This window comes from Triticum urartu, chromosome 7 (genome assembly GCF_003073215.2).
Source record: "Triticum urartu cultivar G1812 chromosome 7, Tu2.1, whole genome shotgun sequence".
NCBI classification, from domain to species: domain Eukaryota; kingdom Viridiplantae; phylum Streptophyta; class Magnoliopsida; order Poales; family Poaceae; genus Triticum; species Triticum urartu.
Window position 1 is genome coordinate 374,290,313 of NC_053028.1, and position 72,089 is coordinate 374,362,401.

Consider the following 72,089-nt stretch of genomic DNA (forward strand, 5'->3'; position numbering starts at 1 on the left):
GTGGACATGCATCAGTCCATTCGGTGTCAGATTATCAGAGGCATACACTGTAGTACCCAACATGCGGAGTACCATCATTGTTCGACTTCATGAAGAGGCGAAGAGCCAAGAGAAGTAGTACGAGTAGTACTACTACTAGAACCGCATGGTGGAGCGTCTATACTCTTATTTTTTATCTCTGATAAAGTACAGGTTTATTCCGGAGAAGGGCGGAAAATGGCAGCCCAACATGTAATGAATGATATCGACCAACCAACCATGCTTGAATATATCTTGGCCTCCGTGCGAGCCCGTCTGTGTGTTCTCGCTCCTTGTCTCTCTCAAGGAATGGCGGGTTGGCTCTTTGCCGTCAATTGAGATCGGTTTGCTCACACTCCTGTCCCACATGCCAGTGATATGACAAGAGGAGGTGCGTTGACCAACTGGCCATACACGTACTTGGTTTTGAACCTTCATACTACTCCTCCCTCCGTCACAGTTTACATGGCGCACTTCATTATGATGCATTTCTGTCAATGCATTTCCACCACCAGAGAGACTTTAGACGCGTTTGGTTTAATGCTCAATTAATTAGGGCATGGTATCCACAATCAAGTCCACAATTTTCTCTCCATGCATTGTACTACTACGGAGTGGAGTAAGTGCATGCATGTGTGTACCCGGGGTGGAAGCACTGCATGCATGTGTGTACACATTATTCCCTCTAGTAATAGACGCCGTGCTATAACTACCAATGCTATCTTTTAGGCCGATCGCTAGTCGCCTTGGTCCCACAGATTTTTTTCTTTTTTCTAAAGAGCGCTATATAAACAGTGACAGATGGAGTAGTATTGATGGTTGCTTCTTCAGAGCAACTTACAGTGGGAAAGGTGGGGCTTATGATTTGACTGCTCATTACTCACTATTAATGCGGCGCAACAATCGGGCCGAGTCTCCCATGCGGTTGTGCACTACCCCCTCGGTTCTTAAATATACTCCGGAGTATTTGTCTTTCTAGAGATTTCAAGGAGTGACTACTCAAATTGTCTTTTTAGAGATTTCAAATGGACTGGCACATACAGATGTATATAGACATATTTTAGAGTGTAGATTCACTCATTTTGCTCTGTATGTAGTCACTTGTTGAAATCTCTAGAAAGACGAATAGAATATTTAGGAACGGAGGGAGTACACATACAAAGAAAAATGAGTGAATCTACACTCTAAAATATGCCAGTTTGAAATTTGTAAAAAGACAAATATTTGGGAACGAAGGAGTATAATTTTGTGCATGACACATGGACCCGGATGATGAAGAGGCTTCTGGCAATGCTATCAAGCTTCCATCTTTTGTTTACATAATTGACGTACTATACAAATAATTTTCCAGCGACATGAAATTGTACAATGGTGTGAGCTTTCAGCTTTTGTTTCGCATGTCTTTCCATCGATGCTCTTTCGGAAACAATAAAAAACTAACTTCCTTGCTAATGCATGTCAATTATTAGCATATCAGAGCTAATAATTACATCCCAACTGAAGACAGAGTTATGAGAAGGTGTTAAATTAAAATTGATCCATGCTTTCATTGGCAGCAACGTCCCCCCAGCTCTGTCTAAATCAACAATGCATGTTGGGAAAAAAAGTAGCTGTCTGGAGCATGCAACATTCCGATCATTTTGTCCAGTTCCACTAAAATAGAGCTGAGCGTCCCTGTTCCAAAGATATTAAGTGTGATTACGATAATAGAGGAATGCTGATGAAGCAATAAACACATAAATAGAAGCCGGTCACCTTTGCAGTCTCTCTTAAGACTAACTAGTTGGAGAAGATCAGGCTCGGAGTTGGATGAGGAGGATAGAGCAAAACCAATCTCCCTTTGTGCAGTCGCACTGAAATGTAGAGACGTTGCCCGTGTGACATTTTAGTACAACTGCACAAAACACTCTTAAGAAAAAACTGATTTGTGCAGTTCATCAAAAGGTCGCAATAGCAACAAGGTGAAATGGATAGCCCTGTTTGCAAAAAAGAGGTAGAAATGAAACAATTACTGGCCAATAACAGTTGATGACACATGCGACGACAAAAAAGAAGCATATTCCTTGTCCTAATGGAAGATAACAACACGGTTGTGTTTGTCTAAAACGGTGTGAGGACGAGAATGCAATATGGAAAGTACGCCGGACGAGCTACATTTTGGGCAAAGAACTATGGAAGATCCACATGCAGCGACGTGGGAAGACGGGCAGTGGAGCTAGGCCGGAGGGGATACCTGGAGGTCGTCAGGATGTAACTAGGTGAGCGGCGGCGGGCGGAATCTGCGAGCAGGTGGCGTAGGCCCTGCCACACCGGAGCTTGGTCAGAGAGAACGGCATGTACCGCAGATCGGGACATGCTGCCTCGGCGTCGTCGAACGGAGAAACGATGCACTTCCTCCCTTTCCCGCGGTGGACGGGATGCGGCCGGATTAGTGACCAACGGTGAGAGAGAGAGAGGCCACCGCAACCTTGTGTGAGACACTCTGAAGAGCGACAAACCAGGCAGGCAGGCTCCAATGTATATAGTGAGCGGACTACCTTTTTCTCCATAAAAATCGTTTTATATTCTGTGTACATGCCATTGAGCGCTATAACTTTATTTAAAAATAACGCGGCAACGCGTCAAGTCGAACTTTGTTTCGTGCATGCGTGGTACACGACCTCCCTAGGTAAACAACCGTGACATGTGTTCAAATTAGCACGTGGGATGCCATTTCGTAAAGAAATGAGCTCCGCCGTGTACCTGCGCGTGTGTGGCTGGGCACGAAGCGTGAGTACGTGCACGGTGCACCTATTCTCTTCTTGTATACATACACCACCTACGTGGGGTTGTGTGAGAGAGATACAAACCTAGAGAGATATAGTGTGTGGGTTCTTGAGAGTTTTTTTGCGGGGGGGGGGGTCAATCAAAAAATGTAACATATGCAATGTGTGTGAAATAGAGTCCTGGATATAACATATATAGAGGGGGCGATCCACGAGAAGAGAGTGGAGGAATCATCGGCTTGAGGTGTCCATAGAATCAAAGAGAGGGATGATGTGTGTGTGTGCGCGCGCGATCGATAAAGAGTGCCATCAAATTTGTGTGTGCCCGCGTCAAACATATAGAGTGGCTGGCCTACTGGAACGTGAGATGGGACATGTGCAGTTTGTCTCTGTGGCATGGATACCTACATGCAGCGCTCGACTATCGGTGTGTGGTGGGGGAAGAGGGAGTCCCAATTAACTATAGAGGTACAATGGCTGGTATATGTGTGGAGGAGGAGAGAGGCCTACCTCATGTATTAAGGAGATCGATCAGCCTCATGTATTAAGGGAGATCGATCGGCATCCATGCATATGTGCAGGAGAGGAATAAGGTTGGGAGAGAGACAGAGCTAGAGTGTTGGAGGGGGTGGTAGTGGAGTTGCTTCTAGCAAATGGTGGGATATGCTTGCTAGACAAACGGAGGGCACGCCCGCAATATCAATAAGAGAGGAGATGGCTGCTTGTTGTCTGTGCACGTGCGTGTGAGAGACGGGTTAGGAGGCATGCACGAATGATGAGGGGGGACGATGTGGCTGTGGTAAGCAGACGTAACTACATAGGAAGATCAATCTCCCTTTGTTAGAGAAAGGAGAGACATAACTTGTGAGGTACGTCGATCGATGGGGGGGGTAGTTAAAGGCGATCTAGGTATATGTTGGGAGATCGATCGGTATACATGCATGTGTGTGTTAGAAGCAAATGAGGCACGAGGAGAAGGATAGAGAGAGAGGGATGCATGTAGGAGGTGGTACGAGAGGCATACTATATCGAGGGGGGAGGAGTGTGCGAGTACGAGAACGATGAAAAGAGTGGTGGGAGTGAGGCATGGACGGTGACAAGAGAAGAGGGGAAGCTTGTGTTTGTGCTAGGCACACCTGGCTAGAGAGGCATATCGATCGATGTGTGCCGTAAAGAAGGAGCTGGGGGGCCTACACACACCGTGGGTGAACGACCTAAAGTGAAAAGACGAATTTGCGCGATGGAGCTAGAGAATGCTGAGGGAGGGTGAGAGGGATGCGGGCGTGTGCATGCACAAGAGAAAGTTAGCGCTAGCTACAAAGATAAGAGGGTTGTGTGGGTGTAAAAGACAAATAGAGATCATATATACTTCCTTATAAAAAGAGAATTCAGATATTTGAAGAATTTATCATAGTGTTTCAAACCGACGCATGTGTGAATATATATAATGGTGATACACATGGTGTGGTTATGAACATGTTATACTACATTTAATATATTTGATCTCTACTCTTATAAAAAACGGAGTTGTTGATGATGGTGTGCCTGCCATCCTGCATTATAGGCCGTCCGATTTATATCTGGCGGATAGCAAGGAAACTATGATGGTTGAAGTTGGCAACAATCATGATTATAGATTCTTATTGAAATAGAGAAACAAATTCAAATTTAGTTCGAATTGCAATGGTAGTATAGACATTTGGAATGCACTAAAATGTTGGCATGAGTAGGTTACATGCATTATACAGCAAGCAAAAAAATTTAATCGGACATAACATGGATTCATACTCCCTCCTTCCATCTATATAGGGCGTAATGAGATTTTTAAGACCGCCTTTGACTATTGACAAGATTAATAGTACATGACATGCACAATGTGAAAATTATATCATTGAAAAAACCTTTCACAAACGAATTTAACGGTGTGCTTTGTGTAAGTTGCATGTCATATATCATTGCTCTAATATTTGGTCAAAGTTAGCGTCGAAAAACGCATTAGGCCCTATATAGATGGAAGGAGGGAGTAGCTTTGAATAGCATTTGTATAGTAAAACGGGGCAAGACTCTCTCTTTGTGTGGTGTGAATAGTTTTATTTTTTTGTTTTCTTTTTGGTTGAGGGAAGTGCGAATTGATTTGGTACGTACAAGTACAATATTACTACATGTTAGGCTTGTCCCTAAAATTCAACTCGTGTCTTGTTATATCCCGAAAATTCAGATATCGTGCTCCCAAAACTGGCGCCTTCACAACCCACGCCTTGCTATCCTGAAATTACAACGCGCGCGAAAACTCCCTCCAGCCGCCAAACCCCGACATGCGAAATCCCCCTTCTAACCCTGAGCCGAAATTGCCGCTAGTTCAAATCGGTGGGGGGGGTACTTTTGTAACACACCCTACATTTTGGACAAGCGCGTCCCTAAGTCATGCTTCACCCCCTCCCATCGCCCCCTCCTCCATCCGCCACGTCACCGCTGCCTAGCCGGAGCCTCTTCCCCGACGACATCGTCCACCGCAACAGCTCGACGTCCCTCGTCCACCTCCCTGGATGAGGATCCGTCATCCATCTCGCCGTCCCACCGGTTCAGCCGCCCCGTCCTCCACCTCCAAGGAGCTGCTCCGACGATCGCCTCGTCTATCGCGGCTGCTCCATCCCCACAGCGCCGCCTTAACCTGCTTCACCGGAACCGCAACATCCTCACCGACTCCTCGGACGAAGCCGAGGCCTACTCGGCGCCACCAAAGAGGTTGTACACTCATCGCATCGCACCTTCTCCTTAACTCGACCTCCCGGCGCCGACGGTGCTCCATCCTGCACCCCATGGAGCGGCTACCTTGAAGCCGGCACCACGGGCGACATCTCCACAGTGGCTCTCCCCTAGTGCGAGGCCCCTTCGGTGGCGGCGTCCATACCAGCCGGATCTGCTGCTGCTGCTCTGGCTCTCGCTCGATCGCTTGCTCGCCCAGCTGCTGCTGCTGCTCTCCCCCTCGCTCGTGCTGCTGCTCTGCTCCAATTAGGCCACACTTCAGTCAACTAAATCGACTTTTGGGTTAGTCAATTTTCAGGGGTTGGGGGGGGGGCTCGCCGGAGTTAAGGAAGAACCACCCGCAGCAGGGATGGGGGCTCGCCGAAGAGGTACCCCACTATCTATCTTACGGTTTAGGGTGGGGGCGGGGGCCTAGAGGGCTGGCCGGGGCGCGATGGCGAGTTGTTTCGGGGCGGCGAGGCGAAGATGGGGCCGGCGGTTCGGCCGGTGGTGGCTGGCGGCTCAGGGGGGTGCAGGTTGAAGATGAACTGCAGGCCCTCCCTAAACTACATGTCAAGTGCCTCTCTGCTACCATTGCGTTCAGTTTCGACAGTAGCATTCAGATTCCACAGTAAATTTCAGTTTCGATAGTTAAGTTCAGAGTCAACAGTTTTTACCTCATCTGTTGTAGTCAGGTGGTTTTTGGTGATGTTAATTTTACATCCATTTCACATCATCTATTGGATATGCTATTAGAATCCCACTTGAGATTGACGATGTCTGTCTTGTGCTGCTTCAGCCTTGACGTCTTACAGCTCACCGGAGCTGCTCCAACGACAGAACGATCCATCACAACAGAGCAGTGCCTTGGACGCCATCTACAAATTCCTCAGATCTTCCTCCACACCTCCGACAACCACCTCTGCCTCAACTGCTTCAACGACCAACCCAATGATGCTGAGGTCGACACGGCTACAGCAAAGAGGTTGTACACTTGTTGCATCACTTATTACTATACATTCACGTCGATCCATTAGGGCTATTTTGGTTCAACGGAAAAACGTCGATCCACTGGTTGTTACCATCACTCTAAATTTTTGCATGCTCTCCTTACATAATCTCACCATATTTTTTCGTATGCATGTCAGATATTGTACACAGTCATGCTGAACATGTAGAGAAAAAGAGAAGAGCTTTGCGCAACAATACAATGTCATGCAGACATCGCTCCATGGTGGGTTCAATGGAAAAACCTCCCCACCCCTCTCCAGATTCTAATCCAGAGGAAGATATCTGTTCTGAGGTGGATTCAGACGCCGCTGACCACTCCTATTTACCCCCCAAGGTGTTTGCTCTACCTTGGCATGATGATGTTCGTCATATCATGCATATGTTGCCTTGCAGTGCCTACTTTTGACATCATATATGTCATCTGCTTAGTTTAGAAATGTTCTGTAATGCCACCTGTTTAGTTTCTATATCATATATGGGAATTATGCAGTCTCATGTCTTTTAGCCAGCCATAATATATGTGAAATGTGCAATGCCATCCTGTTTAACCAGACATCATATATTTGAATGATATCTTGCCCATCCTTTTCTTCATTACATTTCCATTTGTCGACAATGTTTGTACATTAAACTACTCTTCCTGTGAATCAGCCATTTGGGTGGGAGATGGAAAAATATGGAGTGAAAACAAGGCCTTCAAAGCAGACAGTGCTACCTGTCGGAGCAGATCTCTTGTTGGGTCCCGATAGCTCCTCAGAGATGGATTCAGAGACAGATGACCAGTCCTATCCCTCCACTGAGGTGTATGCTCTAACTTGGCACGGTTATACTGCTCATATCATGCATACGGTGTCTTGCATTGCATAGTTTAGACATCATATACACAATATTCAACACCATGTTCTTAGTTTAGACATCATATGGAATGCCCTCTATTTAGAATATAAATCGCATATGTGAATTAAATGATGCGATCCTGATTACTTAGATAACACGTAGGTGAATTATGTCATGCGATCCTGTTTAGTTATTCATCATATCTTTGAATTATGCTATGCTATGCTATCCATTTTAGATAGACATCATATATGTGAAATTATGTCATGCTATCCGTTTTAGTTAAACAATATACATGTCAACTATTTCATGCCCTCTTTTTTCCACACTATCTATTGCATCTGTCTCTCATACAATGTCTGTAGATTCAACTATGTTTCCTGTTTATTAGCCATTTGAATTGGAGCGGGTGATGCCAGTATCTAGCGGACTAAAAACACGGTCTTCAAATAAAACAGTGCTACCTCTTGGTGGAGATAGCACCCCGGTTGTACATGCACAAGAACCAGCCCTACCACACATAACCCAAACTCTCGCAGATTGTACCCCTACTACGATGGACATAGAACCAACTTCACCCAATCTAACCCCATCCCCAGCCGATAGTAACCCAGTTCCTATTGACACAGCACCATCTCCACCACAAAGCTCCCAAACAAGAGCAGTTAGTAAGGCAGCTCCAGTGCCCAAAGGGCTAGTACTATCACGGTGAACCCCAACTCCACCAGTTAGTACGCCTATTCCCGTGGAGGAAGCACAACCAGCTAGTCGTAGTTTAACATCTATCGCATTTGATGTTGTTAAATCATATGTGCGTATCTTCCCATCTTGGAAATATTATACTGAAGATGAAGGAAAATGCCAGTTGCAGGTGTTTGTTCAGGAGTTATGTGTAAGTAATGTTATTCATGGCAATTAGTTTGCTTCATCCCATACATCCTACCTCCATGATGGTTATAATACAACAAATTTTCCCATTTTCTCTATAGAGAAGGACCGATTTGGAAACTCAAGATGAGGTAACCTGTGCTAATACCTCTGCTATCTTCAAGAATGCTTGGTGGCAGTATCAGAATTACCTGAAGAAAACGTACTTCACCGGCAAACAAACTCATCAAATTCCCTTACGTTCTCCTGAGACACATTTACTGGACGATGACTGGGAACGCCTTGTTCTGTACTGGTCCCGAACCAAGAATGTGGTAAGGTCTATGAGCTCATTTTCTATTTTTAAGTATTATATTCTTGTGTCTTACTATACTCTATTCATGTAGAACAAGTGCCTAAACCTGAAGAACAACTGTTCTAATTTAAGATTCCATTGCTATCACAGTTCAAAAAAGCGCTAGGTGTTAATTGGCGTTTTGCCACCGCCTTGCGCTTTACTGACCAAAGCGCATGCTTATGCGTAGTTATGCATAGATTATGCGTAGTTATGTGCAATGCATTTTGCCAACGCCTAGAGCCTAGGCGCGCTTAAGCGCTCGCTTAGGCGCGCCTTTTTTTAACTATGATTGCTTTGCTCTTGTATCACTATATTTACACATACAAACTTATTTTTAAATTGAGGGATCCAATCGAAACTCCAATGGCACAGCGGGTATGTTCACACATGTTTCTTTAACAGGTTTGCTCTTATCAATAGCTCTGTTGATATCAATTTCAATTGTGTATATAGTTGACTTTCATATCATGCACATTACTAGCATCACAACAGAGCCAATAGTGTTGTTGTACATGTAGACCCGTGGTACCCATCTGAAATCTTGTTGTGCCGTGTAGTTTCCCACGCTTTGTATTCTTTCACTGCTGCTTTGTCTTGAACTGATATGATTTGAACCGTGTCTCTATTTTGATTTGGCAAGACAATGCAGTGACCATAGGACATAGATATATGTTTATTTGATGCTTTTATTATGTACTAGTACTTGGTAATAAAAGACTTGGTAGTTTAATCCTGTCCACCTTACTAATGAACTGGTTCACCGAAATGAGTTTCATATACTAGTACATGCTAAACTTGTTATATGTCTGCTTGTTTCTTCTTTTAGAATGCTGACAGAATATTGGGGAAGAGTGCCTTATTAAGCAATGGTAAAGGAAGTAATGCAAATAAGGTTCAGGATAGTGACACATCCTTGTTGGTCTCCAACAAAGCTGATAAAATAGCTAAGGAAGACTATCTTGAAGACAGCGAGACAACCCCAAAGTCCTGTCTTGGTTTAGTGTTCGAGTTACTGGCCACTACCTCTTGCACAAGCTATTCAAACTAACTGTCTGAATCAGTTCGGTTTCTTGAGTCCCAACTACAAGCTGAAAGACATCGATCAGCTGTGCTGCGACAAGAAGCGGAAGGACTGCGGAAGTCCCTGGAGGATTTTAGCGCCAAACATGACAAAGCTAATCAGCTTGCTAAGCTTATTGCCGGCATGGTGGATACCCAGGATAACATTTCTTGAGCTCTTTTGAGGTTGTTTCAGTTATGCTCTTGTTTTGCTACCGCGTTTATTTGCACTGGTGGCCAATTTTGACAGCCAGTGTATGTAATGTGCTTTTGTTCCCTATATTTGCACTGGTGGCGAACTTTGATGCCCAGTGGATGTAATATGTGTAATAGCGGTAATTGATTGCTTATTTATTTCCTTATTGTCTTGTTTAGTTGTTTGCTTGTAGTCACTGCAGTTCTTTTTCTGTTTTTTTCTAGTGGCCACAATAGCCTATTTTTGGTAACTAGGACAAAATAATCATGGCAACACATGGACTGTTGTAACCATGGGCCTCATGCAGGTCGTATGATCCATGGGCCTTCGTCTGGTCGTAGGATCCATCGGCCCTCTATACGGGCCTTAGGGTCCATGGGCCTTCTACGGGTCGTAGGGTCCATGGGCCTTCTACGGCCGTATGATCCATGGGCCTTCTAATGGCCGTACTATCCATGGGCATCATATGGGCCGTAGGATCCATGGGCCTTCTACGGGGCGTATCATCATTTCGTCAATCATGGGTCGTACTATTCGTGGACCATAACGGGACGTTAATAGGCCGTATTTGATAACTCTATGAAAACAGCCCAACTGGTTTTTTTACATGAAAACGGCCCAACATATTAACGGTCCGCAAATGGGCCGACTGTAACGACGGGCTGAATTTGGCCCACAAGCAGAAAATGACAGTAACAGGCCATATGTAACCGAATGCTGCAAATGAGCCCAAGAATCAATGGGCCCTGAGAAGGCCGAAAGATAACTTGGGCTGGAAATGGCCCAATGGAATAACGGGCCGTTAATGGGTATAAAGTGATACATTGTTCATTACGGGCCAGTTTCACCACGGGCCGTTAATGGGCCAAGAGTTACAAAGGTCCTCATATGGGCCGAAAGAAGTCATGGGCCACACATGGGCCAGAAGTTAAAACGGGCTGAATCATATTGGATGGCCCAGATGACCCTACTGGGCCTAATTCGGATAGGGCGTAACGGGCCCTGGGTTAGCAGGCTGTAAATGGGCTATATGCGAACATGTCGTTAACAGGCTTTCCGTGGGCCGGCCCGCCACCTTTTGACTAAGTCAAATGGGCCGGCCTTTTCACAGGAATGGGCCTCTGTTGGGCCGTTCCACATGTCATCGTATCATAGGCACCTTCGGTCTAATGAGCGGATGACATCTGTCCCAACGGTGAGCCGACACGTGTTTCCTCCAGCCAATGATGATTTTACACGTGGAAAATCCCCATTGGTCGGGGCTGTTAACGGGTTATCGGATCCAAAACCCTACCTGATAGCTTAACGGCGTTCCGTTATGGTGGATGCCACATGTCGGTCACCCTTGACGAAAGCACTTCTGTGACGCGCGATTTATCGTCATGGAAGTGGACACTTCCGTGATGATAATTTTGGTAATGTCATGGAACACTTCTACGACAACACATGTATGACTATCTTGATTCTGTCATAAAATCGTCATGGCTGTACATGCACGACAAAAAAACACGACCTACTGTGACAAACACGTATCATCACGGAAGTGTATTTTTTTGTAGTGGGTGCTTCCAATAAGTACGAGCGCTCTCAATGTGAAGGTCCATAGAGCCAATCTTCAATGTCACTCCTCCGTTCACGAGATGTACCATGTAGACAATAAGAAGGAAACAACAATGAAAGAGTGGCCCATCTAATATGCATATTTGAGGATGGCTCAAAGGGAAGGATTTCACCTTTAGGAGATTCTCGAAAATGTTGGTGTTACACATCATGTATTCCTTCACATGACCAAATTATGTCATGACGGTATCGCCTTGTGAATCCTTCAACATGAAAGAACATGACAAATACTCGGAAAAACAAATGAGGTTAGCGGAGATGCAAAACCTATCATTCGTGTGGTAAAATACCCAACAAGTGGATGCATCATACTCATCATAAGAAAGTACAAGGGAGCATTTCATAGTATGGAGGCATATGATGATGCGAGAAGAACCAAATACAATAGGCTCAATCAAGCAAGCATGCATCACAAGTAAAGTGTCCAAGTCTCCATGATCAATAAGCATAGATGCAACAATTGGAGGCAAGCGACAATGAACAAAATATGTCATGTGAGAGGCATGAACATATACGTCATTAACCCAAGAAAGCAAGTAAGAAACGAACATGGGTGATGCGACAAAGCAAGCATTCTTAGTGATCAAGTCAAGCAAGCTAGTCTTGCAAAGATGCAACATACTAGAAGGAATCATGGCAAGTATGTCATGTGTGCAAATGGTAGTCATGAATAATTCACATGACATAGCACAAGCATGAAAGAATGATATGAGAAAAATAGTATCAACAGCATGAGGCACATGATAAACATGGCAATAGCAACAAGGATCTCCACCAAGCATGCAAATACACATAGGAGTAGCATAATGGTGAATCATGGGTAGATCCACGGAAGGGTCACAATTGCATGGTAAAGGCATAGAAGTAAGCATAGCATGCAAAGTGAACACGGTAAAATGAGCATGAAGCGACAAGCGGTATATAGCCCATAGCCGTGTGAGAGCAAAGTAGAAGAGATGCGCGTAGAACTTGTGCAAAAGGTGATGAGGACATCAATACCATTGTTACACCCACAGCCCCTGCTGCTATACATACTGGACCAATTACTAGAGCTCGCCCATGCTAATTGAATTATCAGGTACTTTCGTTTCTTGGTAACGATTCTAATGTTCATGAGAATATGATGCTGCCTAAATTGGATACATTTGTTTTGCTTACAAATGAAGGGCCTAGCTTGGACAAGAAAGATGAACCTGGAACAAGTTGAAGCATGGAGATGATGGCATGGGCAAGGGGATCCAGAAAAGAGTTACAAGTGATGATTTCAGGACTTTGAAGCCACCATAAGGAGTGCATGAAGCCTTGGATGAAATACACAAGATGCCACTTCATAAATTTCGTCCATACTCTATTTTAGGTGTTGCGTCACCTTATTATTGGGCCAGGCCCACGTATTTTCGAAATAATTAAGTATAGGCTGTTTTTAGAGTCCGTATGTGTGGGGAAACAAGAGTTAGGGTTGGTTTTGGACCCCTCCTCCAAGGGCCACGAAATACCCCCTCTTCCTCCATATATACAGCCCTTAGGGCGTCGTTTAGACTTTGGGTTTTGTTTAGATTGAAAGTTCGCCATAGTTGCAACTTCGCGTACTTCGTTTGTGTCCAACGACCAGACAAAGACGTCACAGAACCCCACCTTGATCAATAAAGCTTTCATCTTATATTCACAAGATCCAGATTGCAATCTCAGTTTCTTGCTTGTTCTTCGTTTTCTCGCAGGAAACATACCCTCATGGTCAGGTTGATCGTGCTTCGGCGTGGTCAATAACCCCTCGGAAGTTGGTTTAGCGATTGTTAAGGCGTGACGTCTCGCACGTTCGTAGTCGGATCGTCAATGTCGACTCCCACAGAAACGATAGCCACCATCTCATCAAAACATTGGGACACCTTCGCCTATATCAAGTGGTATCAGATTTCCACGTTGCTCGGTGAGATTTTACAGTTTTTCGTAGTTTAGATCGAGTCTGTTCTTCATACCTACAGTCCACGAAAAAAAGCCAAAAAAATTAGGGTTAGTTCATCATATCCGAACCAATCTGAGCCTTTGCATAGTCTTTTCAGTATTTTGCTTTGTTGAATTTGCGGTTGCATCGTCGTGTCTAGTTGCTGGTCTTAGAGTCTAGTCTTTTGGAGTTTTGAGACACTTGCCATTATAGTGATTTTTCACAAAAAAAGAGGAGCGCAAAAAAAGAGTGAAAAAAAGTTCCAGAGTGTGCTTTTCCCTTGTTTACGTGCAGCGCCGTGATTTCGTTAGTGTTCTAGGCTCGCGTCTCTAGCACGGTCTAGCCTAGGACCAGCATAGTACCGTCGTTGAGTGTTTATTCAACTTTGCATCTCTGAATTGATTATTGCTGACCCTTTTTGCTACCATATTAAAATCCTTCCCGGCTCCACATACATATATGTCGTGCGTTTGACTCTTCCTGGTAATCTCTCTATCCAAGCTTTGAGAGTTTTGACTACGACGGTTGCCGATCACCGCCTGCTGCTGGGTAAGAACTGGTAAGAATTTGAGATTTGCTTGACGAATTTGTGACATCCACCACCATCTCTTGTTAGTAGTATGTATGATCATATTCTTGTTTGTTTCTATTGCTGCTAACCATGGCAGGATCACAAGCCGACGAGACTGACTGGGAGAACATGACAAATAAGGAGTTGCATGATAAATTTCAGCAAATGATGAGTGGACAGGTGCAAGATGTGCTAAACAGATTTGAGGAGGCCATGGAGAAGACGTTCGAAACAAAGCTCCATAACAAGTTTAATGAATTGCTCGTCCGTCTTCCACCACCACCACCGGCTTCCCCTAACGCACCTCTACCACAACAACAACAACGTCGCTTTCCAAATCAAGTGGGACAAGCACAGCACGTTCCCATTGACCCTGGGCAAAATTCTGGTGCCGCTATTGATGCTTCTGCCGCTCTTGCTGCTACTGCAGAGGTGGAGGACCATTACGAGGATGAGGTTGACCAAAATCAGAACTACGTGCAACCACCAGCACCACCACCACCAGGTCGTCCTCATGCATATCATCGCAACGGTAGGGCTGCACCACCACCTGAGGTACATGACCATCTTCCTAAACTAAAATTGAATATTTCACCATTTGAGGGTAGATATGTTCCTGATATATATCTTACTTGGGAGTTAGAAACTGAACAACGACTTACATGTTTACATTATCTTGAGGAGAGGCGTGTTCCTGCTGCTGTTTGTGCTTTCACTAGCTTTGCATGTGTTTGGTGGTCTGAACATTGTAGATTATATCCTATTTCAACTACTTGGGCTGCTTTGAAAACTGCTATGCGTGCTCGTTGGGTTCCACCATATTATCAACGTGAATTACTTCAAAAATTGCAGCGTTTAAGACAAGGAAAAAATTCTGTAGAAGAATATTATCAGGAATTACAAACTGGCATGATTAGATGTGGTATTGTTGACGAGAATGAAGCTATGCTTGCATGTTTTATGGGTGGATTGAATATAGAGATTCAGACATTCTAGAGTATAAGGAGTATACTAATATCACTCGTTTATTCCATCTTGCTTGTAAAGCTAAACGTGAAGTGCAGGATCGACATGCATTGGCGTGAACTAACTTTTCTACAGGTCGATCTTCATCATGTATACCACGTGCATCCTCTACTTCCACTCCACCAGAACCTCCATTAGGTGCCACCTCCAGTCGTGATACAAGAAAGCAGGCACAACCACCACTATCTGCCAAGCACACACCTGTCGGACCTGCGCAAAGTTCTTCTTCTTCCATGGCATCAACAAGGCACACAAGTGATATTATTTGTCGTCGTTGTAAGGGAAGAGGACATTTTGTGAGAGAATGCCAATCTCAGCGTGTGATGATTGCTACCGAGGATGGTTGGTATGAGTTCACTAGTGACTATGATGAGGAGACTTTGGCTCTTATTACACATGAAGAACACGGTGGAGAGGATTCTGATCATGAGACGCAATACATGGCTGCTAAAGATGCTGACATGTATGAATGTTTAGTTGCTCAACGTGTTCTGAGTGTGCAGGTTACACAAGCTGAGCAAAATCAGAGGCATAATTTGTTCCATACAAAGGGAGTTGTGAAGGAACGTTCTGTTCGCGTCATCATAGATGGAGGGAGCTGCAATAACTTGGCTAGCATGGAGATGGTGGATAAGCTATCTCTCACCACAAGACCACATCCACATCCTTACTACATCCAATGGTTCAACAACAACAGCAAGGTTAAGGTAACACATACTGTTCGTGTGCATTTTAGTATCTCTACATATGCTGATTATGTTGTGGTACCTATGCAAGCATGTTCCTTATTACTTGGTAGACCATGGCAATTTGATAAAAATTCTATACACCATGGTAGAAACAATCAGTATACTCTTGTTCATAAGGATAAAAATATTACTTTCCTTCCTATGACTCCTGATTCCATTTTGAAAGATGATATTAATAGAGCTAATAAAGAAAATCAGGAGAAAAATAAAAGTGAAAATCAGATTGTGGCAAAAGAATTTGAGCAACAAATGCAGCCTAATAATAAACCATCTAGTGTTGCTTCTGAAATTAAATTGAAAAGTGCATGTTTACTTGCCACCAAATCTGATATTGATGATTTATATTTTAGCAAATCTGTTTGCCATGCTTTTGTGTGCAAAGAGGCATTATTTTCATTCAAGGGCATGCCTTCCTCTTTGCCTCCTGCTGTCACTAACATTTTGCAGGAGTTCGCTGACGTCTTTCCACAAGACATGCCACTGGGATTACCACCTCTTCGGGGGATTGAGCATCAAATTGACTTACTTCCCGGTGCATCATTACCCAACCGTGCATCATACCGTACCAATCCAGAGGAGACGAAGGAGATTATGCGTCAAGTACAAGAACTGCTCGACAAAGGTTATATACGCGAATCCCTTATTCCTTGTGCTGTTCCTATGATTTTAGTGCCGAAAAAGGATGGTACGTCGTGTATGTGCGTTGATTGTAGAGGCATTAATAATATTACTATTCGTTATCGTCATCCTATTCCTAGGCTAGATGATATGTTTGATGAATTGAGTGGCTCTACAATATTCTCCAAAGTTGATTTGCATAGTGGATACCATCAAATTTGAATGAAATTGGGAGATGAATGGAAAAAAGCATTTAAAAACTAAGTTTGGATTATATGAGTGGTTAGTCATGCCTTTTGGGTTAACTAATGCACCTAGTACTTTCATGCGGTTAATGAACGAAGTTTTACGTGCTTTCATTGGACGATTTGTGGTAGTTTACTTTGATGACATATTGATTTATAGCAAATCTTTGGAGGAACATTTGGAACATTTATGTGCTGTTTTTATTGCTCTACGTGAAGCGCGTTTGTTTGGTAACCTTGGAAAGTGCACATTTTTGCACCGACCAAGTATCTTTTCTTGGCTATGTTGTTACTCCACAGGGAATTGAAGTTGATAAAGCCAAGATTGAAGCTATTGAGAGTTGGCCGCAGCCCAAAACGGTCACACAAGTGAGGAGTTTCCTTGGCCTCGCTGGTTTCCATAGGCGTTTTGTGAGAGATTTCAGCACTATTGCTGCACCTCTCAACGAGCTTACAAAGAAGGATGTGCCTTTTGTTTGGGGTACCGCACAGGAAGAAGCCTTCATGGTGTTGAAGGATAAGTTGACACATGCTCCTTTACTCCAACTTCCTGATTTTAATAAGACTTTTGAGCTTGAATGTGATGCTAGTGGAATTGGATTAGTAGGTGTGTTATTACAAGATGGCAAACCTATTGCATACTTTTCTAAAAAATTGAGTGGGCCTAGTCTGAACTATTCTACTTATGATAAAGAATTATATGCTCTTGTTCGGACCTTAGAAACATGGCAACATTATTTATGGCCAAAGGAATTTGTTATACATTCTGATCATGAATCTTTGAAACACATTAAAAGTCAAGCAAAACTTAACCATAGACATGCTAAATGGGTTGAATTCATTGAGACTTTCCCTTATGTCATTAAACACAAGAAGGGTAAAGAAAATGTTATTGCTGATGCATTGTCTCGTCGTTATACTATGCTTTCACAACTTGACTTTAAAATATTTGGTTTGGAGACCATCAAAGATCAATATGTGCATGATGTTGAATTTAAAGATGTATTTCAGAATTGTAAGGAAGGAAGAACTTGGAACAAGTTCATTTTTAACGATGGATTTGTGTTTCGTGCTAACAAGCTATGCATTCCAGCTAGCTCCGTTCGTCTTTTGTTGTTGCAGGAGGCGCATGGAGGAGGATTAATGGGACACTTTGGCATCAAGAAGACGGAGGATATACTTGCTACACATTTCTTTTGGCGAAAGATGATACGGGATGTTGAGCGTTTGTTGCTCACTGCACTACATGTCAAAAAGCTAAGTCACGACTCAATCCTCATGGTTTATATATGCCTTTGCCTGTACCTACTGTTCCTTGGGAGGATATATCTATGGACTTTGTTTTAGGTTTACCTTGAACAAAGAAGGGGAGGGATAGCATATTTGTTGTCGTGGATAGGTTCTCGAAAATGCTACACTTTATACCATGTCATAAAAGCGATGATGTTGTTAATGTTGCTGATTTGTTGTTTCGTGAAATTATTCGCTTGCATGGTGTGCCAAAATACTATTGTTTCAGATCATGATACTAAATTTCTTAGCCACTTCTGGAGATGTTTATGGGCTAAGTTGGGGACTAAACTGCTTTTCAGTACTACTTGTCACCCCCAAACTGATGGACAAACTGAAGTAGTCAATAGAACATTGTCTACTATGCTTAGGGCTGTTTTGAAGAATAACAAGAAAATGTGGGAAGAATGCTTGCCTCATATTGAAATTGCTTATAATCGTTCATTGCATTCTACTACTAAGATGTGTCCTTTTGAAATTGTGTATGGTTTCCTACCTCGTGCACCTATTGATTTGTTGCCTATTCCATTTTCGGTGAAGGTTAATTTTGATGCTAAAGAATGTGCTGAATTGATTTTAAAAATGCATGAGTTAACTAAGGAAAACATTGAGCGTATGAATGCTAAATATAAACTTGCTGGAGATAAGGGTAGAAAACATGATGTGTTTGCACATGGAGATCTTGTTTGGTTACATTTGCGTTAGGATAGATTTCCTAATTTGCACAAATCAAACCTAATGCCACATGCTGATGGTCCTTTTAAGGTGTTAGAGAAAATAAATGATAATGCATATAAACCTGAGCTGCCTGCAGATTTTGGGGTTAGTCCCACTTTTAACATTGCAGATTTGAAGCCTTATTTGGGTGAGGACGATGAACTTTCTTCAAGGACGACTTCATTTCAAGAAGGGGAGGATGATGAGGACATCAATACCATTGTTACACTCACAACCCCTGCTGCTATACATACTGGACCAATTACTAGAGCTCGCGCACACCAATTGAATTATCAGGTACTTTCGTTTCTTGGTAACGATTCTAATGTTCATGAGAATATGATGCTTCCTAAATTGGATATATTTGTTTTGCTTACAAATGAAGGGCCTAGCTTGGACAAGAAAGATGAACCTTGGAACAAGTTGAAGCATGGAGATGATGGCATGCGCAAGGGGATCCAGAACAGAGTTACAAGTGATGATTTCAGGACTTTGAAGCCACCATAAGGAGTGCATGAAGCCTTGGACGAAATACACAAGATGCCACTTCATAAATTTCACCCAGAGGCTATTTTAGGTGTTGTGTCACCTTATTATTGGGCCAGGCCCATGTATTTTCGAAATACTTAAGTATATGCTGTTTTTAGAGTCCGTATGTGTGGGGAAACAAGAGTTAGGGTTGGTTTCGGACCCCTCCTCCAAGGGCCACAAAATCCCACCTCTTCCTCCATATATACAGCCCTAAGGGCGTCGTTTAAACTTTGGGTTTTGTTTAGATTAAAAGTTCGCCATAGTTGCAACTTCGCGTACTTCGTTTGTGTCCAACGACCAAACCAAGACATCACAGAACCCCACCTTGATCAATAAAGCTTTCATCTTATATTCGCAATATCTAGATTGCAATCTCAGTTTCTTGCTTGTTCTTCGTTTGCTCGCAGGAAACAGACCCTCATGGTCAGGTTGATCGTGCTCCGGCGTGGTCAATAACCCCTCGGAAGTTGGTTTAGCGATTGCTAAGGCGTGACGTCTCGCACGTTCGTAGTCGGATCGTCAAGGTTGACTCCCACAGAAATGATAGCCACCATCTCATCGAAATATCGGGACACCTTCGCCTATATCAAAAGGAACGGTGGTAAGGATTGTCCACGGGATCCCAAGTCATCTTTGCTCTCAAGAGCTCGTTTCGTCAACTCTTGGGATTGAGAGGTTGACGAGTATACGTGAGTACCTAACAAAACAAAGACAAAGGGAAAATTGTGTGTGCGTGGTATATGTACACATCATCCATCATGATGCGCACGTGCAAGTGTTGGTTAGCACAAAATAGCCAATGCTCAAATAAATGACATGCGTGATATAGAAACATGTCATCCATCATGATAGGTTTGTTGTTATGTATAGCATAATGGAGACTCAAATTGTGTGACACATCACAAGAAATATGTAGATCATTGTTATTCATCGAATGCATATGGTGAAAACAACAATGATAATCATGCAACATATGGAATGCATCAAAATCTCCTAATATGTATGAGGAAACTATGGGGGTCTCCTCATGAGCATTAATGGAAACATCACACGAAGAATATTGACAATATCCAAAACAATGCATATTTGGAACATTGTGATCATGGCATGGCATAGTAGATTAATTGCACAAATCATGTAAAGGAAGCATGGCAATATCATCACATGGAAAACAAAAGTGAATGACCATTATCTTGTTATCTATGCCATAAGTGCAAATGGGATTGATTTTAATGGGACATGCATAGTTACTATGTTGAGATTGAAATGATGCAATATAGGAGATCTCACTCATAGCATATGAGAAGTTCAAAGGATTGTCAAACATGATGTGACCAAAAGAATTTTCACATGATATCATATGGAGCATAGCATCACAACTAGGCAAATCAACATGCTCGTCATCATATTCATCATAAATAGGTAAGTCATGACATGAAGAAGTCGCACTAGCATGAAGTATGTGAATAGGTGGATCAACATCATGCAAGCAATCATTGGTGAGATATTCCACTACTGGGACAAGAGAAGCACCATCACTTATATTACCTTTAGAGCATCGCTCATGTGTTGTAGGTGAGGTGTCGAAGACGAAGACGTGGTCATCTTCATCTTGATGGCACCATGTGGGGGGTGCATCTTCTTCCACCATGGCCATTTTCGTCTCCATTGGAGGTCTGGACTCATCATGGATATGCATGTCATCATTTAGGAGACCTAGCACCAAAGAAGAAAACACACTAGGAGTAGAGGTTAAGTCATTAGAAATCAAAGTGGCCTCACATGTCGTCTCAACTACCTCACTCACTAAGTGTTGTGGCTCACTCACTCCCTCTTGGATGCTCTCACTCAAATGGTTGGTGGAGTCACTCAAATGGCTCTCAACCTCACATAGGATGTGTGGCATGCTCTCATGTATGGGGGTAGTGGTGGTCACTCTCATCCTCTCATAGGAAATGCAATCAATGTCATGTATGGTGGAGTCACTCATCTCACTCATGAGGTGGTGTCTCTCCTCACATGGCAATTGGGGGATCTCGTCACATGTCGGTGCCGGAGAGATGTTGGTGCAAATGTGTCCATGCTCAATCATGTCGTAGTCGTAGCCGTGGATGAAGGCCGAAGATGGCACATCATCACTCTCCTCTAAGACCAAAGATAAGGTCTCATGTGCGGTCTCGTTGCTTGACTCGGAGCATGAGTCCTGTCGTGGTTTTGTCACGGCAGATGTCCTCGTGAAATGACTTAGTCGTGGAGCCATCGCGAAGGGTTAGCTCAAAGGGGTTAAAGCGGACAAGGGACACGAGGGTTTTAATACTAGTTCGGCCCCTTCGATGAAGGTAAAAGCCTACGTCTAGTTGTGTTGATATTGCTAGGGTTTCGATGACCAGGGAGTAAATCCGCTTTGCCTGGCTCTCTAGTTGTTGTGTGTTGTCCCTAAACCATTGCCAGGTCGTCCCATTATATACACAGGTTGACACCCATCGGTTTACAGAGTCCCGAGGCCCGATCATAAACGTGTCCAGCTCGGTCTCTATCCTTCCTATCTTACAATACAAGTTACATGAGAAAGTCGGTTTACATCTACAGGCCTTAACCCGCCTTTGGGCCTAGGGCCTTTGTCAAGCACCACTATCCTTACGTCTTCATGGGATTCTAATCTTCATAGAGTTAACCTGGCTACTCCTGGCCGGTTTGCGTCCAATAATAATATCCCCAACATTATGCCCCAGATTGGTTTGAACTTGTTCATGTCAATCTTCCATACTTGGATAAATTCCTCCTTTGCATTTTCACCTTGATCTTGTAAACTGCCGTGACGTCATACTCTAGGATCATGATAAATCGCCATGACGTCACTTTGTTATTAAAAAGGATACATCTCACCTTCAGTTAATGAACTTCCGACAATCGAGGCGACCGCTCTGTTAAGTATTCAATATTCAGGCTCCTCGATTCTCGCACTTGTCACCTCTCCACTTACCTTATAAATAGGACCAAGGGTCATCCCCTTTCCCCCTTCATCTCTTTGCTTCTTCTTCCTCCTCGCAACGCCCCTGCACCCGAGCGCCGCCGCCGTCGTCAAACTCCGCCTCTGCATCTCTGTTGGCTGCTACATCAACCTGGTTGCATCAGAAAGACGCGGCGCATCTCCGGTACCGCAACTGTTGCTGTAAGCCTCTCCTCTTTCGTCTGTAGATCCGTTAGGGTTCATGTTGCTCTCCTCGTGTTCTTCGTCAACCCATAGATAGTAGAACTTGATCTTGATGTGTTTCGCATAGTAGCTATGAAACTTCTTACCTCAGCCATTAGATCCAAACCTTAAATACATCGTAACTTGATCTGAACCTTTTGTGAACTGCTCCGGGACTAAACTTTTAAGTCTCAATATTTTCCCTTTTCCTGACTTACGGTAGATCCAAAATTTCAATACTATCTTGTGAAACCTATTTTATCTTGCTTAGTCGTTCTTGCCTTAGATCTGTACCTTCTTTATCATATAGGCGGTTTACCCTTGTAGAGAGTAATCTATTATATACCATTAGTCCCCTTGTAAACCAGCAATCCTTTTATCTCCGTTGTCATACTCCGGTTTAATAATATGTATATATCCCTGTTTCCGCTTACTGCTTTGGCATTCATAATTGTATCAGCCTCTAGTTTACCAATTTCACATACTTGGATTCCTTTGTCCTATTGTACCTTATGCATCACCATGAATGAATTGTAAACCGGCATTTCTTTCCAGATTTTCATTTGCAATGGCCAAGTAGTTTTATTCCTGCAACTGGGCTCCCTCCCGGGTTACAGAGGAGCAACTGAATGGAATGGTCAAGATCGGTACCTTACCAAAGAAGAATGAGATCCGGTGGCGAGTTCCTGGGCCGGAAAATCCTCCTAACCCTAAGCAAGGTGAGGTAGTGGTGCTTGTTGATCACATAGGTTGTGGTTTTAAACCGCCCGGATCAAAGTTTTTCCGAGATGTGCTTGCCAGCTTTCAACTCCACCCTTAAGATATTGGACCCAACTCGGTATCCAATGTATGCAACTTTCAAGTATTCTGTGAAGTGTATCTACAAGAAGAACCAACTATCGAGCTGTTCCGGGATTTCTTCCATCTGTACCGGCGCACTGAATTTGTAGACGGACCCAACACTGAACTTGGGTGCGTATCCATTCAGAAAAGAAAAGAGGTTGAATTTCCTCATGCCAAGCTGCACAGTCACCCCAAAGAGTGGAATCAAACTTCGTTCTACTGTAGAGATACCTCCCCTGATGCCCACCGGCTTTCCAATACTCATCCACTTCCACAACGACTAAGTGCCCAGGAACGGGCCCCGTACGCACCTCAACTCGCCAAAATGAGAGCCTTCTTGGCCAACGGTTTAACAGGTGTAGACTTCGTCCATTGCTGGATATCCTGGAGTATCATGCCATTAAGTCGCCGCTCCGGTTTAATGTGCGAGTATACTGGTGAAGTAGAAGACTCCCAACATCATATCAATATTCAACTAACAGATGAAGAAGTCACTGAGTCTGTCAAGAAAATATTGAACGAATCGGAAGCTGTCTGTCGCCAAACCAGATTAAACCCCTTTTACATGCAAAACAAACCGCCTATTGTAAGTATTGTTCTTCTGCTTTACAGTTGATATGTTTAGCCTGTACAATCCTTGAATACCCTTTGCTTATTTTTAAATAGGGTGATGATCCGTTATGGAAGAAGAAACCTCAAGAAAAAGCGGCAAAGCCTTCCCGTCCTAAAACAAAAGCCATCAAGAAAACCACAAAGAGGAAGGCATCTGAACGCATCAGTTCAGAGTTGGATGACGACCCGGACGAACCGGAAGTTGAGGTAGAACTTGATTCACTTGGTTCACTTTTCAAGCATCTCATTGACAATGGTACTTATCAGGAGGACGTTGAGGGAAGCCAAGCTGACGATGTAGAGGTAATTATCCTTTCCTCTAGTTCAGACTCTCTGCCAACACAAAAAATCCGTTAAGCGGTCCGGAAAGTAAGCTTTTCTCACCCTCTTGCTCACTTGGATCCAACATTTATTTTGAAGAAACAGCAGCACGTTGCTCACCGCACAACCCGGCACGGCGGTCAAAAGGTCACTTCGACCGATTTACCAGACACCCTGGTTCGAAAACGCTGATCTGAGGTCTCACCCACTTCTGACACTTCTTATCCCAAGGCAGGCTATTTCTGACAACCTCTTAATCCGTTCGATTCGAATTATCAGGTGACACCTCCTTCATCCTCTGGCGAGTCAACAGCGACCCAACTCCCTCCTCTCAAAACCGTAGCTGGGTAAGTACTTCACCCCCTTCTTTTGATGTTTCATACTTTATATGCTATGCTAACCTTTGCATCTTGTTCTGTTTAGAGCCAAAGCCAGACTCAGTAAAAAGGCTCGGGCAAATAATCCATCTGAAGACTAGGTGGTTATCGAACCGGAGCAAACTGCTGAACCGGAGGGTCCGAACACTATGGCCACATTTGATGAACCACCCCCTCAAGATCATAATACTGATGAACAAGCAGAAGTTGATACTGTTGTGCCAGATGATGAACCGGCAAATCCAATTCAGACTGATGACAGACCTTCTAGTCCAGTGAAAATTACTGACACTCCATCAACTCTAGAAAAGGCTGCCAGAGACAAAGAAGGCGAGGTTATCATTACTAGTATTGGTCACACCTCTCCTGGCCATCCTGTTATTTTTCCAAAACATAGTGCCAAGGAACAGCGTGCTGCTATGGAGAAAGGCAAATGGAGCACCGATTTATCTAGCTATGCCCATCTTAGTGCTCAAGAGCTCCACTCTGGTTTCCTAAACCGTCTGCACTCAAACCGTGATTATGAAGCCGGTTTGGTAAATCTAATGAAGGAGCGCTATGAGGTATTTTCATCACTTTTCCTTTCGTAAATCCAATTTGTAAATACCAACTCAAGTAGCCCCCAAGGGCTGGTTTATCTTTCCAAGGTAAACCGGGTCTTGAATCAATGTTTCAACTTTGAACAGATGTACATTAGCCCCCAAGTATCAAAGATAATGCTTGCATTGTACTTGAGACTTGCAAAAAATACTTTGATGATAGAACAAATAGGCATTAGCCCCCAAGTACAAAGTGCATAACTTGTTATACGCTTGGTACTTCATAGCCCATTGGTGATATATCTTGCCTTTGTAGGCCAAGCTGAGTAAGAAGGATGCTCAAACCGCTGACCTTCAGGAGAATGTTAAATCTCAGCAAGCAGAGGCTTCCAAGGCCAAGGAAGAGCTGACAAATGCCTTAGCAGCCATGGAGAAGCTGAAAGAAACATTTAATAAAGAGCGTGCAGACCGGGAGACAGAGAAGGCCGGTTTAACAAAGAAGGCCGAAGACGTAGAAGCAGCCCTGAAGCCGGTGGTTGAAGGACTGACTGGCTTAAAGCGGCAGATTAATGCTATGATTTCTGCTGTGTTTGGTTAGTACCCTCTCATGAAGTTTTTCTAATTCATAATATCTTATGAATGACCGGTTTACTGATGTTTTACCATGACAGGGACCCGCATTACTCATCTGGGCTTCGACATGCGGATGAAGCTTAAAGCAGCCTATACTTTGATAGAACAGCTGTATTCTGGATCCCAGCGAGTGATTTGCATGGCAGCTTATAACAAGCCTCCTCCAACGCTGATAAAAGAAACCATCGAAAAACTGGCCATGCTGCCTGCCCGGTTGGATGAACTGAAGAGATCAGCCGCAAGGTCCGATGCACTGACCGCACTAATCCGGGCTAAGGCGTGGATTCCAGATCTTGAATCGGCAGATATCGTCAAAGGCTACCCTGGTGTGAAGGAAGATGGTACATATTTCAATAATGACGATCTCTGATGGCTGACAAAGGAGATGCGGCCTATAGCAAGCAAATTGGCGGATGACACAGATCTATCTCATTTCCAACCGGTTTACGATTTTGAGGGGAAAAGACAGCCCGGGCTGATTCATAATGTAGAAGATCTTGTGCCGCCAATCCGTAAGCATACTTACGCTCTTGACATTGACCCTTCCAATCTTATTCATGAAGAAGACATTTTTCAAGCCTTAACTGGAATCGATTGGTCAACGATTGATTTGCAGTGACTGGGTAGGGATGAGGAGAATGCGACCGCTCAAGATGACCCTCAATCTTCAAGCCGTCCAGAGGAGGAATCATAAACCGGAGGCTGGTTTATCAGTTGCAATCTGCCACTCTTATTAAAACAATTGTTCAATTTGGGCTGTTTAAAGCGCCTTGTAATACGATAGCATGAACACTTTATCTATCATGCCATCGAGCATGTTTCCCTCGCTTGATACTAAGAACTTCCCATGCCTTTGGGATTTATATGCATAGTCCATTATGGCTTTTATTTAACTTGATCCTGCAGATAAGAACTTAAAAGTGTCCTAGTGGTTTACCACTAGACGGGTCATGATGCCCAAAATATATACATAACTTGGATGGATAACCAAGATTGTAATAATCAGATATAAAATAGATGATACCTGTGATATATCTTGTTGGCTATCAAACCGTTGGTATAGTAGGGGTGAAAACACCAATCTGGATTATTGATGACTTCTTTCCTTCTTGCCGGTTATGATAACCACCGGTTTGTTCATATAATGCTGGTGACATCTAGTCAAAACCAGACCGGAGCAACTTACCACCAGTTTAGAACTGATCATGTACTGACAACTGAGCGTTGAAAGCCACGCCGGGTTGTAATAAACACCGGTTTATCAGAAAATATTCATAAATCCCTTATCAAAAGATGTTTTAAAACAGAAAATCAAAAAGAAATATGAAAGGCTTTTCATGGGCTGCCAGGCCCTAAATCGAGGCTTTTCATGGGATGCCAGGCCACTGAGCTAAACCATTTTGCAAAGCCGTTTAAGATGGACCTCAATCTTTAACCAATCACCGTTTTAACTTTGACAAGTTCAGGGTCTATGAGATTGACTTGTCAAATGTTCGATGTGTCATACTAGGTTTACCTGGACGGAGTGGCTTACTTAAAAAGGCAGGATAACCCGGGGTTTTAGGTGAATACACCTGGCTTCCAAGCCTAGCTTGATAGCCTATTACAAGGGTGCAAGCTCGTTGTTCTTTGAGAAGCAAGGAGCCCCCAGGTAATATTTGAGCTATGCTCAGTGGTTACCTATGTTTGAGTTGTGCTTTATGCAACAGATTGTCTTTGGTTCCACATAATTTCCTTTTTGCTTTAAGCCTATGAAAAGGTGTAGCTATGGTGTAAATACAACCAAGCCCCCTAGTGATTTCCCTTTTTGGTTTTAAACCAATCAAGAGGTGTAGCTATGGTTCGGATACGACCAAGCCCCCTAGTGATTTCCTTCATATCTGTGTGGCTTTATAGGCCGGGTTAATAGAACTCCACTTTGTAAGTAGAAGCCCCCATGGAACCACACATGATGTAAAAAGAACAGAGACCCCGCTTTAGCTGAGGCTCCGGTTTATTATATAATATATACATTGTCATAAGTATGTACATAAGAAGAGCCTATGGCTCAAGTATAGTAAGGTCGAGGAAGAGCTATGTTCCATGGCCGCTGGGTCTGCTCCTCCGATTTGCGTGAGTCTTTGTGCTCTCGAACGTCGATAAGGTAGTATGACCCATTGTGCAAGTTTTTGCTGACCACAAAAGGTCCTTCCCAAGGTGGGGATAACTTGTGCATATCAGTCTGAACCTAGATGAGCTGGAGCACCAGATCGCCTTCTTGAAAAGTTCTGGTCTTAACCCGGCGGCTATGATAACGTCGGAGATCTTGCTGATAAATCGCCGAACGTGCTGCTGCTAAATCACGCTCCTCATCTAACAGGTCCAGTGAGTCCTGACGTGCTTTCTCATTCTCAGCTTCAATGTAAGCCGCCACCCGGGGCGAGTCATGACGGATGTCACTAGGAAGACCCGCCTCTGCTCCATAAACCATGAAGAAAGGCGTGTAACCCGTCGATCGGTTTGGTGTGGTGTTGATACTCCATAACAAAGAAGGTAACTCCTCCACCCAACAACCCGGCGTCTGCTTTAAAGGAACCATAAGATGGGGTTTGATACCTATCAAAATTTCTTGATTTGCCCTCTCTACTTGACCATTAGACAGAGGGTGAGCCACTGACGCTACATCAAGCGGGATGTGCTCACGTTAACAAAATTTCTCCATATCACCTTTGGACAGATTAGTACCATTATCAGTTATAATGCTGTGTGGAAAACCAAACCGGAATATCACCTTTTTGATGAATTGAACCGCCCTGGCTGCATCACATTTACTGACTGGCTCTGCCTCTACCCACTTGGTAAACTTGTCAACCGCCACCAATAAGTGGGTATTTTTGTCCTTGGATCTCTTAAAGGGTCCAACCATATCGAGCCCCCAAGTTGCAAACGGCCAAGTGATTGGAATCATTCTCAACTCCTGAGCCGGAACATGGGCGCGGTGTGCAAACTTCTGACAACCGTCACACCTCTTTACTAAATCCACAACATTAGCATGAGCCGTCAACCAATAGAAACCGTGACGAAAAGCCTTAGCCACCAAGGATTTTGAACCGGCATGGTGACCACAATCTCCTTCGTGGATTTCTCGCAAAATCTCACAACCCTCTTGAGGAGACACACAACACTGAATTGCTCCTATGACGCTGTAACGATGTAACTCCCCATTGATAATGGTCATTGACTTGGATCGCCGGATTATCTGCCACGCCAAGGTTTCATCCTCCGGTAACTCACCCCGGTTCATGTAAGCCAGGTACGAGACTGTCCAATCCGGTATGACATGCAAAGCCGCCACCCACTGGGCCTCCGGGTCAGGCATAGCCAACTCCTCCTCTGTTGGTATCTTGACCGACGGATTATGTAGTACATCGAGGAAGACATTAGGTGGGACCGGTTTACGCTGAGAGCCTAGACGACATAAAGCGTCCGCCGCTTCATTCTTTCGCCGGTCTATATGGTCAACTTGAAAACCTTTGAAATGACCAGCCACTATGTCCACCCCCCATCGATATGCAGCCATGAGTGGATCCTTAGAATCCCAAGTGCCAGATACCTGCTGAGCCACCAGGTCCGAATCACCGAAGCACTTAACCCGGCTTAAGTTCATCTCCTTAGCCATCCGTAGACCGTGGAGTAAGGCCTCACACTCAGCTGCATTGTTAGTGCAAGGGAACATTAAGCGGAGAACATAAAAAAATTTGTCACCTCGTGGGGAAGTTAAAATGACTCCATCCCCAGAGCCCTCCAATTGCCTAGATCCATCACAGTGAATAGTCCAATAAGTGTTGTCTGGTTTTTCCTCTGGTGCTTGCAACCCTGTCCAATCATTGATGAAGTTCACAAGTGCTTGAGATTTGATCGCTGTGCGAGGTGTATATTTGAGCCCGTGAGGTCCAAGCTCAATAGCCCACTTGGCAATCCGGCCAGTCGCCTCTCTGTTTTGGATGATGTCTCCCAGAGGGGCTGAACTAACCACTGTGATAGGATGACCTTGAAAATAATGTTTGAGCTTCCGGCTTGCCATAAAAACCCATACACCAGCTTCTGCCAATGCGGACACCTCTGCTTTGATTCGATAAGCACCTCACTGATATAATAAATCGGCCGTTGAACCGGATACTCCTTTCCAGCCTCCTTGCGCTCCACAATAATGGCCGCGCTAACAGCCCGGGCATTAGCAGCCACATATTGCAATAAGAGCTCTTTATCGACCGGAGCCGCAAGGACTGGCGGTTCAACTAACTGTCTCTTCAAATCCTCAAACGCTTTATTAGCCGCATCGCTCCACACAAAGTCACCCGTTTTCTTCAGCATCTGATATAAAGGGATAACCTTCTCCCCAAGACGACTGATAAACTGGCTCAAAGCCGCAATCCGGCCCGCCAGACGATGAACGTCATTGATACATGCCAGTTTAGCCAAAGAGGTGATAGTTGTGATCTTCTCCGGATTAGCCTCAATGCCCCTGTTAGACACCAAAAATCCCAAGAGCTTGCCTGCCGGAACACCAAAGACACATTTACCCGGATTAAGCATCATCCTATAAACCCGGAGATTGTCAAAAGATTCTCTCAAGTCATCTATCAATGTTTCGTCCTTCCTGGACTTCACCATAATATCATCCACATATGCATGAACATTACGCCCAATCTGCTTATGAAGACAATTCTGAACACAACGCTGATAAGTCGCCTAGGCACTCTTGAGCCCAAAGGGCATAGAAACATAGCAGAAGGCTCCAAAGGGAGTTATAAAAGCTGTCTTCTCCTGGTCCTTAATTGCCATTTTGATCTGATGATAACCAGAATAAGCATCCAGAAAACACAAATGGTCACAACCTACCGTAGCATCAATAATCTGATCAATATGAGGGAGGGCAAAGGGATCAGATGGATAGGCCTTGTTTAAGTCTGTGTAGTCCACACACATACGCCAAGTGCCGTTTTTCTTAAGAACCGGCACCGGATTAGCCAGCCACTCCAGGTGAAAGACCTCCACGATAAACCCTGCGGCCAACAGCCGAGCTACCTCCTCACCAATAGCCTTATGCCTTTCTTCGTTGAAGCGGCGGAGAAACTGCCTGACCGGTTTAAACTTAGGATCTATATTAAGTGTGTGCTCAGCGAGTTCCCTCGGTACACCTGGCATGTTAGAAGGCTTCCATGCAAAGATGTCCTGGTTCTCACGGATGAACTCGATGAGCGCGCTTTCCTATTTGGGATCCAGGTTAGCACTGATGCTGAACTGCTTGGATGAATCGCCAGGAACAAAATCAACCATCTTAGTGTCTGTAGCTGATTTAAACTTTAGTGCCGGATCATGCTCTGTAGTTGGCTTCTTCAGAGATGTCATATCTGCCGGATCAACATTGTCCTTATAAAACTTCAGCTCCTTTGTGGCACAAACCGATTCAGCATAAACCGCATCACCCTCTTCACACTCCAAAGCGATCTTCCTACTCCCATGTATTGTGATGGTCCCCTTATAACCCGGCATCTTAAGCTGTAGATACACATAGCACAGCCTCGCCATGAACTTGGCATAAGCCGGTCGTCCGAACAGGGCATGATACGGACTTTTTGATTTTCACCACCTCAAAAGTCAACGTTTTTGACCTTGAATCATGATCATATCCAAAAGACACCTCTAGGGCTATCTTGCCTACTGGATACGCCGATTTACCAGGCACCACACCATGAAAAACGGTGTTCTACAGTTTAAGATTCTTATCTGTCAATCCCATACGACGGAAGGTATCATAGTAAAGGATATTGATACTACTTCCCCCATCCATAAGCACCTTGGTGAACTTATACCCCCCAAATTGAGGTGCCACCACTAAGGCCAGATGACCCGGATTATCAACCTGGGGTGGGTGATCCTCTCGACTCCATAAAATTGGTTGTTCAGACCAGCGCAAATACCGAGGCACTGCCGGTTCAACAGAGTTCATGGCCCTTTTGTGAAGCTTCTGATCATGCTTACACAAGCTAGTAGTGAAGACATGATACCGCCCACTATTCAACTATTTTGGATTGCTCTGATAACCCGACTGCTGTTGCTGCTGATTCCCCTGATGGTTATAACCTCCTTGATTGCCCCAATTACCTTGATTGCGATGTTTGGTCTGATGGCCTTGGAAACCTGAACCGGAGCTGCCGCCTCCGTAACCTGGCCCATGAAAACCACCTCCTGAACCGCCGGGTGGGCCATTGTCGTATTGAAACATATTGGAATTTTTGAACTCTCGCATGATGAAGCAATCCTTCCAAAGATGCGAAGCTGGCTTCTCCTTCGATCCATGCTTTTGACAAGGTTGATTTAACAGGCGCTCCAGATTGGGGCCTGATCCTCCACCCCTCTGGGGTGGTTTGCCCTTGCGATGCTGACCGTTATCCTGAGCATTGGTGTTAGCCACAAAGTCCAAACTATTGTCTGCCTTGCGCTTACCATTATTCCCATGACCTACCGGATTGTGCTGCTGCCCCTTGTTATTACCGTTCTTTTTCCCCTTCCCCGTTTTGTCATCCTCTGACTCAGGGTCTTTGGTACTATCTGAATCGGCATATTTCACCAAAGCAGCCATAAGGGTTGACATGTCATTGCAGTGGCATTTGAGCCTCCCTAACTTCAGTTTTAATGGCATAAACCGGCAATTACCCTCCAACGTCAAAACTGATGTATCCGTGTTGATGCGATCCGACGAATGCAGAATAGCTGAGACTCGCTTCACCCAATGGGTTGTAGACTCCCCATCCTCTTGAACACAAGCGGCCGGGTCCACAATCGACATAGGCTGCTTACAGGTATCTTTAAAATTCTCGATAAACCGGTGTTTTTACTCAACCCATGACCCGACGGAGTTAGCCGGTAAGCTCTTTAACCAAGTACGGGTTGTCCCCTCCAACATCATGGTGAAGTACTTAGCACACACTGCTTCATCCCCATCCAGCATCTCCATCGCCATCTCATAACTCTCAACCCATGACTCAGGGGGTAGATTGGCAGTGTAATTGGGCACCTTACGAGGGCCTTTAAAATCCTTGGGAAGCCGTATGTTACGCAGAGCGGGGGTGAGACACGGCACCCCTAAAGAACTGAAGACCACGCCTGGATCCACTGAAGCGGTAGGACGAACCAGAGTAAGATGACGAGCCGCATGCTGTGCTGCTAACTCGGCTTCTCGACGTGCACGACCATGATCCACCACATCCTGCGCATTAGCACCACCACCTGCCGGGTTATGCCCTTGCGGCGAGTTACGGTGACGTGCACTGCTTGACACGGCCGGTTCATCCTCAACGTGCCTGCTATAGCTCCAACTCGGACGGAGGGTGGAATGAATCCTCTCGCGACTATGCGAATAAGCCTACTGCTGGTTTAAAGCTGTTTGAAGGAGCTCTCCGGCCCGTCGTGTCTCAATCGCCACTGGTGACTCGCCGTCAGTTGGGAGGGCTGCCAATCGTGAAGCGGCATCCACAATGTTATCCAACGAGTTGGAGTAATGCCCCGGGGGCATCGGAACGTACTGTGGCACAATGTTGTTCTGACGAGGCGGGTTCATTGCACGCGGCTGAACCGTCGCTCCTGTTACCGGTGCCTCAGTCCGGTTCACCACCAGCTAGTTACTAGTTCCTGCTCCTGGCGTGTTGAAGAGATTTCTTGGTTCATAGCCCGGCGGGAGGTGCGACCGATATCTCCTCCTCATGACATCGTCTGAGGCACTCTGATCCAGCCTAAGCCGATAGGCCTGAGCTCCCAACTCGGCCCGTTCTGTAGCCATCCTGGCGTTCTCTCCTGCTAGGTCCGCTTTAGCCTGAGTTATCTGATCTTTCACCTTTGCAATCTCCGCATTGTGCTGATTTCGGGTTGCCGCATCCACTTCTGCTGCCAGCAATGTTGCTAAGGCGTCGAACAAATCAGACAGAACCTGAGCCGGAGGCGGCGCAGAGCCCCCTGCTCCCGCTGGCGTTGCTGTTGCTGAACCGGAGAGCATTGCCACGGTGGTAGAAGAGTGTTGTGCTGGTTGTGTACCGGCCATGAAGACTTCGACCCGGCTTGGCAGATCGAGGGGGTCCGAAATACTGTTGCTATCGGAACCTCCACTAATCCGGCCATCCTGTAGCTGATACAGCGATTCGGTCTCTCTAGTTGAAGACTCGTCATCAGAATAGACAACGATTTCCCCATCAGACGCCGGTCCGTCCTCGTATTTCGCTCCATGGATGACTCCCACGAAAACATGCCTTGCTGCGAGCTGAACTCGGGCAGGGCTTGCACGCTGAGCCGTCTCGATGATGTCGGTCAGGTGTCCGACTCAGGGCCCGGTTCGCCGATCTTGCCGATGAAGACGTGAATCCCGCCAAAGGGGACCTGGTACCCATATTCAATTGAACCGGCCTCGGGACCCCATCCTGCGTCGTCAATGTAGAGCCTGCCGTGACGACTTTTAGTCATCCGGCCCACAGCGTATCCCTTGAGTCCTTTGAAGCTGCCCTTCAAGACCTCGAAACCATCATGCGATAGCCCCACGGTGGGCGCCAACTGTCATGGTTTTGTCACGGTATATGTCCTCGTGAAAGGACTTAGTCGTGGAGCCATCATGACGGGTTAGCTCAAAGGGGTTAAACCGGACAAGGGACACGAGGGTTTTTATACTAGTTCAGCCCCTTTGATGAAGGTAAAAGCCTAAATCTAGTTGTGTTGATATTGCTAGGGTCTCGATGACTAGGGAGCAAATCCGCTTTGTTTGGCTCTCGAGTTGTTGTGTGTTGTCGCTAAACCGCTGCTGGGTCGTCCCTTTATATACACATGTTGACGCCCACCGGTTTACAGAGTGCTGAGGCCGGATCATAAACGTGTCCGGCTCAGTCTCTATCCTTCCTATCTTACAATACAAGTTACATGAGAAAGTCGGTTACATCTACATGCCTTAACCCACCTTTGGGCCTAGGGCCTTTGTAAAGCGCCACTATCCTTACATCTTCATGGGCTTCCAATCTTCATAGAGTTAACCCGGCTACTCCTGGCCGCTTTGCGTCCAATAATAATATCCCCAAAAAGTCCAATATGGGCGCCGTCTTCATGTTGTTGAAGAGGTCCGTGCTCGTCGCCGTGGTCGAAGGGGATGGCCCTTGCTCGACCGTCTTGTCGCCGTCCTGTTGTAGGAGGCCCATATGATGTGGCACCTCGTAGCTCGTTTCCATGACCGAAGGGAATTTCCCATGCTCCGCCATCTTCCTTGAGGTGCTTCCGAAGATGGAAGTGTCGCCCTCACTTGTAGGTGGTCCCCTTGTACTTGATGGCGTCGATGTAGGCGAACTCATGGGAAGTAGGTGAAGATGCCATGCGTCCAAAGGCGAAGATGCCGAAGTGGTTCGTGTAGCCGTAGCTCCTTCTTGGTGGTGCTTGTCTTGCGGTCTTCTCTGGTGCTCATGATGTTTGGACTTGTCGTGAGGTAGATCTTGTTGGGACTTGTACATTTGCGCTTGGCGAGCATCTTCATGATGATGGTGTTGTTGTCGCACTTGAGCTCGTAGTAGATGTCGTTCGTCATCGTCGTGCACATGCTGCCTGGAGGTGACTTTCCCTTCATGACGAGGTGGATCACGAACATGATGGTGGTCGCCATGGAGATGTGGACGTAGACCACTTGCACTTGCATCATTTTTGCGCTCCGAAGACTTGTGACTTGAACTTCGCCGCCTTAAGGATGATGAAGGGGAAGAACGGTTGATCAACAATGTCCGAATCTCCTCCATCCTTGCATCTTGCTCCTCCTTTTGTGTGGAAAGCTTGTTGTCGATGTAGTCCTTTTGCTCGCTTCGGAGTGGCGAATGTCAATGGACAGGTTCTCGATGCGCTCTCGCAATCTTGATTGTGCGCCTTGCATTTGTCATTGTAGATCGAAGATTGACGCTTTGGTGATGTAGTTGTTCACGCCGTCGTTGTTGTGGAAGACCGGATATGAAATGCCTTTCCCATCCATCACTCCAAGAGAAAAATGTGAGTGGTAGAAAGAGAGGAACGAATACCAAATGTACCTTGACTGAAGTTGAAAGTGGATCAATGATCACTCCAATGTGGACAAGGAAATAGCACAATTGGTACCAATTCTTGTTGGTTTCTCAGACCTACACAAGTAAGGATTATGGTGGAGCTCGGTGAGGATAGTGGCACAAAAAAATTGATGCAAAATGTTAGCAAGAGTCAATAATGTTGAAAGAGATTCTCAAATTCGCAAGTGAAACAAGTAGACGAATAGCAATATGTGGCACACGGAAACACACACACACGAATAGATAAATGGGGTCGTGCAACCAAGGATGAGCACAAAATGTGGAATCCATGGAAAATGCTCGTGTTGCACAACACTAGAGAGACGCTAGCACGATTGCTCAATAGGCGGATACGACACTTGTGCACAACCTATAAGATGCAAAATGTATGTATGTTCCGGTGGTATGATCCAAGATGATCGGATATGACAATGTGGTATGATGCTATGGCTATTGATTACAAGTTTCTTTGCTCTTTCTCTTTTTCTTAAAAGCGTATTCTTTTTTTGTATGGCCACTTTTGCACAATGCACAAACCAAGATAGCAATTGTATGTATGCGGGAACAAACTTGAGGCACAAGAGATGATATGATGATACCAATATGATATGGTATGTATGCAATGTATGGTGTAGACCACTAATGTGCACAAGTAACATTGCCGGCAATACTCAAAGGCTAGTCTTGATAGGCAAGTGACGCAAATGGGCTAGGGGTTTTCAATGCAATGGCAAGGGAATATACAATGGAGGGATACCACAATACCAAGATGATATGGAGGTTACCGCCCGTGTCGATGATCAGTGGCGGTGATCTTGATGGAGAGACCAAGATGATGGAGACGCGTCCCTAAGTAGCCGAAACACCTTAGGAAACGGAAAAACCGCGAACTCAAAATCTCAGACGTCAAATGTCAAAATGGTGGTAGCGGGATGCGGTGGTGGAATGATGGGTTATGTGAGTAGGCAATGCGGAAGTGGAGGTTAATGTGGTGGACTATACACGGTGTCGAAGTTGGAAGCACGGTCCCTAAGTAGCCGAAACACCTTAGGAGACACAACTCACAACACAAACAAAATTGGGTTAAGTTTGGGTGGCGGAAGTGTATGGTGGGTAAGCCTATGCGGTAGTGGTGGTGGTGGTTGATGAAGAAGCAACCATCCATAAGTAGCCTAGACACCTTAGGAGTCTCGAATCACTCATCAAGCAACCACTAATGCGATGGGGAACAAAATTGGTTAGGTTGCGGAAGTCGGTGGTGGTGTAGCGGATGATGTGGTGGAAGCCGTAGGCAAAGATGCCGAAATTCAGAAAATTTGATGGAGTCAAAAGATGTTGTTGGTATTTTTGTGGGAAGGGGGATGTCAAGAGCTTCAAAACGAGCTAAAGAACGTCAAAATCGGAGTTCGGATGAATTAGTTATGGCCCAAACAAAATTTGAGCGAAGTCAGTTTTTTATAGGTAGCGGACGTCCGGAAATGGACGGATGTCCGGTGGCTGGACGTCCGGTCGGGTGGGAAATCCGCTAATTTCAGATCGGGTTAGGGGTTTTTGGTCGTTCGGTCGGGTCGGACGTCCTATGGTTCCTGCGGCTCCGGACGTCCGGTAAAGTGATGGTCGTCCGGTGGGTCAGGGTCAACGTGGGATTTGAGATCTGGGCGTGATTTTGGGCGGAAATTGGGGATTTGGGGGTCAAAATAGAGGGGATTTCATGGATGAAATATGGGGAAACTTGGGGAGATGCTAGATCCATTTGAAACCAAGCAAATCTATGGATCAAATCCAACAAAACTTTGTCAAACCAACAAATCATATAAAAATCCAGGGCTATTTTTTGTGGGGATTTTCTAAATTGGGGAAGAACACAACAAAATTAGGCTAGAAAACGAAGAGGGGAGACTCCGAAATCGTGATCAACGTGGCTCATGATACCAAGATGATATAGGGTGGGAACCCTAACCGGCCGATCTTTCACGAAAGGAGAGGATCCCGCGATGAACACGCAGAACACGAGGGAAAACACGTGGAAAACACAAGAGAACACTCAAACCAACAAGTATGATCACACATGCACTAGATCCATGAACACAAAGGAAGATACAAGATCCAAAGTCAACAACAGACGATACAAAGGTAGCCGCTCTTCTCTGTGAGGAGGTCTTGATGTTCTTCTCCGCAAGGAGGTCTTGAATCCAAAGGGATATTCTCCGTAGAGGCCGCTGTCTCTCTCATGGAGTAGATCCGATGTGGATGAGCAATGATATATCTCTAAAATGAGCTAAACCAATGCTCATAGGCAGGCAGGGCGGTAGTACCGGTCATGGGGTGAAACCCCTTTCACTGCGCACAGGCAGGGTGGTAGTACCGGTCATGGGGGCGGTTGTACCGCTGGGCGCTCAGGTACTGGTTCCTGGAGGTGCTTCCGGATGTGCTCAACGGTTGTACCGGTGTTTGGGGTAGTTGTACCGGTCAGGTGGCTATTACGGGGATAAACCGGTGCTGCACCGGCCTTGCACCGCTCGATCACAGAAGCTTGGCTGGTTGTTGGGCGGTGGTTGAGCGGTTATACCGCTTGTGGGCCTTCAGCGGTAGTACCGCTTGGTGTGGGAGGTAGTACCGCTCAGGCTGTAGCAGCTGGCTCTCCTTCCCTTGTTCCCGCGCACACTTGGCCTTGGTCCTTAGGTTCTCCATGATATCCTCGGATGGACCTGAGTATGCATAAGGTCCGCTCTTGAGGTAGCATCCATGTCTTACATGTGAAAAGGGAAGCTTCAGAAAGGAGTGAGTTCACCTTGTGTCCAATGGCGTATGCTTGAGGTCTCAACATGTGGGCACTAGGGGCTTGGGAAGAAGTCGTAGTGTACATGGGGATGATCATAGGATGCTCCGCATCATCTCCCCTCCCTTGGGAAAGATCTGACCTCGGATCAAAAACCTCATCACCATGGAAACAGTTGTCATGGACGGACTTGTAGTTGGACGAAGTGGAAGACATGGCGCAATCCAAGTACTCCAAGGTTTCTCCGGAGTGGTACACATGCAAAAATAGCAAACATAAACGACACTCGGAAATACAAAGGTTAGCGCACACAATGTGTCCATCATGTAAGAATGAGTCTGTGCGACAAGATTGATTATGACAAGGTGCATGAAGCTTACCCAAAAGACATGGAATGGTATGCAAAGCATTCATGGAAGCAAAAGCAATCATTGTGTACACAAATGTGTTATGAATATGATCAATGCAAGCACAATGCAAAATGATGTCATAGCGAGACGGTTTATCAAAAGCATGAATATGGTAATGGATGCTCAATATGAATAAGATATCATGCAATTGATAGCGGGCAAGATGATCAAGATGTATGAATATGCCATCAAGGAAGATCACAACAAATTTGCTAAGGAAGTGCACAAGCTCATATATCATGGGTGACATGGGAATACAAGATGCAACATAGCAATCATAATGTGAGTCAATCCATGCATAAGATGTAAATTTGTCATGTGTGTGATATGTCCATCGAGCATGACATGTGTGATCACAATCGAAAAATATGGAGGTGTTGGTGTACCAATGGTCGATGTCGTGGCACGAGTGGAGATTCGAAAGTGCATCCAATAAGTCCGAGCGCTCCTCAATGTGAAGGTCCATAGAGCCAATCTTCAATGTTGCTCCTTCGTTCGCGAGATGTATCATGTAGACAACAAGAAGGAAACAACAATGAAAGAGTGACCCATCCAATATGCATATTTGAGGATGGCTCAAAGGGAATGAGTTCACCTTTATGAGGATGTCGAAAATGTTGATGTTGCGCATCGTGTACGCCTTCACATGACCAAGTTGTCTCATGATGGTACCACCTTGTGAATCCTTCAAAATGAAAGAACATGACAAACACTCGGAAAAACAAATGAGGTAAGCGGAAGTGCAAAACCTATCATGCGTGTGGTAAGATACCCGACAAGTGTATGCATCATGCTCATCATAAGAAAGGACAAGGGAGCATTTCATAGTATGGAGGCATATGATGCGAGAACAACCAAATACAATAGGCTCAATCAAACAAGCATACATCACAAGTAAGATGTCCATGTCTCCACGATCATTAAGCATAGATGCAACAATTGGAGGCAAGCGACAATGATCAAGACAAATCAAGTGAGAGGAATGAATATATATGTCATCAACCCAAGAAAGCAAGTAATAATGGAACATGGGTGATGCGACAAAGCAAGCAATCATATGAATCAAGGCAAGCAAGCTAGTAGTGCGAAGATGCAACGTACTAGAAGGAATCATGTCAAGTATGTCATGTGTGCAAATGGTAGTCATGAATAATGCACAAGACATGTCACAAGCATGAAGGCAAGATATGAGCAAAATATCATCAATGTATTGGTGAGAGGCCATATGTAAATAGCAATGGGACATCATGATTCTCCCAACACAACAAGCATCAATAGCATGGGACACAAAGAAATCATGGCAATAGCTACTAGGCTCTCCACCAAGCATGCAAATACACATAGGAGTAGCATAATGGTGAATCATGGGTAGATGCAAGCAAGGGTCACAATTGCATGTCCAAATCATGTAAAGAGGCATAACATGCAAAGTGAACACGTGATATAATGGGCATAAGGTGACAAATGGTAAATAGCCCAAAGCCATGTGAGAGCCAAGTAAAAGAGATGCGTGTAGTTCTTGCGTGAATGGAACAGTGGTAATGGTAGTCCACGGGATCCCAAATCGTCTTTGCTCTCAAGAGCTCGTTTCGTCAACTCTTGGGACTGAGAGGTTGACGAGTATACGTGAGTACCTACACAAAACAAAGACAAAGGGAAAATTGTGTGTGCGTGGTATATGTACACATCATCCATCATGATGCACATGTGCAAGTGTTGGTTAGCACAAAATATTCAATGCTCGAATATATGAGATGCGTGATATAGGAACATGTCATCCATCATGATAGGTTTGTTGTTATGTATAGCATAATGGAGACTCAAATTGTGTAATGCATCACAGGAAATATCTAGAGCATTGTTATGCGTGGGATGCATATGGTGCAAGCAATTATGAGAATCATGCAATGCATGGAATGCATCAAAATCTCCTAATATGTATGAGGAAACTATGGGGGTCTCCTCATGAGCATTTGTAGAATCATCACATGGAGAATATTGACAACATCCAAAACAAAGCATATTCGAAACAATGTGATCATGGCATGACATAGTAGATGAATTGCGCAAATCATGTAAAGGAAGCATGGCAATATCATCACATGAAAAACAAAAGCCAATGACCATCATCTCGTCATCTATGCCATAAGTGCAAATGGGATTGATTTTAATGGGGCATGCATAGTTACTATGTTGAGATTGAAATGATGCAATATGGGAGATCTCACTCATAGCATATGACAAGTTTAATGGATTGTCAAACATGATGTGACCAATAGATTTTTCACATGATATCCTATGGAGAATAGCATCACAACTAGGAAAATCAACATGCTCATCATCATATTCATCATAAATTGGCAAGTCATGACATGAAGAATTCGCACTAGCATGAAGCATGGGAATAGGTGGATCAACATCATGCAAGCAATAATTGGTGAGATAGTCCACTAGTGGGACAAGAGAAGCACCATCACCAATGTTACCTTTGGAGCATCGCTCATGTGTTGTAGGTGAGCTGTCGAAGATCCAGTCGTGGTCATCTTCGTCTTGATGGAACCATGTGGTAGGTGCATCATCGTCCACCATGGCCATCGTCGTCTCCATTGAAGGTATGGACTCGTCGAGGATAGGCATGTCGTCATGTAGGAGACCTAGCACCAAAGAAGAAAACACACTTGAAGTAGAGGTTAGGTCGCTAGAAATCATAGTGGCCTCACAGGCCATGTCAACTACCTCACTCACTAAGTGTTGTGGCTCACTCACTCCCTCTTGGATGCTCTCACTCATATGGTTGGTGGAGTCACTCAAATGGCTCTCAACCTCACATAGGATGTGTGGCATGCTCTCATGTGTGGGTGTAGTGGTGGTCACTCTCATCCTCTCATAGGAAATGCAATCAATGTCACGTATGGTGGAGTCACTCATCTCACTCATGGGGTGGTGTCTCTCTTCACATGGCAATTGGGGCATCTCGTCACATGTCGGTGTCAGAGAGATGTTGGTGCAAATGTGTCCATGCTCAATCATGTCGTAGTCGTAGCTATGGATGAAGGCCGAAGATGGCACATCATCACTCTCCTCTAAGACCAATGTTAGAAATCAAAGTGGCCTCACGTTCCGTGTCAAATACCTCACTCACTAAGTGTTGTGGCTCACTCACTCCCTCTCGGATGCTCTCACTTCTATGGTTGGTGGAGTCACTCAAATGGCTCTCAACCTCACATAGAATGTGTGGCATGCTCTCAAGTGTGGGGCTAGTGGTGGTCACCCTCATCCTCTCATAGGAAATGCTCTCAATGTCACGTATGGTGGAGTCACTCATGTGGTGGTGGCTCTCCTCACATGGCAATTGGGTCATCTCGTCATATGTGGGTGTCGGAAAGATGTAGGCACAAATATCTCCATTCTCAATCATGTTGTGATCGTCGCCGTGGATGAAGGACGAAGATGGCACATCATCACTCTCCTCCAACACCAAATATAAGGTCTCATGTGCAGTCTTGTAGCTTGACTCGGAGTATGAGTCCAATATGGGCGCCGTCTTCATGTTGTTGAAGAGGTTCATGCTCATCGCCGTGGTCGAAGGGGATGGCCCTTGCTCGACCTTCTTGTCGCCGTCTTGTTGTTGGACGCCCATATGATGTGGCACCTCGTAGATCGTCTCCATGACCGAAGGGAATGTCCCATGCTCGGCCATCTTCCTTGAGGGGTTTCCGAAGATGGAAGTGTCGCCCTCGCTGGTAGGTGGTCGCCTTGTACTTGATGATGTCGATGTAGGCAAACTCACGGGAGGTAGGCGAAGATGCCGTATGTCCAAAGGAGAAGATTCCTTGATAGCACGTTAATGCGGAGCATCCTACGGACATCACCATAGAGTCCATTCGGCAAGTGACACGTGCGACATCTACTTCACATACACAAAGGTGAATCATCTCCTTTACACGTGCTCACTTGACCCCTTCGAGGATGGTATACTACGTGACACTCCACTCGTGTGCACGCATAGGTATTGTCGGAATGGTACGAACGGCGAGGAGGAGTGCGAGTGCAAGTGTACAACTACACCATCCGCGAGGGAAGCCTGGAAGAGAAGCCGGAAGAAGGAGCCACAAAGTCTACAGCGACCGGACGTCCAGAAGCCGCCGGACGTCCGACCCTCTACAGCCGCCGGACGACCGACGAACACCGGACGTCTGACAAGTCCCAGGCACCGGACTCCGACGCTCACCGGAAATCCGGTGCCACCCATCCCGAAGCAAAGCGACGGACGTCCGATGCCCTCTGGACGACCGGACCCCCGCGAGCGACCGGACATCCGACCCTGCCTGTGCGCAGCCGGGCCTTTGGCCTTGTATCTCTCTCCCACTTACCCCTTTGTGGCTTAGACTATAAATAGACCTTCCCCTCATCCTTTCTAGGGCCAACATTGGTTTAGCTCATATTTAGAGATAGGGCATTGCTCATCCACATTGGATCTACTCCACGAGAGAGACCGTGGCCTCTACGGAGAAGATCCCTTTGGATTCAAGACCTCCTTGCCGAGAAGAACTTCAAGACCTCCTCACGGAGAAGACCGGTTACCTCTTGTATCTCCGTTGTTGACTTTGGATCTTGTATCTCCCTTTGTGTTCATGGATCTAGCGCATGTGTGATCATTCTTGTTGGTTTGAGTGTTCTCTTGTGTTCCCCTCGTGATTTTCCCCTCGTTTCCCTCCTTGTGTTCTTCGTGTTCATCGCAGGATCCGCTCCTTTCATGAAAGATCGGCCGTATAGGTTTCCACCCTACATCACACTGGTATCCAGAGCCATGTTGATCACGATTTCGGAACCTCCCCTCGTTGTTTTCTAGCCTAATTTTGTTGTGTTCTTCCCCAATTTCGAAAATCCCCACAAAAAATAGCCCCAATTTTTTTTATGTTTTGTTGGTTTGACGAAGTTTTGTTGGATTTGATCCATGGATTTGCTTGGTTTCAAGTGGATCTAGCATCTCCCCAAGTTTCCCCATCTTTCACCAACAAAATCACATCAATTTTGACACCAAAATCCCCATTTTCCGCCCAAAATCGCGTCCCGAAACTGGCATCTCGCGTTGACCCCGACCCCCCGGACGACCGACCTTTTACGGACTTCCTGAGCCCCTGGAACGACCGGCCATCCGACCTTTTCCGGATGACCGGAACCCCTAACCCAAGCCGAAATTACGGATTTCCATGCCCGCCCGGACATCCGACTTTGTCCGGACGTTCGTAACCTGTAAAAACTGATTTCGCTCAAATTTTGTTTCGGCCATAACTAATTCATCTGAACTCCGATTTTGATGTTCTTTAGCTCGTTTTTAAGCTCTTGACATCCCCTTCCCACAAAAATACTACCATCACCATTTGACTCCATCAAATTTTTGATATTTTGGCATCTTTGCCTAGGGCTTCCACCACATCATCCGCTACACCACCACCGACTTCCGCAACCTAACCAATATTGACCCCCATCGCATTAGTGGTTGCTTGAGGAGTGATTTGAGTCTCCTAAGGTGTCTAGGCTACTTAGGGACGGTTGTTTCTTCATCAACCACCACCACCACTTCCACATAGGCTTACCAACCATACACTTCTTCCAGACCAACTTAACCCAATTTTGTTTGAGTTCTGAGTTGTGTCTCCTAAGGTGTTTCGGCTACTTATGGACCGAGCTTCCAACTCCGACACCGTGTATAGTCCACCACCTTACCCTCCTTTTCTGCATTGCCTACTCGAAAAACCCATCATTGCATTTCCATAATCCCATTGAGCTTCCAACACCACCGCCGCATTCCCGCTACCACCATTTGACATTTGAGATTTTGAGTTTGCGGTTTTTCCGTTTCCTAAGGTGTTTCGGCTACTTAGGGACGAGTCTCCATCATCTTGGTATATACATCAAGATCACCGCCACTCATCATCGCCAAGGACGGTAACCTCCATATCATCTTGGTATCGTGGTATTCTTCCATTGTATATTCCCTTGCCATTGCATTGATAACCCCTAGCCTATTTTATGTTACTTGCCTATCGAGACTAGCCATTTGAGTATTGCCGGCAACGTTAATTGTGCACATTAGTAATCTACACCTTCCATTGCATACATACATATCATATTGGTATCATATCATCTCGTGTTCCTCAAGATTGTTCCCGTATATACCCAATTGCTATCTTGGTTTGTGCATTTTGCATTGTGGCCATACAAAAAAAGAATAAGCTTTTAAGAAAAATAGAAAGAGAAAGAATCTTGTAAGCAAGTGCCATAGCATCATACCACATTGCATATAAGATTGTCATACCCGATAATCTTGGATCATACCACCGGAACATCATACATAACATACTTGGGATAGAAAGTTGATACATTTTGCATATCATAGGTTGTGCACAAGTGTCGTATCCGCCTATTGAGCAATCGTACTAGCGTCTATCTTGAGTTGTGCAACACGAGCGTTTTTCGTGGATTCCACATTTTGTGCTCATCGTTGGTTGCACGACCCCATTTATCTATCCGTGTGTGTGTGTTTTGGTGTGCCACCTATTTCTATTGGTCTACTTGTTTCACTTGCAAATTTGTGAATCTCTTTCAACATTATTGACTCTTGCTAACATTTTGCATCAAATTTTTTGTGCCACAATCGTCACCGAGCTCCACCATAAGCCTTACTTGTGTAGGTGTGAGAAACTGACAAGAATTGGTACCAATTGTGCTATTTCCTTGTCCACATTGGAGTGATCATTGATCCACTTTCAACTTCGGTCAAGGTACATTTGTTATTCGTTCTTCTCTTTCTACCACTCACATTTTTATCTTGGAGTGATGGATAGGCAAGGCGTTTCATCTTCGGTCTACAACAACAAGGACGAGTTTGATGCCACGAACAACTCCAACGACGCCAAGATGCAAGCTCAAATGGAGGAGATCAAAGCCCTCATCAAGTCCTACAAGCGACCTTCCTCATCTTCGAGAAGTCGCTCAATAGCACATGTCTCCGAGCTACCATCTACAGCAAAATCACATCGTCATCGACACCATCACCAACAAGGACATGAAGATCAAGAGCTCAACACCAAAAACCGCTCAACGACTTTACCATATCCCTTGCCATCTTCACCAAGCGACTTCAAGGCATCTTTGCCTACGGACATACGACATCTTCGCCCACAAGCACCTCAAGAGAAGCTCCCCAAGCTCAAGTTCGCGACTTCCATGAGCTACTATGACCTCGACATCGACCACGCGATTCCTTTCTATGGGACTCAAGAACCCGAGGAGTATCTCGAGTGGGAGCATTTAATGGACGACTACCTCAAGCTACATCAAGTTCCTCCCGAAGATCAAGTGAAGTGCGCCACAAGGAACTTCCACGACTTCGCGTCCACATGGTGGCTTCACGCACCTTCGGAGACCTACGACATGAGTTGGCCCAAGATGAAGAGAGCTTTGCGGCGAGAGTTCATGCCTCCAACCTACACGGAACAACTTCAATGCCAATTGGAGAACACCATCCAAAGATCCAATTCCATCGACGAGTACTTCAAGGAGATGAAGATTGCCTTGCAACGAGCCGGCGTGGACGACCCCATTTCGATGAAGTTCCACTTCATGATGGGATTGCACAATGACATCTCCAAGATGATCTTGCTCAAGAACTACATGTCCCTCGACGACGACTACATTGGTGCTCTCAAGGCGGAACAAGAACTCATGAAGGCCAAAGCTTCTCCACCCCAAGCTCACTTCATGACGACCAGGCTCCATGAGAACGAGCATGAGGCTAGTACCACCACGATGTCCAAGCTCGATGAGCTCCAAGAAGATGCTCCCAAGTTCGACTTCACTGCCATCCCTCTTTGTGGCATTGATGGTGCCGAGTCTACTTCGACTCTTTTTCAAGATGGTGCGGTGACGACTACGACTACGGAGCCATTTGAGGACCAAGCTTTGAAGGCGAGCGACAAGGTGGCAAGCAAGGATGATGCTTCCATCTTAGGAGGAGAGAGTGATGATGTGCCATCTTTGGCTTTCATCCATGATGACGACGATGAGATGGTTGAGCATGGGATTTTCCCTTCGACCATGGTGACGTATAATGACTTGAGTGACTTTTGCCACCATATTGCGAGTGAGAGTGACTTCACCACTGGCCCCATATATGATGTGTTACCCCAATTCCCATGTAAGGAAAGCCACAACCCCCACCACTTGAGTGAGATGAGTGACTCCACCATACGTGAGATTGAGTGCACCTACCTTGAGGGAGTGAGTGAACCACCACATAGAGAGAGTGTGATAGTTGATAGGGCATGTGAGGCCTTTTGCATTTCTAACAACTTGACCTCTACCTCTCTGGTGTCTTCTCATTTGGTGCTAGGTCCCATATATGATGACGCGCCGATTCACGATGAGTATGTCCTACCTTTGGACAAGACGATGGCAATGGCGAAATATGATGCACCCCCCACATGGTCCCATCAATTTGATGATGATGACCACCATTTGGTCTTTGCCACCTCACCTACACCACTTGAGTGGAATGACAAAGGTAACATAGGTGAAGGTGATGCTCTAGTCCCACTAGTGCACATTCTTGACATTGATTGCTTGCATGATGTTGATCTACCTATTACCATGCTTCATGCTAGTGCGACTTCCCCATGCGATGATTTACCATTTATGATGAGTATGATGATTGCCCTGTGGAGTCTATTAGTTGTGATGCCATGTTACATAGGATTTCTTGTGCTAATTCTCTCGGTCATATCATGTTTGACAATCCGCTTGACTTGTCATATGCTATGCATGAGATCAATCATATGTTATATTTGCAATCTCTTCATAGTGACTATGCATATGCTATTAAAATAAACCCAATTTGAACATATGGCATAGATGAGAAGCCCATGGTTATTGGCATTTGTTTTTCTTGTGATGATATTGATATGCTATCTTTGCATCATTTATCTCATATGCCATGCCATAACCACCTAGCTTCGGATATGCATTGTTTTGGATGTTGTCCATTTTCTCCGCATGATGTTTCAAATATTGCACATGAGGATACCCCCGTAGTTTCCTCATACATTTTAGGAGATTGTGATCACTCCCATCCATTACATGATCCACATACTTGTGTGCACCATATGCTCCCCATGAATAAAAATGCTATTGTTGTGCCATATACTTGCATTCTCAATTTGTGTCCCCATCGTGTTATACACAATATCTATTCTCTCATGATGGATGACATGTTCTTATACCATGCACCAAATTTCTTTGAGCGATGCTTATCTTGTGCTAACTCTCATGTGCACATACACATCAAGATGGATGATGTGTATATTTACCACGCGCACAATTTCTTTGGTTTGGGTCTCTTTTGTGTAGGTACCCATGAATACTTGTCAACCTCGCAATCCCACGAGTTGACAAAACGAGCTCTAGAGAGCAATGATGACTTGGGATCCCATGGATTGTCTTTCCCACCGCTCTCTTCGCGCAAAGACTTCGTGCATTTCTTCTACATGACCCTAACTTGGCTATGGGTTCTTGTCCATTACATATTCTATGCCCATCTTGCCATGTTCACTTTGCATGACATGCACATTACTATGATATTGCCATGCATTCGTGACCCATGCTTTGCATTACACATGATGATTGATTCTCATACTTGTATTTTTATTTGCAAGCTTGGTGGAGACATTGCTTGTTATTGCCATGTTTGCTTTGTGCCCCATGCCTATGATGATACTTTCATCTTGCTTTGTGTTCGTGCTTGCGATATGTCATGTGCATTGCCTATGCCTATTATTTGCTCTCATGACATGATTGCCATTATTTACTCTAGTATGTTGCATCTTCGCACTACTAGCTTGCATGACTTGATTACTATGTTTGCTTGCCTTGTTGCATCACCAATGACTCAAACTTGCTCGCTTCATGCGGTTGTTGACAACCATCTACATACTTTGCACATGATTGTTATTGCTTGCCGTCATATATCTCCATATGTTGCCTCTCTCATGCTAGATGATTTGCCATGTATTGAGTGCAATTATGCCTTTAGTATTGATAATGAGTTTGCCCCTTTGACATTTTTCTTGTGAAGCATGCTTGTCTTGCCTCTTTGCACCATATACCTAGTGCCATGAATATAGCCATTGTTGCATCATATTATTCATGCACTTGTACTTATAATGGTTATGTGCAAAAGAAGAGAACCATCATGATGGATGATGTGTTTATCTACCATGCACATATGTTCTTTGCCTTGTTTTGTGCATGTGTAGGAAACTTGGACCTCATGTCAACTTCCATGTCATGTGAGTTGACCATTCGAGCTCTTGAGAGTGAACCAGCTCCTACCACGACGATTCTACATCGCACTTGCTTGTACTTCGACATTGTCAAGGACACATAAGGACATGCTTTCAAGGTGATATCCTTCTCTTTTGAGAACCCCAAACCATGAGACTTGGACCACTTGATTGCACACTTGTTAGAGATCTTGCTTCGACTTGTCATTTTCTCCATTCCATGCATCATGATATATATGCCTTGTGTGTTGCATCCAATTCTTGGATTTCTTCTCATATGTTTGGTTGCAACAATGTCATCACTTCACATATGCCATGTCCCATTGATTTCTACATGCTTGCCTTGATTTCCTCACACATGATGAAAAATTGCTCTTTCTATTGTGTCGAGTGCCACACTATCTTCACTACACCCTATGCACGTTATGCCTGGATTGTCTTGCACTTGACCCATGTGTTTAGACACTTCATTTCTTTTGGTGTTGTGAATGATTCCTATGCCTACCATAGACCTTTCATTGAGCGCTTTGCCCATGTTTGCTATGAACTTGAGGTAGATGCTTCTTCTCTTGTCACACATATTTGCATCACTACCTCACATTCACATGCTAGTCCCCATGATTTCTTTACTTGTGCTCGATTGATATGCTTACGTGCCATGTCACAATCCTTTGTCACACCATATGCTTTGCATGATGACGACACTTGTTTGGTGAATCACCTCTTGAATGCTTGGTTTTGCACTAACGATAACCACATTTGTTTTTCCAAGTGTTTGTTGTCTTTGCTCCCTTTGAAGGAATCCCAAGATGGTGCGACATTGGAGAGTGCCCATTTCGAGCTTCAAGATGACGAGAACTTGGTGATCGACCACTCCTACATGGCGACGCCATCTCTTTCCCATGGTGATTTGGATTTCAATCCGAGGTCGGATATTTCCCAAGGGAGGGGAGATGATGCGGAGCATCCTACGGACATCACCATGTCAAGAGTCCATTCGGCAAGTGACACGTGCGACATCTACTTCACATACACAAAGGTAAATCATCTGCTTTACACGTGCTCACTTGACCCCTTCGAGGATGGTATACTACATGACACTTCACTCGTGTGCATGCATATGTATTGTCGGAATGGTACGGACGAAGAGAAGGAGTGCGAGCGCAAGTGTACAACTACACCATCCGCGAGGGAAGCCTGGAAGAGAAGACGGAAGAAGGAGCTGCAAATTCTACACCGACCGGACGACCGGAAGCTCCGGACGTCCGACCCTCTACACCCGCCGGACGAACGATGAACACCGGACCTCCGACAAGTCCCAGGCACCGGATGTCCGACAAGTCCCAGGCACCGGACATCCGACGCTCACCGGAAATCCGGTGCCACCCATCCCGAAGCAAAACGACGGACGTCCGACGCCCTCCGGACGACCGGATGTCCGACGCCAACCAGACGTCCGACCCTACCTGTGCGCAGCCGGGCCTTTGGCCTTGTATCTCTCTCCCACTTACCCCTTCGTGGCTTAGACTATAAATAGACCTTCCCCTCATCCTTTCTAGGGTCAGCATTGGTTTAGCTCATATTTAGAGATAGAGCATTGCTCATCCACATCGGATCTACTCCACGAGAGAGATCACGGCCTCTATGGAGAAGATCCCTTTGGATTCAAGACCTCCTTGCGGAGAAGAACTTCAAGACCTCCTCACGGAGAAGACCGGTTACCTCTTGTATCTTACGTTGTTGACTTTGTGTATCTCCCTTTGTGTCCATGGATCTAGCGCATGTGTGATCATTCTTGTTGGTTTGAGTGTTCTCTTGTGTTCCCCTCGTGATTTTCCCCTCGTTTCCCTCCTCGTGTTCTTCGTGTTCATCACGGGATCCGCTCCTTTCATGAAAGATCGGCCGTATAGGGTTCCACCCTACATCACACTTGGCAAAGATGCCGAAGTGGTTGGTGTAGCCATAGCTCCATCTTGGTGGTGCTTGTGTCGCGGTCTTCTCTTGTGCTCTTGAGGCTTGGCCTTGGCATGAAGTAGAGCTTGTTGGGACTTGTACATTTGTGCTTGGTGAGCATCTTCATGTTGATGGTGTCGTTGTCGCACTTGAGCTCGTAGTAGACGTCGTTCATCGTCGTCGTGCACATGTTTCTTGGAGGTGACTTGTCCTTCATGACGAAGTGGATCACGAACGTGACGGTGGTCGCCATGGAGTTATGGACGTGGAGGACTTGCGCTTGCATCATTTTTGCGCTACGAAGACTTGTGACTTGAACGTCACCACCTTGAGGATGATGAAGGGGGAGAACGGTTGATCAACAAGGTCCGAATCTCCTCCATCCTTGCATCTTGCTCCTCCTTTTGTGCGGAAAGCTTGTTGTCAATGTAGTCCCTTTTCCTCGCTTCGGAGTGACGAGTGTCGATGGAGAGGTTCTCGATGCGCTCTCGCAATCTTGATTGTGCGCCTTGCATTTGTCGTTGTAGATCGAAGATTGACGCTTTGGTGATGTAGTTGTTCATGTCGTTGTTGTTGTGGAAGACCGGAGATGAAATGCCTTGCCTATCCATCACAATACTCGAGCAAATATGAGTGGAGAAAGGAGAAGAACTTATACCTAATGTACCTTGACCGATGTTGAAGATGGATCAGTGATCACTCAATGATGTAACAAGGAACTAGCATAATTGGTACCAATTCTTGTCGATTTCTCACACCTACACAAATAAGTCTTATGGCGGAGCTCGGTGAGGATAGTGCCACAAAAATTTGATGCAAAATGTTAGCAAGAGTCAGTAATGTTGAAAGAGATTAACAAATTCGCAAGTGAAACAAGTAGACCAATAGCAATATGTGGCACACGGAAACACACACACGTATTGATAAATGGGGTCGTGCAACCAAGGAATGAGCTCAAAATGTGGAATCCACGGAAAATGCTCTTGTTGCACAACTCTAGAGAGACGCTACCACGATTGCTCAATAGGTGGATATGACACTTGTGCACAACCTATAGGAGACAAAAATGCAATGACTTCCATCCCAAGTATGCTATGTATATGATGTTCTGGTGGTATGATCCAAGATGATCGGATATGACAATGTGGTATGATGCTATGGCTATTGCTTACAAGATCTTTGCTCTCTTTTTCATTTGCTTAAAAGATTTTTTTTGCATGGCCACTTTTGTACAATGCACAAACCAAGATAGCGATTGGGTATATGCGGGAACAAACTTGAGGCACAAGAGATGATATGATGATACCAATATGATATGGTATGTATGCAATGTATTGTGTAGATCACTAGTGTGCACAAGTAACATTGCTGGCAATACTCAAGTGTCTAGTCTCGATAGGCAAGTAACGCAAAATGGGCTAGGGGTTATAAATGCAATGGCAAGGGAATATACAATGGAGGGATACCATGATACCAAGATGATATGGAGGTTACCGTCTGTGTCGATGATGAGTGGCGGTGATCTTGATGGATATATGAAGATGATGGAGACTCATCCCTAAGTAGCCGAAACACCTTAGGAAACGAAAAAACCGCGAACTCAAAATCTCAAATGTCATATGTCAAATGGTGGTAGCGGGATGTGGTGGTGCTCTAAGTTTTGTGGAAGCTTAATGGAATTGCGAAATGGCAATGATGGGTTGTGGAGTATGCAATGCGGAAATGGAGGGTAAGGTGGTGGACTATACACAGTGTCAGAGTTGGAAGCACGGTCCCTAAGTAGCCGAAACACCTTAGGAGACACAATTCAAAACACAAACAAAATTGGGTTGAGTTGGGGTAGCGGAAGTGTATGGTGGGCAAGCCTATGCGGAAGTTATGGTGGTGGTTGATGAACAAGCAATCGTACCAAAGTAGCCTAAACACCTTAGAGCATCTCCAGCTGTTCGGCCCCCCAGGGCGCTAAAAAATAGCGGTCTGGGGGCGAACCGACACTAGTTCGGCCCCTGGGGGCAACCTAGCTTCCAGTCACGCCCCCAGGCGCCGCCCCCAGGACGCGAAAATTCGAACTTGGTCGTTTCCGCTGACAAAAGACGTGACACAAGTCCGGCGATCGCAAGTCACAGTTCGGCGATTGGACGGGCGTACAAAAAATAGAGCGACAGAAGTTCGCGTTCGCATCACTCGGCGGGCTCTGCCCCTGGCGTCGGCGGAGTTGGCGTGCGCGGGCTTGGCGGTCTTGGAGCTGCTTCTGCGCTGGGAGGTGTCGGCGTGCCAACGGCATAGATGGGTCATCGGGGAGGACGCGTAGGCGGGCAGCGAGTAATTGTAAGGAGGGTACTGCATGCCGGCGAAGGCGAGCGAGGGCGTGCGCTGGGCCAGGTGTCCATGGGGAAAGGTGATGTTTGGGTTGAACCCACCGTGTGCATCCCTGTCGGCGTAGCTCGGCGAGGGCGATCCCCACGGCTGCGGCGACGGAGAGCCGACGCTTTGCTGGCCCCAGGTAGCGTACTAGGCGTGGCTGCCGGGTGGATTCATCATCCCCGCGCGAGTCACCTCGGCCTCGGCTTGGTCCGCCGAAGCGGCAGCCGCAGCCACGCGCGCCGCGTTCTCACGGGCCTTCTTGGCAATGGCCCTGTTGCGCCGGTCGGCGGTGACAGCCTCCCGTCGCTGAACTTCTGCCCTCCACTCGGCGTTTGTCATGCCCGGTGGCTTGGACGGCAGCGCCCTTGGCTTCCTCTGCTTCGGCTGGGCGACGGAGGCGGTCGCGGTTGCCGTCGCGTGGGGGGCGACGTACTTCTTCGGTGGCATGGCGGCCGGCTAGGAGGCGACCGGGAGGGAGATTGGCGGGAGGAAAGGAGAAAATGGGAGGGAAGTGGGGGCAAAGCGGGAAGAAACGAGGGGAATAGGCGCTGGACTCGCCGACAGGGCGGACCCAAGTGCCCGTTTTCGCTTGTGCCGGCGCCCCAGGCGCCCCTAGGGCGTCGGGTTCTGCCTGGGTCCGCCGGCACCAGTTTCGGCCCGAGTGTCGGATTTCGAGTTCCGGCAGACCCTTGAGGTTCGAACAATGGGGTGCGCGCGGAGATTTCACCTTCTACCTACCTGCACCCCTCCGCCTCGCTAAGATCTAAGCTATGGAAAGAACATCACAAGAGACACAGGGTTACTGGTTCGGGCCACCGTTGTGGTGTAATACCCTACTCCAGTGTGTGGTGTGGTGGATTGCCTCTTGGGCTGATGATGATGAGCAATACAAGCAAGAACAGCCTCGCGAGGGTCTGTTCTTGGCTGGGGGGATGAACTGCTAGGAGGAGTTCAATCACCCTTCTCTCTCTCTCTCTGTCTTCTCGATTGTGATCCGATCTCTCTCCGATTTCGGTCCTAGCTAGTTTCTGGGTTGGCCGATTCGGCATCCTCCTACCCTGTGGGTGGCTAGTCCTATTTATAGGCAAAGGCCCTGGGCCTCTTCCCCAAATATTGAGCGGGAAGGGCGCCAACAATTGGCCATTTTGAAGGGGAACATCTGGTACACTTATCCTGACTAAAGTTGGTCCTCGCCTGCCAAAGACTTTGGTGGTGATGCTAGCTTGGGCTCCACAATGACTTCTTCCCTGCCGTTGGACTGGTCTTGGTCTCGTTGCACCGAAATGGGTGCCTTTGCTTGATGCTCTCGCCTGCGCTTGGTCCCTTTGCACCAAAGAGGAAAGGAGGACACTGCGTGGGCTGACGCCCGCCTGGCACCCTTGGTCGTCATGGCTTGCGTCACGGGCACATCATGAGGTACCCCGCCTTGATATCTCTGCCTCCTCGCGAGCCAGCCTGATGAGGCCGTGCCTAAGGAAGCTCCGTGTCATCCGCCCCGCGAGGCTTGGCCCCTCACGAGGGTCTTGGGTCTGTGTTGATGTAGACGGGCCGTGCTGGGCCCCCTTTGAGCCACGCCGCAGGCCGCAGGCAGGCAAGTCTGGGGACCCCCGTTCCTAGAACGCCGACAGTAGCCCCCGGGCCCAAGGTGCGCCCGGACTTGGCCGTGCAGGGAGGCGAAAGGGCAAGAGCAAAGCGCCGCGGGCCCTAACAGCCTGCGGCCTTAGGCGCCGCGTGGCGGTTGACTAGACGTGGGCGTCTCCACTTCCCCATGGCACCTCGGCAACTGCACGGATTGGACAAGTCCCTGCATGCAAAGCAGGTCATGATTACCTGCGATCGTGGAGGTCGGCGGTTGGCCTTCAGCGGCCATAAATACGGAACGACACGCGCCCTTCCAGTCCATCCCTTCTTGCTTCTCCTTCTTCCCGGTCCTTGCTCCGTCTTGCTGCGATGGCTCCGATCCGCCGGTTCTCGACGGCAGAGAAGGGCAAGGCTCCCCGAGAGGAACCAGACCCGCTCCCGCCGAAGAAACGGCTCGCCCTCCGCGGATGGGATGAGGGGGCCCATCAGGTGGTGTCGAGGCCCCGGTGCGAGCGGCCATCGCCAGGGTTCCCGCTTCCCTTGTATGCCCACATCGAGGGCCCTGAAGGAGTCGATGTCGATCGCCACGGGCGGTGCCGCCGTCGGCGCCGACGGGTCACGAAGGTGTGGGTCGTCCCCCCTGGGGTCCACACCGAGGGGTCCTCCCGAGAGTTCATGATCCACGCCACCATGCCTCCTCAGTCTTGGGTTCGCCTTCCTCCCTTCTTCGCCTCCATCATCCGGCAGGGAGAACCCCTAGAACTTTGGCTGCAGCACGCCGGCTGTAGCACCCTTGCGACCGAGGCAGAGGTCACGGTCATTGCCCCGGGCGAGGTCTTCATGATTCGAGGCTGGAGCGAAATCGCCCGGGTTTGCAGGACAAGAGGCGCCCTCGCGATCCACTTGGAGTACGACGGTGCTTCGGTGATGTTCTTCAAGGTATTCGATGCAAACGGGCGCCGGCTGGAGTGCTGCCCCGAGAGAGGTGGTCGGGACCCTGCTACGGCATGGACTGGGCCCGCCGACCGCTCCCTTGGCGGCTCCTCAGGCGGCGGAGGTGTCGGAGGTTCCAACGACTCCGGCGAGCTCTTCGCGACTCCGGAGACGAGCGACGAGAGCTACGAGCCCCCGAGCCGGCGCCGCTCCTGGAGCAGGGCGGGCTCGTCAGGCTGCCGCCGACTCTTATCTGGATGGGGTTGGCGCTGGTGCTTGACGGCCCACTGTTGATGATGGCGTCTTTTGCAGGGGCGCGTGTAGTTAGCGTCCTTTTAGGATCTGTTCCCTGGGAGGAATCGAAGACGCGTCCCGTGGGGGCTTGTAAGGTGCCTGTGATCCTGTTTTGTTAATATAACTCTTGTCGTAGAATTGTGCGAGTTGCTCATTCCGCCTTAGCTCAGTTCTCCCTTTCGAACCTCACGAGGGCTTGGTGCTCTGCGCCGACAGGTCCCAGTCCCAAGGCGGCTTCAGCCGTCGCTGGTATGCCAGGTCGCGATGCCGTGGTCAAGGCCAGGAGGTGAACGACCCGGGGTCCGGTAAGGGCCCCTGAGTCGCGATGCTCAGGAGGTCCCCTTTGGCGCTCAAGCAGCCGTCGTTCGTTGAGAAAGGAGAGCGGCGTCGCTAACACGGAATTGCATTAGGTGCGGGGATGGTGCCACGGTAGCTGGTGCTTCCGGGTGGTGACTTATCTCAAGAATCAGGGGCCGCTCTCTGGTGTGTCGCCGGGTCCGTGCATCGGCAGGCGTGAGGTTGCTCGGCGAGGTCCTCGCGTGTCCCTCCCCTCTCGCCTTTGCTCCCCTTTCTACTCTACGTCCTTGGGTCCCGGCCCTCGAGCGAGTCTCAGCCGTTGCTGGTATGCCAGGTCGCGATGCCGTGGACAAGGCCAGAGGGTGAGGGCTGGAGAGCCAGTAGGAGCCCTGAGTCGTGCTGCTCAGGCACCCCCCATTAACGTGCAAGCGGTTCGCGCGGTTGAGAGTGAAGGAGACACCGCAAGGGCCTCACCTGACGCAGCTCCTTTAGGAGATCCTGTAGACCCATCATAGAAAGAACGAGGGGTTGCCATGACAATTGACAGTCAGCCGTTGGTTGCTTCCGAGGGGCGATGAGGCACTGAAGGCTTGATGAGGTGGCGCCATGTGGGGCTGCCGCGGCCAGAGCTTAGCCATTCAGGTTTGTCGGCGTTGCAGGGACGGACCCATTTGCAAGCGTCATGCCGTTTGGGAGCAGCTCCGTCAGTTGGTGTCAGTTGAGCGGGCAACTGGGTCAAACACATTAGCCGCGAAGGAGTGGATTCATTCAAATAGATGCTGGGAAGGCGGACATCACTGGGTCAGGCCCGAGCGACTTGGGGATGATGTAGCCCGTGGGGCGCCCCCAACAAGGTAAGCTAACAACATGAAATAAAAGGGATACATGCCGCAGGGACGAACCCACGCGGCCTGGGAATAATGCAGCCCTGGGTGGCGCCCCCAGCTGGAAATGAAACTTGAAAGATGTCACCTGATGATGTTGAGGACAAAGGAGTGTTGGTGTAGCTGACTCGGTGGGCTGCGGAAGCCGATCCTCACAAGCCCCCAGGCCCAGGGGCCTCGGGAGGCTCTAGAGGCATTGGTGGCTCCTCGCGGACCATCTCCATCTCCGCCAGGGCTGCGGAACGCCTGGCCTCTTGAGCCTCCATGATGCCCTCATGAGGCGCTGGCACGTGGCAGTCGCGTTCGGCAAGCCGTAAGGCATGCGAACGTAGCTGTGGGGTGGACCTTCGCAGCACCCCACTCGCGAGGGCCAGAGGCGCTCCAGAGAGGCGACTCGATTGAGCCCTGGTATGTCGATGCAGACGTGCAGCCCACCATCCTCGCCTGGATGGGGAGCCACAGCTGGTAGGCGGCGGCCGCCTCTCATGACTCTTGGCTCCTGTAGCTCCTGAATGGCCTTGCTGACGAACTCCTGAGGGTCTGGCTCTCCTTGCCTTACTCCTTCTTGAGGGAAACGTGCTTCGAAACACGCCTCCATGTGGCGCCCAAGCGCCTCCCTCGTGACCTTGGCCAGGTCGGTGGCCCTGTAGGGGAGAGCCCCCGAGCCCTGCCTGAGGAGGGCGCCGGCTTGCTTTCCTATGCGATGGAAGGAGGTTCCCCCTGGGCAGGCGCGGGCCCTGAGGGGCCGGGCCGGACGATGTCTTCTTATTCTTGGGGGCAGTCTCGGGAAAGCTCCTGCTTCCGCGATCCAGGTCTTCCAGTGATGCAGCCTGAAAGGCTCGTTCTAGGGAACACACTGCGTCCTTCTCTTCACAGGGCACCGTGATGACTCCGCCACCTCCTGGCATCTTGAGGACGTTGTAGCCGTGGTGAGTCACGGCCATGAACTTGGCCAGCGCTGGGTACCCAAGGATGGCATTGTACGGCAGGCGAATGTGAGCGACGTCAAAGTCGATGAGCTCGGTGCGGTAGTTGTCGCGTGCCCCGAAGGTGACAGGGAGGCGGACCTGCCCAATCGGGACCGTGGAGCCGTCAGTGACTCCGGAGAAAGGCTTGGTTGGCTGAAGCTGGTTGTAGGGCAGTTGGAGATTGTTGAATGTTTCCACGGACAGGACATTGAGCCCTGCCCTGCCATCGATGAGGGTCCTGGTGACCACCACGTTGCTGATGTTTGGGGAACAAAGCATCGGGAGGACTCCGGCTGTGGCTGCACACTTGAGCTGATCTGCTCAGCTGAACGTGATGGCGCACGCCGACCACCTGAGAGGGCGCATGGCCTCGAGCTTGGGGAGGACTGCATTCACTTCATGGGCGAACTGCTTGAAGATGCGTTGAGAGGCTGGGGCTTGAGCCCCGCCCAAGATGCAGGCGATCGCGCGTGACTCCTGGAAGCCCCCAGCCCCCTCGTCCTGATGGCGGTCATCGTTTCTCCTTTGCTGCGGCGGCGGCGGAGGGAGGCCTGCGTTGCCTTGTGGGCGATCCTCGCGAGCCTGGTCCCTCCAGTCTTCCTCGCGAGGCGGGTCTTGCCAGCGATCCTCGCGAGGTTGATCGCGCCACCCTTGGCGTGGGCAGCGGTCTTCCCAGCGTCCTGCGTTCCTTCCTCCTCCTCGACCGTAGTGCCGATCACCGCGGTCGAGGCGACGGCCGATCCTTCCTTCTCGCACGGCTCGGAGCTCTTGACATTCGTTGGTGTTGTGGGTTTGGAGGTCGTGGTACACACAGTACCGACTGCCCTTGGAAGGTTCGGGCTGATCTCTGCCCTGCTTGGTGTCTGGTTCTGCCGCGAGCATGGCAGCCCCCTTGCGCTTCACATCCTTGGCCTTGGGCTTCTTATCTTCTGGGTCTACATCAGGTAGCTCGAGGAGGGAGAGACGCCCTTCTTCAGCCCTAGCGCACTTGGTTGCCAAGTTGAACAACTCCATTGAGGTGCACAGGTCTTCATGCATCGCCAGCTCCTCCTTCATCTTGACATCGCGCACGCCGTCGGAGAAGGCTGAGATGATGCCCTCCTCGGTCACCTTGGGAATCTTGAGGCGTGCGTTGCTGAAGCGTTGGATGTACTTCTGCAGGGTCTCTCCGGGTTGTTGCTTGATGCGGCGCATGTCGCTCACGGCGGGTGGCCGGTCGCGAGTACCTCGGAATTTGGCGATGAAGCGGGTGCACATCTCTTCCCAGGAGGAGATCGTGCCTGGAGCCAGGTTCAAGAGCCAGGTGCGGGCCCCGTCCTTGAGCGCCATGCGAAACCAGTTCGCCATGACCTTCTCGTCTCCGTTGGCAGCTTCGATGCCTAGCTCATAGAGCTGGAGGAACTCCGTAGGGTCGGCCGTGCCGTCGTAACGAGGAGGCAGGTCTAGCTTGAACTTGCCGGGCCACGCGACGCTGCGTAGCTCGGTGGTGAAGGCGCGGCAGCCTGTTGTGGCCACGGGAGGCCTTGGGTGATGGAGAGCTTGGTCTTGCACGTCCCCATGTGCTGCAGCTAGGAGCAGCGCGGGGTCTTGACGTGCGGGAGCAGGAGCATGGTCGCGACGTGCTGGAGCAAGGAGCGCCCGAGCAGCTTCTTGCGGGCGAGGGACTTCTTGGCAGCTCTGCTCTTACCATGCTGGCACCTGACGGAGCGGGTTCTGCCCAGGGGCCACGCGCCTTGGAGCCATGGCGCCTTCTTGAGGAGGAGGCGGCCGGGGCGCCGCCGGAGCTTCATCGCTCGCGCGGGGCGGGGTGCGGTGCAGTGGAACGGACGGCGCAAGAGAGCCCCCTGCGGCGCGGATGAGCTCGGCGACGCGGTCGAGCCATTCTTCGTAGTCGTCATCGACAGGATGGTAGCGCAGGAGCTCGTTTGCCGCGATGAGCGCAGCTCGAGCCTCCATGGGCGCGCGGAGCGCACGGGACGAAGAACCAGCTGGGGTGAGCGAGGGAGTAGCGGTGCGGCCGTCTTGCCGCACGGACGGATGCTGAGACGACGCTTGCTGCTCGTCCCCCACCGGGCCGGTGGCGGCGTTGACGGCAGGTGACGGGGAACGGCGAGGACGCCCGCCGACAGGAGCCGTCTGGGCGATGCGGGAGGCGAGAGCGGCCCGGCGCTCGGCGCAGGCCCGACGAGCGTCAGACATGGACGCGATGGTCGGAGGAGAACGGGGTGGTGGAAGACGAATTCCGGCGCACCCCTACCTGGTGCGCCAAATGTCGGATTTCGGGTTCCGGCAGACCCTTGAGGTTCGAACACTGGGGTGCGCGCGGAGATTTCGCCTTCTACCTACCTGCACCCCTCCGCCTCGCTAAGATCTAAGCTATGGAAAGAACAACACAAGAGACACAAGGTTTATACTGGTCCGGACCACCGTTGTGGTGTAATACCCTACTCAAGTGTGTGGTGTGGTGGATTGCCTCTTGGGCTGATGATGATGAGCAATACAAGGAAGAACAGCCTCGCGAGGGTCTGTTCATGGCTGGGGGGGATGAACTGCTAGGAGGAGTTCAGTCACCCTTCTCTCTCTCTCTCTCTCTCTCTCTCTCTCTCTCTTCTCGATTGCGATCCGATCTCTCTCTGATTTTGGTCCTAGCTAGTTTCTGGGTTGGCCGATTCGGGATCCTCCTACCCTGTGGGTGGCTAGTCCTATTTATAGGCAAAGGCCTTGGGCCTCTTCCCCAAATATTGAGCGGGAAGGCCGCCAACAATTGGCCATTTTGAAGGGGAACATCTGGTACACTTATCCTGACTAAAGTTGGTCCTCGCCTGCCAAAGACTCTGGTGGTGACGCTGGCTTGGGCTCCACAATGACTTCTTCCCTGTCGTTGGACTGGTCTTGGTCTCGTTGCACCGAAACGGGTGCCTTTACTTGATGCTCTCGCCCGCGCTTGCTCCCTTTGCACCAAAGAGGAAGGGACGACACTGCACGGGCTGACGGCCGCCTGGCACCCTTGGTCGTCATGGCTTGCGTCACGGGCACATTGTGAGGTACCCCGCCTAGATATCTCCGCCTCCTCGTGAGCCAGCCTGATGAGGCCGTGCCTAAGGAAGCTCCGTGGCGTCCGCCCCGCGAGGCTTGGCCCCTCCCGAGGGTCTTGGGTCTGTGTTGATGAAGACGGGCCGTGCTGGGCCCCCTTTGAGCCACGCCACAGGCCGCAGGCAGGCAAGTCTGGGGACCCCCGTTCCCAGAACGCCGACACCGAGCCGGTGAAAAACGGGCTTCTGGGGGGCGACTGGGCCATTTTTTCGGTGCCGGCACGGCAAAAATGCTTGGGGAGGGCATGTTGGGGGCGCGGCTGGAGATGCTCTTAGGAGACTCAAATCACAACTCAAACAACCACTAATGCTATGGGGAACAAAATTGGTTAGGTTGCGGAAGGCCACAATGGTTTTGTAGAGGATGTGGTGGAAGCCCTAGGCAAAGATGCCAAAGTTCCAAACAATTGATGTAGTCAAATGGTGTTTAAAACTATGTGGATGGATGGGGGATGTCAATATCTACTCAACGAGCTAAAGAACGCGAAAATCGAACTCCGGATGTAAAAGTTATGGTCAAAACTGTCAATCAGCCAAAGCTGAATCTGGGAGGGGCGGTTGTACCGCTAGGGTGTGCAGTTGTACCGCTCCTTGAGCATCCTGGGGTTCCAGTTTTGTGTTGGCGGAGTATCAGGTTATGGGGGAGCGGTAGTACCGCCTTGGGGGCCGGTTGTACCACTGGTGTCGGGAAAAATTCGCAGATCCGAATCGGGGTGGATTTTGGGGTGGAAATGGGTGATTTCGGGGTCAAAATTCGACGGATTTTGTGGATGGAAAGTGGAGAAACTTGGGGAGATGCCAGATCCACTTGAAACCAAGAAAATCCATTGATCAAATCCAACAAAACTTCGTCAAACCAACAAATCACAAAAAAAATTGGGGTTATTTTGGTGGGGATTTTGGAAATTGGGAAACAACACAACAAAATTAGCCTAGAAAACAACAAGGGGAGGCTCCAACATCATGATCAACGTGGCTCTGATACCAAGATGATGTAGGGTAGGAACCCTAATCGGCCAATCTTTCACGAAAGGAGCAGATCCCGCGATGAACACGAAGAACATGAGGAGGGAAACAAGGGGAAAACACAAGGGGAATGCGAGAGAACACTCAAACCAACAAGGATGATTACACAAGTGCTAGATCCTTGAAACACGATAGGAGATACAACATGTTGATGTTCTTCCTCCACAAGGTAACTGGTCTTCTCCGTGAGGAGGTGTTGATGTTCTTCCTCCACAAGGAGGTCTTGAATCTAAAGGGATCTTCTCCGTAGAGGCCGCGGTCTCTCTCGCGGAGTAGATCCGATGTGGATGAGCAATGCTCTATCTCTAAATATGAGCTAAACCAATGCTAACCCTAGTATGGATCTAAGGGATAAGCATATATAGTCCAAGGGGTAAGTTTGGGGATACATTGGGTGAAACCCCTTTCACTTCACACAGGCAGGACGGTAGTACCGGTCATGGGGGCGGTTGTACCGCTGGGCGCTCAGGTACTGGTTCCTAGAGGTGCTTCCGGATGTGCTCAGCGGTTGTACCGGTCCTTGGGGCGATTGTACCAGTCAGGTGGCTGTTATGGGGATAAAACAGTGTTGCACCGGCCTTGGACCGCTCGATCATAGAAGCATGGCTGGTTGTTGGTCGGTGGTTGAGCAGTTGTACCGCTTGTGGGCCTTCAGCGGTAGTACCGCTTGGTGTGGGCGGTAGTAACGCTCGGGCTGTAGCAGCTGGCTCTCCTTCCCTTGCTCCCTCGCACACTTGGCCTTGGTCCTTAGGTTCTCCATGATCTCCTCAGATGGACTTGAGTATGCATAAGGTCCACGCTTGAGGTAGCATCCATGTCTTACATGCGGAAAGGGAAGATTCAGAAACGAGTGAGTTCACCTTGTGTCCAATGGCGTATGCTTGAGGTCTCAACATGTGGGCACCAGGGGCTTGGGGAGAAGTCGTAGTGTACATGAAGATGATCATAGGATGCTCCGCATCATAATAGCCACAGCTAGAAGCCTAAAAAAGAAACAGCAACAACTGCAAGCTGACTAGGATCTGCTCAACGACAAATGGACTAATGTTTTAGCAGCCGAAGAGTACGGCCCCGAACGCCCAGCAAAGACTGACCCGAAGCGTAAACTACTACCCCAATTCGATGACGAGGCGCCGAAGGGCATACCGCCCACACATAACGCGGCTGACGGACCTAACCGACCACCACGTGGCCAGGGCAGAATGGCAACTGAGGCCGAACACCAGACCGCTCCACCTCTCCATAAAAGTAGAGACACAACAGCTCGGAAATATACTTATGACCTGTGGCAGGATTTGGAAAACAAAGCGGGACATACTAGATCGATCTATGGATCACGGGGGTATGCTTGTCATACCCACAATGCGGTTATATCTCCCACGTCTCGAGGCATGACTTAGAGGCATAGCCGCATGGTAGGTTTTGTCGCAAGAGGGGTAATCTTCACACAATCCCATGTACTGAATAAGAAAGGGATAAAGAGTTGGCTTACAATCGCCACTTCACACAATACATAAATAATCCATACATCATCCAAAGTACAATCAAGGTCCGACGACGGAACCAAAATAAAAGAAGACAACCCCAAATGCTAGATCCCCTATCGTCCCAACTAGGCTCCACTACTGATCAACCGGAAACGAAAAACACAACAACGATCAAGATCTTCATCGAGCTCCCACTTGAGCTCGGTTGTGTCACCTGCACCGGTATCATCGGTACCTGCAACTGTTTGGAAGTATCTGTGAGCCACGAGGACTCAGCAATCTCACACCTGCGAGATCAAGACTATTTAAGCTTATGGGTAGGGGAAGGTAATGAGGTGGAGCTGCAGCAAGCACTAAGCATATATGGTGGCTAACATACACAGATAAGAGCGAGAAGAGAAGCAATGCAATGGTTGAGAAGCTAGAAGTGATCAAGAAGTGATCCTGAAACTACTTACGTACAACCATAATACAAGAACCGTGTTCACTTCCCGGACTCTGCCAAAAAGAGACCATCAAGGCTACACACGCAGTTGATTCATTTTATTTAAGTCAAGTGTCAAGTTCTCAACCGCCGGATATTAACAAATTCCCATCTGCCACATAACCGCGGTCACGGCTCTCGAAAGTTTATACCCTACAGGGGTGTCCCAACTTAGCCCATCACAAGCTCTCACGGTCAACAAAGGATATTCCTTCTACTAGGAAGACCCGATCAGTCTCAGAATCCCGGTTACAAGACATTTCGACAATGGTAAAACAAGACCAGCAAGACCGCCCATATGTGCCGATAAATCCCGATAGGAGCTGCACATATCTCGTTCTCAGGGCACACTGGATAAGCTAAGCGTACATGTACCAACAGAACCCAAGTTGCCTAGGGACGGTCCCGCACGGTGCTCTAGTTCAGACCAACACTTAGAGAAGCATTGGCCCAGGGCAGTTAAAATAAGATGACCCTCCGGCTCCGGAAACCCAAGGGAAAAAGGCTTAGGTTCTTAGGCAAATATAAAAGCAAGGTTGGGCCTTGATGGAGGGGTTTTATTCAAAGCGAACTGTCAAGGGGTTCCCATAACACCCAACCGTGTAAGGAACGCAAAATCAAGCAACATAACACCGATATGACGGAAACTAGGGCGGCAAGAGTGGAACAAAACACCAGGCATAAGTGTAACACCCACAATGCGGCTATATCTCCCACGTGTCGGGGCACGACTTAGAGGCATAGCCACATGGTAGGCATGTGTCAAGAGGGGTAATCTTTACACATCCCATGTAATGAATAAGAAAGGGATAAAGAGTCGACTTACAATCGCCACTTCACACAATACATAAATATCTCATACATCATCCAGAATACAATCAAGGTCCGACTACGGAACCAAAACAAAGAAAGACAACCCCAAATGTAGATCCCCGATCGCCCCAACTGGGCTCCTCTACTGATCATCCGGAAAAGAAACATAGTAATGGCCTGAATCCTCGTCGAACTCCCACTTGAGTTCGGTAGCGTCCCCTGCACTAGCATCATCGGCACATGCATCTGTTTGGAAGTATCTGTGAGTCACGAGGACTCAGCAATCTCACACCCTCTCGATTAAGACTATTTAAGCTTAAGGGTGGGAAAGGGGTAGTGAGGTGGATCTGCAGGAAAGCACTAAGCATATATGGTGGCTAACTTACGCAAATGAGAGCGAGAAGAGAAGCAAAGCATGATCGAGAAGCTAAAAGTGATCAAGAAGTGATCCTGAAGCTACTTACATTCAAGCATAACACGAGACCGTGTTCTCTTCCTGGACTCCGCCGAAAATAGATCATCACGGCTACCCACACGGTTGACTCATTTTAATTAAGTTAAGTGTCAAGTTTTCTACAACCGGATATTAACAAATTCCCATCTGCCCATAACCGCAGGAACGACTTTCAAAAGTTCAAAACCCTACAGGAGTGTCCCAACTTAGCCCATCACAAGCTCTCACAGTCAACAAAGGATATTCCTTCTCCCAGGAAGACCCGATCAGACTCGGAATCCCGGTTACAAGACATTTCGACAAAGGTAAATCAAGACCAGCAAAGCCTCCCGATGTGCCAACAAATCCCGATAGGAGTCGCATGTATCTCGTTCTCAAGGCACACCGGATGTGCCTGACGTTGGGTTGGCATAGACCCTGGTTGCCCAGGGGGCGCCGGACATCGCCCAGTTTGGACCAACACTCAGAGGAGCACTGGCCCGAGGGTTTAAAATAAAGATGACCCTTGAGTCCGCGGAACCCAAGGGAAAAGGATTAGGTGGCAAATGGTAAAACCAAGGTTGGGCCTTGCTGGAGGATTTTTATTCAAGGCGAACTGTCAAGGGGTTCCCATAACACCCAACCGCGTAAGGAACGCAAAATCAAGGAACATAACACCGGTATGATAGAAACTAAGGCTGCAAGAGAGGAACAAAACACCAGGCATAAGGCCGAGCCTTCCACCCTTTACAAAGTATATAGATGCATTAAAGTAAACAAGATATAATAATGATATCCCAACAATATCCATGTTCCAACAAGGAACAAACTTCATCTTCACCTACAACTAGCAACGCTATAAGAGGGGCTGACCAAAGCGGTAACATTGCCAAACAACGGTTTGCTAGGAAAGGTGGGTTAGAGGCTTGACATGGCAATATGGGAGGCATGATATAGCAAGTGGTAGGTATTGCGGCATGGCAATAGAGCGAACAACTAGCAAGCAAAGATAGGAGTGATTTCGAGGGTATGGTCATCTTGCCTGCAAAGTTCTCAGAGTTGACGAAAGCTTGATCCTCGTTAGCGTACTCAATAGGTTCCTTGATCATGTACTCGTCTCCCGGCTCTACCCAAAGCAAGAACACAAGCAAATGGACCAACAATCAATCTTGGTGCAATGCACAGTCAACATGATGCAAAAAATGGCATGATATGCGAGATATGATATGCAATGCATATGCGTGCTCCGGAAGGAAAAGATTGATCAAGGCATCAACTTGTCAAACCAAGTGTGCCTTTGAAAATATGAGATGATTTCGGTCAAAATCGATATAAAGATCACCAGAATCGGATGCATGGTTTGCAAATGGCAAGCAAAACAAGAATGGCACAATTCTGTGATTAACAGCACGATGCCATCTAGAATGCAACAAGAAACTAAGCTACTGCACTCCAACAAAGAAACAAAGCATATGGCAGTGATGTACTCAAGATGCTTGACGAAACATGAACACTGAGCTACGGCTAAATCACGCAAAAGCAGGTTCAAACAAGCATGGCAAAAGAGCAAAAGATATCAACATCACAGACTTAGTGAAAATACTTACATGCCAGGAATAACATCAGGAAGCCATGTTTAGAGCTAGGAAATAACATGCTACATGAACACATCATGGCAAACAAAGGCATGGCATGAATCCACTAAATGCATAGATCAAAAGTCCCTTACTGATCTTGAGCCAAAAAGGCACAGAAGATATGATGGCACCCATGTAAACATAGCAAGTTTTATTAACAGGTTCAGACTTAGCAGAAAACAGAGCATGGCATAAAACAGAATTATGAAGGCATCTTTGCATGCTCAAATCACTCATCAGAAAGCAATGCATGACAAACTAAGCATACCAACAGAAAGAAGACATGTTCAAGAAGCTAACCATTGCAGGAGAAAGTTCATATCATGCATGTATCAACTACAACAACCATGGAAAAATTGATTAACATGTAAACAATCTGCCAGGAACATTTTATAGCAAAAGTAGAGGAAGATTAAGTCATGCTGGGGCACTCCATAATTGCAAACACGGGCATGGATGGATAGAGCAACACCATATGTCCAAATCATCCTTACTTAAGCAACTTAAAACAAGCATGGATCTCACTGTAGCATCATGGTTACATGGCATAAAAATAACAGCAGGAACAATGACTTAGTGAAATCCTAAGTCCCTGAAATCAGCAATAACATGAAGGCTACTTTGCATGCTTGTGCTAGTCACCACATTGATCACAAAAATACATGGCAAACACCTCTGTAAAGATGGCATGGCATAGAACAAAACACATGTAGAACTCATGCCCATATGCAGCACACAACAAATGTGACAAAAATGACAAATCCTCATAATCTGCTAAGTAATAGGAGCAATCATTTTATAGCACTCTTGCATCAATGATTTGGGCATCAAGATGGACACAAACAAGCATGACAGAATGGAATTTAATGAAGAGCATATCATGGTGAACATTTAGACAAATAGCACAGACAAAAGGGAGGATCGCACAAGAAGTTACAATAGGTCAAAGGTAGCACCAGAATGTAAAATTCCCATGACTTAGTGAAACAAACGGGGGGTCAACCTTCTGGATCAGATCTGAGCGCTCGTGGATCGAGGATGGCTGGGCCACTCACTGGGGACGCGGCTGGGGAAGAAGAGGAGGGGGATCGGGGCGTGAGGAAGAGGACGGCCGGGCGGAGGGGCTTGCCGGGGATGGAGCCGGGGTGGCGCGGGTGGCGCCGAAGCTCTTGGAGTGCGGGGTCGATGGCGTCCGGCGGGGCGATGCACAGCTTGGCGGCGGAGCTCCTGGGCGCGGGGGCGCGCGGGGGAAGCGGGAGGCGGCGATGGGCCGGGCGGGCCTGCTGCGGGCTCGCCGGGCTGGCGGCAGAGGTGGGCAGCATGGTGACACGTGTTGCCATGCTACTGGCTCGGGGCAGCGGCAGATCTCGTCCGGTGGTGGCGGGAGCGATTTTCAGGGTTTCATCCGTGAATTGTGAGGAGGGGTGCACATATTTATACCTAGAAGAAGGTAGGAGTGTCCAAATGGGGTGTAGTTTTCGAGCACGCGATCGTGATCCGACGGCGGAGGACTGGGAGTGGTTTGGAAGGGTTATTGGGCCATTTTGGAGGGGTGTTGGGCTGCAACACACAAGAGGCCTTTCCGGTTACCCGGTTAACCGTTGGAGTATCAAATGGACTCCAAATGGCACGAAATTTGACAGGCGGTCTACCGGTGGTGTACTAAGGCCTCTTGGCAAATCTCGGTCCATTCTGAGAACGTTTAACACCTGCTCATGAAAAGATACAAAAGGCTAGACGCCGGTGCATGTAGGAGTGTCGGATTGCAAAACGGACAAAGGGGAAAAAGCTCGGATGCATGAGACAAACACGTATGCAAATGAGATGCACATGATGACATGATATGAAATGCATGACATGAATAAAATGCCAAACAAAGACAAAACCCAACCATGAAGGGAAATCTCATAACTTATGCCGAAAATGGCAAGAGTCGGAATACAAATTTGGCAAGTTACATCCGGAGCATTACAACACTCCACCACTACGAAAGGATCTCGTCCCGAGATCTAGGACTGAAAGAACTCCGCATATTCGGAACGAAGGTGGTCCTCACTTTCCCAAGTGGCTTCTCGGTCGGATTGATGTGACCACTTCACTTTCAGGAATTTGATAGACTTGTTGTGAGTCTTGCGCTCAGTTTCTTCAAGAATAGCAACGGGATGCTCATGATAAGACATGTCTTCTTGGAGATCAATCTCTTCGAAGTTGGTGGTGCGCTCAGGAGTCTTGAAGCACTTGGGAAGCTGTGACAAGTGAAACACATCGTGCACATTTGCGAAGTTGGACGGAATCTCAAGTTGATAGGCGAGGTCGCCTTGTTTGCCAATGATCTTGAAAGGACCCACGTATCTAGGAGAAAGCTTCCCTTTGATACTGAAGCGACGAGTGCCTTTCATTGGAGAGACGCGGAGGTAGACATGGTATCCGATATCGAAAGCCAAGTCATGGTGCTTGCTATTATAGTAACTCTTCTGGCGCGATTGCGAGGCCTTGAGATTTTCCCGGATGAGTTTACACATTTCTTCAGCCTCTGTGATTAAGTCATTGCCAAGAATTTGGCATTCACCAGTCTCTGACCAATTAAGAGGAGTACGACACTTTCTGCCATAGAGAATCTCGAATGGGGTCTTGCCTGGACTCGCTTGGAAACTATTGTTGTAGGAGAAATCGGCATATGGAAGACAATCTTCCCACTTTATACCGAAGGAAATGACACAAGCCCTGAGCATATCTTCAAGAATCTGATTGACCCGCTCGACTTGTCCACTAGTTTGAGGATGGAAGGTTGTGCTGAAGCGAATGTTGGTGCCCATGGCCTTCTGGAAGGAGTCCCAAAACTTAGAAGTAAAGATGCTTCCATGATCTGAAGATATCAACTGCGGAATGCCGTGCAAAGAGACAATCCTAGAGGTGTATAGCTCTGCCAACTAAGCTGCTGTGATAGATTCTTTGATAGGAAGAAAATGAGCCACTTTCGTAAGCTTGTCGATGACAACAAAGATAGCATCATTTCCACGTTTGGACTTGGGAAATCCAGTTACGAAGTCCATCTCAATATGGTCAACCTTCCATTCTGGAATAGCAAGAGGTTGGAGGAGACCAGCTGGTCGTTGGTGTTCTGCTTTCACTCTTCTGCAGACATCACATTCATTCACGAATTGAGAAATTTCTTGCTTCATTCGAGTCCACCAATACGACTGCTTGAGGTCATGGTACATCTTTGTACTTCCAGGATGAATGGATAGAAGGGAATTGTGAGCCTCGTTCATAATGACTTTCCTTAGATCACCTTTAGGAACCACAATTCGATCCTCAAAGAATAGAGTGTCTTTGTCATCATGGCGATAACACTTGTACTTGGGTTGGCTCTTGGCAATCCCATTTTTCACCTTCTTCACCATGGCATCAAGAAGTTGTGCCTCATGAATTTGATCTTCCAAAGTAGGAGAGACTTGGAGGTTGGCAAGAAATCCTTGAGGAACAACTTGGAGATTCAGTTTGTGGAAAGCTTCATAAAGGTCCGGTTGGAAGGGCTTGAGAATTAAGCTATTGCAGTAAGCCTTCCTGCTCAAAGCATCTACAATGACATTGGACTTGCCTGGAGTATATTCAATACTCGGATTGTATTCTTGAATCATTTCGACCCAACGAGTCTGCCTGAGGTTGAGGTCGGGTTGAGTGAAGATGTACTTGAGGCTCTTACGATCAGTGAAGATGTCCACTTTCCTTCCCAACAAGAGATGTCTCCATGTTAATAGAGCATGGACAACTGCCGCCAACTCAAGGTCATGAGTGGGGTAGTTCTTTTCGTTTGGCTTCAAATGGCAAGAGGTATAAGCCACAACTTTATTCTCTTGCATTAACACAACACCGAGACCTTGCAGGGAGGCATCACAGAAAACTTCGAATGGCTTGGATTCATCAGGAGGAGTCAAAACAGGAGTTGTGACTAACTTCTCTTTGAGGGTGTTTGTAACACCCTTGATGCGACTATATCTCCCACGTGTCGAGGCACGACTTAGAGGCATAATCGCATTGAAGGCATATGTCGCAAGTTAGGCAATCTTCACAACATCCCATGTAATATAGATAATAAAAGGGGGAGATAACATAGTTGGCTTACACTCGCCACGTCAATCAAGTACATAAATAACATTACATCATCCAAACACTCATGGCCCGACTACGGTGCCAAAATAAAAGATAACCCAACATGCGACACGGTCCCGATCACCCCCAACTGGGCACCACTACTGATCATCAGGAAAAGAAACATAGTATCGTTGAGAGTCCTCGTCGAACTCCCACTTGAGCTCAAGCGCGTCACCTGGAGCGGAATCATCAGGCCCTGCATCTGGTGTAATAGTAATCTATGAGCCACAGGGACTCAGCAATCTCGCACCCTCGCGATCAAGACTATTTAAGCTTATAGGTAAGGCAAGGTACAAATATATGTGGAGCTGCAGCAAGCGACTAGCAAAATATGGTGGCTAACTTATTCGCAAAAGAGAGCGAGAAGAGGAGGCAA